Genomic DNA, 72089 nt, shown 5'->3' with positions numbered 1-72089 from the left:
CGACCTCGTCGGGGGTTATTGGCCCTTCCAGGGATTCAGCCGCGTGTTCCTCGAGGTGTGGTAAATCAATGATGTCCAATACATCCCCTATTTCAGTGTCTGTTGGCTGTGAGGGGTCGGTGTAGAGGGCCTGATAGTACTTCGTGAATATATGGTTTATGGTTGCTTGTGAGTACGTGTCTACGCCTTCATCATCGCGCATGTGGCAGATAGGTACTCTAGGGGTTTCCCGCTTGCAGAGCCACGCTAGTAGCTTGCCCGGTTTGTCACCGAGGGCGTGGTTTCTTTCGATGTATTTCGTGTAGCTGAGTTTCCCGAGGGCCTCCCAATGTTGTAGACAGGCCTTCTTTAGTTCGATTATGCTATGTACGTGGGCTGGGTCTGAGGAGGCCAAAGATTCTAGTTGCTGCAGCTCGTTTTCAGCAATAGCCAACTTAGCTGTGATAGACTTTTGGGCCCCCCCTATAGTGGCTATCGCCTCCCCCCTAATCACTACTTTGTAAGCTTCCCATGCCGTGCTGACATGTTGGACGCTGTCCTTATTTGTCAGCCAATAGTTCGCCGTGCATTGCCTAATCTGTTCTTGGAAAGCCTTGTCTAACAGTGCTTCGCCTCTGAGTCTCCATGTGGGTATGGGGGGTCGCGGTGCCGTTAATGTCCAGGAGGTTACTATGGGGGAGTGATCAGACAGCACTCTAGCGAGGTATTGCGTGTCTACAAATGTGTCTAAGTGTTCCTCGCTCACCAGTAGGCTGTCGATTCTAGTGTAGACCGCGTGAGGGGGTGAGTAAAAGGAGTAGCCTCTTTCTTCCGGGTGCTGAGTCCTCCAGAGGTCTAGCAGGGCGTATTGATGTAAGAGGGCTTTCAGTATTTTAGCGGGAGGGGAGGGGCGGGTATGTTTGTTATCCGATCTGTCCATACGCGGGTCAAGGGTGCAGTTATGATCGCCACCCCATATGAGCGTGCCGTCTCTGTCCGGGCTAAGCCGGGTGTATAAGGAGCGGAAGAAGACCGTCGCATCATGATTGGGGGCATAGGTGTTTACTAGGCAGAATTCTCTGCCGTCTATGGTGCCTCTGAGCAAGGCCATCCTACCTTCGTTATCGATGTGGGTGCATGTGAGGTTGACGGGAATGGTGGGGGCAATCCATATCAGGACTCCCCGTGCATAGTTAGAGTACGTGGTGCCTATCAGGGTTCCTCTCCATCTCTTAGCCAGTGCCGCAAGTTTCTGTGCATTCAGGTGGGTTTCCTGCAATAGGGCGATTCCTATCTTGTGGCGTTTGAGGAAGGTGTGGACCCTGTGTTGTTTGATGTAGCTGTTCAGGCCCCTAACGTTCCATGACATGACTTTAACAACGTTAGTCATGGGTGTAGCGTGAGTGTGAGGACGTGGGTGGGCTGCCCTGTGGTGTCGCCCCCCGGCCTATCAGTGTATGGTTCAGTGGCCTGCTCTGGCGGTGGCACTTAACAATACTAGTTTGAAGTGGTGATGTGTGGTGGTCAAGGTGGTTCCGGACTTTCCCATTAACTAACTGGGACGGGATGCTAACGGGCAATTTCCCGACCCTGCAAACAGTGAACTTGGCGTTAGCCAATAACAGAACTAGTCTAACGGGGTTCCCCCCATCCTGACATCCCCGTTTCTGCTCCATTAGACCTACGGTCCTCTGGTGCCCTACGGGCGGGTTAGATACCCAAAGAGATTCGGGGGTGCGGGCCAATCCCCTTGGTAGTGTCCGATACCAAGCGGTGCCATTCGGTCAGCTCCAAGGCACTCGATGGTGCCACAATCTGCAAGGTGAGATTACTTTGCATACGTCCCGATAAAGTGGTTTCATTAGGCTTCCTTGGGGGTGCCGTTTTCTCTTGTTTTCCGTTGCCTTCCTTCTATGTCAGGGATCTGCTCCCTGTCCATCCATTCATTTATATCTGTCGGTGATTCGAAGAGGTGCGTTCGATTGTTATGGATGATCTTAAGTCTGGCCGGGTATAGTAGCATGTATCGCAAGCCCGCATTTTTCAATCTGGCCTTGATGTGGGCGAATTGGGCTCTGCTCCTTTGGACTTGGAGGGTATAGTCCGGGTAGATTGCGATTTTGGCGGAGCCAGACTCAATGTGGCCCCCATTCCGTGAGTGAGCCAGGATAGTCTCTCTGTCTTTGTAATTGAGGACTTTAGCTATTATCGGCCTTGGCGGGTTCCCCGGTGGTGGGCGCTTAGTGAGGGATCTGTGCGCCCTCTCGATGGTGAACCCCTGAGACAATTTGCCGGCACCGACCTCTTGCAGCAGCAGATTTTCGACAAAGTTCGTGGGGTCGTTCCCTTCCATCCCTTCCGGCAATCCGATAATTCTTATGTTATTGCGGCGTGCCCGTCCTTCCGCCTCGTCCGCCCTGTCTTCGAGGTTCTTGACTTTCTGGGCTAGGGCATCTACCTCTCTTAAGAGGCGAGTTTTGGCGTCAGTATTTTCTTTAACCTGGGACTCCAATGCCTCCGTTCTGCCCGCAATGGAGCGCTCATCTTGTCTGAGTAGGTTTAAGTCGATGGCCATGGCATCTATCTTGCCCTCCATGGTTTTTTGGAGCGCCGTAATGGCTTCCAGTAGTTGCGAGTTCGTGGGTTCAGAGGGTCCTACCTCCGAGGTCGTCGAGGCGGCATCTGGTTTGAGGGCGCCAGTGGCTGCGAACGCCTCCATGGTTGTCTGCTTGTGCTTGTTCCTGGGGCCTTTTGCGGACATCTCTTGTGCGGGCGGGCTTGGAATGGGGGGCGCCGGCGGGTTGGGGTGCTGGGGGGGGAGGATTATGATCTCGGCAAACCCTTGTTTCCGGAGCGCCCCGGCCTCCAATAGGGCCGGTGGTAGAGTGCAACCTCTCTCAGGGATGATGCAGCAGGTTCGGTCGACGAGCCGAATGTCCCCCCAGCCCTGTTCCCACTCCGTACCTCGTAGCGCTGTTACCGGGTCTGAGCCCTTCGTTGTGCGCCTCTACCGCAGGGGAGGCGCACGGGGCAGATGCAGTCTCCGGCCGTCGGTCGACTGGGCCAATTCCCCCTGGTAGCCGGAGTCCGAGGCGAGCCTCCTTTTCCGCTCTGTGTTGGGCGCGATCCGGCGCTCGTCTCTTCCGCGGTCAGCAAGCGGTCGCCATTTTGAGTCGTGCGCTTTCCTCCTACACCACGGCGTTTCTCCTCGGTGAGGCCACGCACCGGCCCCAAAACACCGTCGGAAGGTCAGCCGACTGTACCGAAGCGATCTTCGGGTCGCAGGTGTAGTTTCATTTAAGGTGGATGCAGGTTGTGGGCAAAATGATGAGCGCATCAATGGAGCTGCTACGAAGCGCGGCTTTCTCACATGGCGGTCGGCCACGCCCCCTTGGCATTGCACACATATGTTAAGATGGGGCCTCCTTGCTCCAGAGAAGAGAATTGCCAGCCCTGCAAATCTTCACCTGCAGTAGTGCTCCTGAATGCCACCAACCGCACCAATGACAGAACACACAGTTTTACCATTATCGCCCTGGCCCCATGTATGTCACAGTCTACGCATGCATACTGCACATTCTGGGTCAGATATCGGAATTTAGGATTTTGCTAAGGTGTTTACTTTTTAACATCTAACCTTTGTGACAAGGTATACCATCTACGATGGGTGATCTATATAAAGGAGAACCACTTCTCATTTTTTCAGGTGAAGGGTGTGAAAGATTACTACCTGGCAGGGTGAAGAAGCCCTGACACTGAGTTTTATTAATAACATGAAGCTGGTAATCCATGTCAGAAAGGGTGGCCTGCTATCTAGACTCCCATTTCAAAAATCTTCATGCAAAAAGCATAGTGTATCTCTGTGCCCTACTGCATCTGTTTCATGACCCAACAGCCCCTGCTCTTCATTGGTACAGAGAAGGTTCAAAGGTTTCAGGCCACAGAAGTACATTTCTACATGCAGACTTGTTAAATGTTTCACTTTACACATGAAAATATGCAAGTGGAACAGGTGCATCGTATAAAAATATTGCATGAAAAGAAATCAACCTCCTTTTCATGGCTACAGCTCTCGTTATTAGGGGCAAAATGGAAACAAGGCAAGTCACTGCAGTCCATGTACCTCCAATTCCTTGGGTTAGAACAACATTAAAAGATGGCAAAATCACAAGTGACATTTTTTAACTCTGCCTTGGTATAAACACCTGAGTAGAGTAAAGGCAGTTGGGGAAGGTTCTTGGAACCGTTGGCTGTGCATTCTCACAGTAGAGTAATGGACAAGGCTGACCTTGAACATTCATAGGGATGGGGGTTGGAGAAGCAACAGCATTCCTCATAGCTGCGCAGTGCAGGTATCTGTTATAGCAAATTAAGTGGTACATACTGTTTACATAATTGATGTTTTTACCATTGTCCAAAATAACCGCTCCAAGAGTGAAATTGAGTAATGGGAACGACAGTCCAGCAAAACATTACCTTTGCGGGTGTGATTTGGGCTATGGGTCTTGGCAGCTTGTGTTTATGTTTATTTTAAAGGTTTGTTAACTCCAGGGAGTTGGTAGGACTGTACAATACATAGGCACATTTACATAGGCACATTTAGAGATGTATGGCCTATAGATATAGATTTCCTGCTGTCGTCTGAGATACAGTTTTACAGTAAAAGTCCAACCTTGCATTTAAAATCTAATTCATGTAAAGGTAACTTTAAATGTTTTGTTATTTTATAGCTTTCATTTATAAAAAATAGTTTTCAAGCAATTAGAAAATTTAGAGAGGAGAAAAGAGGTGAGCAAATTGCAAACGAAGAATCCCGCTTTCGTATGCTTTCGTATTTATAAGCCTTGGAGTCTCCCGGGACTGGGCCAAGCAAGAGGAGGAAAGAGAAGAGGAGAAGAAGAAAAAATGGAGAGTACATTTTACTTAGAAGGAGGAATACCATCCCCCTTTTTTCCCTAGTCTTGTTCCACCAAGATTTCCTCGATGAATGACACTGCAGACCTTTTCTCCTCTCACGACCAAAGCCCCCAATCCTCTGGGGTGAAGGACCTTAAATCAGTTATCAAATGTCCAAAATGCGTTGTCGTTGCTTTAATCAGCCCTTGACATGATGTGTAGAGGTGTTTTATATTTTCCACGGCTTACCCGTTTCCATAAAAACAGCATAAGTTATCTTTTGGTATTGTTGCTGCCATTCATGCCGCCACTATCTCTTTTGTCAAGAGGAAATTCAATCGTATTCTTAGGAATTTGTCCCGCTGATTTCTACTCTGGAATTTTGCCAAGTAACCTTGCAGTTCGCCCAGGGCCCTGAATTCAAGTTTAATTGATGGAACAGTTTATAGTTGTTTGCCTTGATGTCCGTGGTTATCCAGTCTAACTCCCTCCGTTTGGTTTCCATGCGACACGGATTACATTTTAGATCTTCCTCTGTACATTCTGTCTGCATCATTTTGTTTTGATTTCATATTATCCAAGCCTTCAGGGCTCCGGTTGACCCCTTGTGATTTCATTATATAAAACTTTGGTAGTTCTTACTCCCGAACCCAACAGGCATTTTGTGTCAAATGCTTCCAATCACCCATCGACCCTAGTGACAGAAGGCCCAGTTCTTCTCGTAATACCTGGATTGGGATGAAGACGGCACTTTCAAAACCGCCTTCCAGAAGATACCTTCTAGTAATGGCCACAATTTGTCAGATATCAAAAGTATAGCATCAGAGCCGTACGACAGGATTTGGACTACTTTCCTTTTGTAGAGGTTGACTACTGGCATCAATGAGAACGGGCAATTTGATGTTTAGTATAAATGCTTGGGATGCCAATGTACTAGCCTTTTGAAGTAGATATTCGACCTTTGGGGCTTCTGTTATTGCTATTTTTCCATATTCCAAAGTTCCGAAACAAATCAACTTGTTCAATTTGGGATGCCCCCAGCCTCCCATAGTGTTTTGATTTTTTCATGTTGGGTTTTTCTAGTACCAAGAGCTTCGTCTTTTCAGTTTTTCATTCCCTTCCACGTACTCCTTCAATTTGTTCAGCTGATTTTGAAGACCTACCAGCGTTTGGTCAATTAAGACCAAACTGTCAGCATAGAAGAGGCGGCTCAGTGGCACAACACCATGTGAAGGACCGGAGGACCGGAGGGGGGAGGGTCTGTACTTCCGCTCTCTATTTGGTAGAGGAGAGGCACAGAGGACCCGTGCCAAGATTCTCTATAAGGTAGCAATGGACAAGCAATCAAGGCCTAGCTTCTCAGGAGGTGATGCGGGCTGGTTCTTAAGTACAGTGTAGTCCCCAAGCACCCACAAAGGAATGTCCGCACACTGTATTAGTTAAAACACAGTCTTTATATAATTAATATTCAAGGTTATGTACAATATCACGATAACTCACTTTGTACTCGGTTATCTATAATGGCAAATATACAGTTCTACGTGGTACCACAATTACTATTGAATCTCTTTAAAGTGCATCAACTGTACGGTTAAATGGCACACAAATCAGTTTGTAAAGGAAACCAACAATAGATATAAGAGGAAAGCAGTTGGTTAGAACAACTGGCAGAATACTGGCCCCTACCGTTAGACACATTTCTGTGTGGAGAACTCCCACCTGGGTAACCTGTAGAATATAGATATCACCAGCCCAGTCCATATATTGTTCACAAGAGACTTTCCAATAGTTCTGCAACCCCAAAGTACCTGGCGTTGTAGCGTTCCTCGTCAGGGAATCGACAGCCCTTCTTGAGTGCCCTCCCTTTAAGGCAGGAGTCACGGGTCGTCGAACGTCCGACGGAGTACAGGGTGAGCTACGACAGTGAAGGGGCAGCTTCTTTCCTAGCGGTGCTCGCCGACTGGGAAGCGTAAACATCCTGCAAGGAACACACACACTGCATTCATACCAGTTCCGGGCAGGGCTGTCTCAGTCATTGTGTCAAACACCAGAAACTAGACATCCACAGCAAGAAGTGCATATTCGTCACACACTCTATTTACCCAGGTCCCACCCACAGGCGTACCCACAACATACAGTAGTCTGGAATGCTCCAGCCAGTCTGGTCGGCACTTCCCCACACTATCATATATGTAACTTCCACCCAACAGCCAGTCAGGGGGAAGGCAAGAGTCAGGGCTTCCCGGGACTTCGGGAAGATCAAGGTAACAGGCGATGGAAGGCAAGAGGCTACAGGGGCTTCTTGTCTCCATCAGTATTCTACTGATTCCAATGATAGGGCCTGGGCATCCCAAAATGGAGGACGCTCAGGGCACCAGTCACTTCAGCACAGAGCTGCCACCAGCCCGTACCCTGCTCTGTGGGCCACACACAGGTGCCCAAAAACATACACTAGGGGCACAGGTTTGTACCCCCACACATGGGTGCCATAAGGGTATCCCATGGGTCTGTTCACCAAAAAGAGAGCTGCACCGCCAGGAGTCCCACATGAACTCCTGCGTGAAAAAAAACACGACAGAACACGATAAAAAGCAGTAAAGGACAAGGATACAGAGGCCCTGTCCCTCCGATGCATTTCGAGCATTACACACCAATGCAGGGTGGGAAGCTTCTGCAGCGTTTAAAGTTTCATCCAAGTCAGATATGAAGAAATTGAGAAGAGATGGTGCCAGGGGACATCTTTGCTTAAGGCCTCTCGATGATTTTATCTCTTGAGACAGAAAACCACATTTGTTAAGTCGTACTCGCATACTGGTATTAGAGTGTAGCAAGACCTATGGTTGCATGATTTATCTCGGACAGTTGTTCTTCAGCAATTTATTCCACAGGAGACCATGTTCCACCTGACCGAACGCCAGAACAAAGTCTACCAAGGCCAGATATATCTTGGGTTTTTTGTCCCAAAACTTTCCCTTTTAGGATGTTTAGGAGCAAGAAATTCACACCAGTCCCGATCCCTCTTCCAAATCCAGTTTGGAACGGGTCGCTGAGGCCCTCACAATGTAGCCACTCATTCAGCTTAACAAGCAGTAGCGATCAGAAGACCATCCCAAAGATAGGAGTGCTATCGGTTTGATCCATTTTGGCCTCCTTCCTGTTGTCTTTCTTAAAAATAGAGACCACGATTGTCTTTCTCCATGATGCCGGGAAAGTATAAGTGCCAGCGATCCGGTCAAATAAGAGATGGAGAAAATATGCCTATTGCATCAGGTATTTTGTTAGCATGGCGTTGGTCAGGCCATACGGCCCCGGGGCTCGTGAGCCATTGTTTCAATTTCACCAAGATATCCTCAATCCCGTGGCAGGAAGTTCCACAGGACATATTTATCATACAAATCGATCGGGCGTAGTCCCTCTTTCCCTCATAGAGAGTCCAGAAGTGTTTCACCCAGGCTTTCCCAGGGACGCTGTTGATCTGCATTGTTGATGTATTTTCAAGATGGTTGTTTATTAGAGACCAGAATTTGCATAAATTCCACCCACAGATTATTTCCAGCATTGACTCTGAGTTCTACTGATAGAATTTTAATCGGTGTGCTCATAGCTAGTTCTTGTAATGGTTGTTTGCGATTTTGGCTTGCAGAAGCTCGTCCACTTTTTAGACTTGTTGGCTCGCCGAAGCACACCTCGAATCTCTTTTCCTGGCGACCAAAACCTCATCGTAAGTTTCATTTCGGGTCAACTCAGGGCCTTAACACTTTTGCTGAAGCATTTAAGTAGAAGGTTGTAATCTGCCGATGCTCCCTCAGCCCCAGAACTTAATTGGAGCCATTCTTAAATCAGTTGCTCAATGGCCTTCTTAGTCTTGATCCACCGTTGTGTACAGTCACAGGCCCAGGCATGCTCGGTTGATTATTTTTTTCCATTCGTAATCCATCTCATTTCTACGAGGTTGTGATTGCTTTATGTCGTCCCAATGATTTTAAGAGAGGAGACAAATTGAAGAAAATCCTGGGATACAAAGATGTAGTCTATTAGTGCTGGTTGGCTGGCCCTTGACCAGGTCATCCTAGATGGCATATCTCCTGGCCTGTGGCCATTCAACATGTGCATGTCTCTTAAGGCCATTGCAGATACCGACTGCTCTCCTCTCCTTCAAGAGTTATTTATTTTGAGTTTTTTTTTCTTTGCATTCTCCATCAGGCGTGTCGCATTCAAATCCCTGCAGATGATGAAATAAGCGCCTTGATTTGTGTAAGCGTCATCTATCAGGTTGGTCACCATGTTCAAAAATTGCTCGTCTGACGTGGCACTTGAATTCCAATAGAGGTTTATAATGGCCAATCGCGAAGCACCTCCTGTGCTCTTCCCCCATACTGGAGGAACGCAGCCTACAATGATCTATTGGGCATACAGATTGTTGCTTGCCGCTTTGATTAATCCGAGGCCATCCCGTGACCTGATTGCAGTTAACAGGCCTGACTTTGGGCGCCCTTTCAGGCCTTTTTCGGCAGTGGTTAAGGTCACTCACTACCCATCCAGGAGCAGTGTTTGATGCAGCCATGTCTCCTGTAAGCATATTAAATTAAAGCCTCCCAACTTCATTTCACTTTCATTCGTCAGGTGCCCGAATCCTCTGGTGTTCCAAGATGGCCATCTTTAGTTGGTCCGGGCAAGTGTGGTCAGAGAGCGAGGATTTTCTAATCGCAGCCATGGTTCCTGATAGCCTGGACCAGGAGTATTCCTCTTGGGTCCCATGTTTGGACTCTGGGCCCATTTGACCTCTCTGCTTGGGCCGTTCCCATGGTTTACTTTCACTGCAATGCTGTACGTTTTGATTTCCAGGGCTTATATGAAGTTGGTTCAGGCTCTTAGATTTGTAGGTGAAACGTTTGTGGACACTCTGCTCTGCGACTGCCGTTGGGGTCTTTTGCCTTTAGATCTTCAGCAGGCTCAATCTGACAGTACTTTTTGCTTCTTGATGCCTCAGTGCCTGCCCTTCTGGCTCCCAAGTGCGAATAGCTTCTGTACCTGTCACGGCTGTAAGGTCAAAACCAAGCATCAGTAGACTTTCGGCTGCCCCCAGCATCATCCCCTTCACGACCAAGTAGGTTGTGTGCAAATATACGCTATCGGTACGTGTCTCATCCACAAATTCTACATCTTTAAGTCGTTGATATGATCTGACGTAAATTCAGGATGCACTTTAAGAGATCCATTACCCTCTTCCTAGTCAGGATTAAGTCATCTTCTGTGTTCACCAACCTTTCCAGCTTCACTGAGTGGGTACACGTTATCTTGGGCACTACTTCTAACCGGGGAGGCAGATGGCCGGCATGATCTCCCCATTACGCGTCGCCCACTCCCCCCACCCCCAAACTGGCCCCGTAGGTATGGGGATCGAATTAGCTTTTTGTTGTAAATGGTTTTCCAGTTTTACCAACCCTGCTTTTGACTTGCTGGGGATTTTTATAGTTTTATAGGCTGGTCTAAGCACTAGGATTCTCCTGCGAGGGATAGTTCTGTAATCTCCCTGTCATGGCCACTGGTCAAGGGCCATTATGACCCACAGGGTCCTAATGGACCCAGTACTGGCGCCTTTTGCGCCAGGCTCATCTGAAAGTGTGCTCTGCACACAGTGTGCCTAAGGCACGTGCATTCAGGCCGGGCGCGGCCATCGCCAAATATTGGGAGCATGTGCAGAAGTCTGAGGGAGTGGTAAGGTGGGGCCAGAGGGCGGGGCTGAAAGGGAGTGGCTGGGGCCAGGCTATATAAACCAGTCCCACCCTCGTGCTGCCACTTCGGGTTAGTCTGCTGGTCCAGCCTAATGCTTACCGCAGTCTACAGATCCTTACCTGTTTCCAGTTCTGCATGCTTATCTTCAGTAACCGGAACTCCATCTTGTAGCCGCACGCATCTTACCTGAGACCAGCCATGCCATCGCTCGAAGCACTGCTTACCCGATTTGAACTCTACAGCTACCACGCTCATCTTACCTGTCTCTGTTGATCCAATTCTTGCAGCTCCTTGCATTCTTACCTGTTCCAGAAGCCCGACATCACTGGAGGTATTCTCCGGCACAGCATCCTCACAGATTCCGCCATCAAGCGCCGTCAAGCCGAACCTGCAAGGGAGATTGAAAAACACAAGGTTAGCAACTGCATAAACTTTTAACGCTTAGTCACGCAACTTACAAACCTTGCGCATCATTCAGAAACCCAACTCACCTTTCTAGTCGGTCTTCTAAATCCCTGTTGGCTCCGTTTTGAACTCTCTTCCATCACCGCGTCTCCAAGAGGGTCATCTTCATACCTAAAGGGAAGGACAATAATCATTGGGAAAAACCAACACAAAAGGATACGAACAATAATCATTGCTACAAAAACTTACCTCCAAGGCGGGATTGGTCGCAGCCGGTCTGAACTACCATGCACAAGGACCAGTGACGCAACTTGGACTACTTACGGCACCACTGCTGAGAGAAAGCAGGACGGAGAGCTCATCCTTACAAAATCACAGGTGAGGTAATATAGGAAAACGCATGCTCATCTCATTCTGGCACGAAAGGTTTGAGGCGGATCGCAGTTCCACCGCAGCATTCTCATTGCCTCTTACCTTTTCTCAAGGGTATACCCAGCAACCGAGCAGTCCACAGCACCGCAGTCGAGAGAGGAGCTCGAGCCAGGGGAGTCCAGTCCAGGGAGGGCTACAACCGCGCCCCAACGTCCCTGCAGAGACCAGGTGTGCGTAACACTCCCTCTGTTGAGGCCCTGCAAGGTGCGGGTGGATTTACGATGTCGGTTGGTGAGTCTTCCACCCCCTCAGTGTTTCCCGCAGGTTGGTCTCTATTTTTTATCCCACTTCTTCTTTCTTCTAGGGTGAGGAATTTCTTTGAGGGTTATTCCAGTTTCTGGCTAGGTTCTGTGACTTCTACAGTTATATTCAATCATTTAATGGTTTGTCCCGAGATGTTGGTGGGCAGGTGCACAGGGTCAGCGTTCTCCATTTCACCTTTCAGTCTGTTGGCAATTCTCAGTCTTTTTTCTTCTAGTTTGAGGAATTTTGGAAAATCTGCATCCAACGATTTGTTTCTTTTGATCATGCCTGGGACTGGGTACTGAATTTGAAATCCACTCAGTTGGAGAGGCGGTACTGGGGGGGGTCCAAATGGGAGTCCCACTCTTCTACTGAGTATACTGATAGATTCATCAGTTCCTAAGTGGTGTTTGTGTCTGACTCTCCTATGTCCTCTCCCACATCTCGATCTCGGCCATCCACGATCAACAATGGTCATGATCTGCCTCTTGCACCAGTGGGGATCTCTAAGTCGTCCTTTTTCTTTGAAACAGTTACACTAGTTGACACACTTTTTAGACATTTCTGGGAGACCCTGGGTTTATAGGTGCATCAGCGTTTTAGCTTTGGTTGAGTTGGCTTGCCAGATCCTCGCTTGTCTTCGGCTTCCGCTTGTTGCAGAAAATCAGATATTTGTTGTTTGCAGGGTCTTCTTTTTTTGTTGAGACTGGCTCCTCATGGAAGTCTATGTCGTCCACATTACACTCAACCGTAAGCGCTGTCGCAATCGCCTTAACCTCCTTCTCTACACTGACGTTTGTGTCCGATCTGATGGGGGCCGGACCCCCCTCATCTGGCGATTTAGTCGCACAAGGAAGGATCCTGTCCTCGGTTGTCTGCACTCGCTGGTCTCGAGTGGGCGCCTTAGTGTTCTTCTGTAGTCGAGTCTGTTCGTCCGCTGTAGTTTTGGTGGCTGTTGGTTATGCCCAAGTTAATTCTGTTGCTGTTATGAAGCCCTCTATGAATAGCAGTTTAGAGTGGACCATAGCCATCATTGTTGGGTCCTTTAGGGTATCGTTGAGCGCTTCGTATAGCTTGGTGAACGAAGTCATGGCTATTGTTATTGATGACATAATAGTTAGCAGATCAGGCTTTGATGATGGGACTGCCTGTCTCGAAAAAAGTGATGTGTCACAAGGACGTCCTTTATGGCAAATTGAAGGTTCGGTGGAGGATTCTGAGTTAGATGAGTAGTTAAAGGCCTCTTGAGAGAGTTGAAGCAAAGAGTTGTTCCCCTGGGAGGTGCTGGTCTGCCACAGGCAAATCAATGGTCACTGTGGGAGATCTTATTTGTTCTGCCTGAAAGTCTTCAGGCACTGACCCTTCAACATCTTTCCTCAGGTTCCTGCCCCTCCTTGTTCGTGAGTAGCAATCAGCAAGTATGGTGCCCTTGTTCTCAACCAACAAACCGAAAGCAAGGTTCTTGTGGATTGTAGATTTCTTAGTTTGTTCGCACAACCCCTTCTTCGCCTAGAGTCGAAGGAATGGATGATTGGACCCTTTGAAGTCATTTTATTTAGACAGTTATCCAAATGATCATCTTTCCTGTGTGGACCTCAAAGACTTGATGGGGCAGGTGCCTCACCCCTAGGAGCAGCCTACTTGAAGGACTTAAGAGGCTCACGCATTGTCCTCGGGCTGGGTAATTTCCCCCATCCCTTCCAAGATTTCTGCGTCAGACATTTCTCTGACGCCTTCTAGAGTCTGGTTCCTTTTACTTGTATTTGCAGAAAAATAGTGAACATTTATTGGTTACTTATAAACTTAACGGTTAGGGCAAATGTATGACATATTTTGCAGTTGGTTCTCCTAGTAGTGCTGAGTGTGCTGCTGAATGTCATCACTGGGCAGCTTCTGTAAAGAAGGCTGAACGGATATCTTGATGGGACACCACAGACCTTTCTTCTTTAGAGCTGTGGAACAGTGTGTACTTTTGGCACATCGTTTTTCTTCTCTCACACCATTGTATGGCTCTGGGTATACCGTTCATAGGTTTCTTGATGCACTTCTGCATTTAGATATACACTTTGCTATGTCACCTTCTGTACAATCTCTTATTGCTTGCACCTTCTGGGCAGCTACAGACCTCGAAATGTGGGGGCTGTGGAGTAAAAGTAGAGATTACTTCTGAACATCTTTTTAGTGCCAACCTGTGGGAACTCTGTGCTTGACTTGAGCATAAGCTTGCATTTAATATTGTTAATTGATGCATAATTTGTAACCCTTACTTTTCTGGAGGGAAAGCCTTTTGCAACGGTTTAGAAAATGCATGTTGTGTTTATTTTAACATAAAAGTGATTGCTTAACACAGTGTGGCCCTCATTACGACCCTGGCGGAATTCGCAAAACGATGGCGGAAATGCAATACCGCCATCGAATAGCGCTCGGTGCGACTATGACCCGTCACCGCAAAGTACGATGCCATTAGCGACACCGTAGTGAACGCCAACGCTAACTGCACCAAGCACGCGCGCGCGCGCCATGCCAAACCGTAAACACCACCATGGCGCAAGGGTACGCCAATTCCGACCCTAGCGGACATGTACCTAACGCCATCAAGCATGGCGGAATGCACCATTCCGCCATGGTGAGAAGTACGGCATCGCGAATCAACCGTAAACGGCCCCACTGAGTGCCCGTACACCGCTCCCTGCCCACAAAGTACAACTCCCCGTAGGTGCAATGAAGTCACAATGCAACCATTGAAATGTACAAGTCACCCATGCATGCCAACGAACAAAAGAAACACAACAGGGGCCAATGGGAGCTGCAGGGCACAGATGGCACGAATACAGAAGCCATCCCAATGGACATGACCACAGTCCCCCACCAAGAAACGCACGCAAACACAGGCACCTGTGACCAGCAATATTCCGAAAATCACATCATTCCACCAGTCCACCTGGCTGACCGGCATCTGTTACACAAAACCCAATCCCCCGCCCCTGAGCATGACAACATTCAAACAGTCATATTGGCAGCCCCCATCCCTGACCTCACGGGCTTCGTAGGCAAACGCGCCCAGTACAGTACCACGCAACTAAACTCCGAAGCTGGAACCCAGTGCAGATCTCCTCACAATACATCGCCCCCCAAATAGGCATATGCCACATCACTTGCAAAGAATAACGCTACACGGGCCAAATCAGAATAGAAATTTAATGCACATCAAAATCACCAAGCCCATACAGCCATCAGGCCATGAACTCCAAAACACATTTCACCATTGTGGGCTGCATCCGCAAGAAATGACCAGCCACTACTTGTGTGACGCCCTGTTCCCTCATGGTACACAGAGCCACATTCACGTACGAAAAGGCAACATGGAAGCGCACAGAACCGCAGGGCCGTCCCAATGGGGAGGCACTAGTCCAGCTGAAAGGCCGAAATGTTGCTCCGAGCCACCAGTACTGCGTAAGGGCATGTGGCCCATTGGCGATCGTCCCATAAGATCGTAATGCTGCTCCACTGATTAACACGAAGCAGCAGGTGTCGGGAGTAAAACCCATCTGCAGGAGTGGCATACAGATGGCAGTGGCAAAAGGGGAGGAGATACCTGTCAACCAAAACAAAAGAAAAAGAACAGAATGGCCATCAGTACTACATTCCAACAACTCACTGCAATGATCACACTAAATCCACAGCCACATGCATGCTAGGCCACTCCAAAGGTCCATCACCACCCAAAAACCACTTGCGACTCATAACTATCCATATCGAGGTGTAAACACCATCACAAACGAGTGTACCTGTGCATGCGCCTGTGAAAACAGAATCCATCTGATGGGATTGGTAACGTGCATGGACACAAGTGTCTGAGGGCGCGTCGAGACAGGGAGGGCTCAACAAGGCCAGATAGACGATGGTCCCACTATGGCAGCCCTGCATCACATAGCGTAGGGGAGGCGGATAGATCCCAAGAAGCCCTGTACATGGCAAACTCTGTATCAAATCACCTGCCCATGCATCCATTCATCATTCCCTCATCCCGGGATTAAAACGCCTGAATATTTACTCACATAACATTAGAAATATCCATTGAGTCTGTGCTTTATGCAGCCTGCAAAATCCACAGTGCCCCAGCCCGTAATTCCAGTGTAGTGAAGTAACATGTATTTGGGAACGTCCGGCCTCATCGCCCACGTCGCTATTGCGCATCCCAAACCATTCATATCAATCATTGCATTCTCGCCATGGCCCCTGTCCCAAGGACATTGAACAATAGAACGTTATATTTGCAGTCAGACCTGTGGGCATCTCCTCGCCGCTAGCTGAAAACCGAAAGCGCCGCCCTTCGAATTCCTCATTTGCAACATCACGTCGAAGAGGCAACTGTGGCCGTTTGAATACACTAATTAATCCATCGAGTGCGGCTGTGTGTGAAAATGGCAACTGCCTTCACCCACGAATGGGACGCCCCGCCCGTCGTTGCAACTCGGTACAGTGATGAATGAGGGCCCACCGTTACTCGAGTACTACGTTCCACTGACCCTTCACAACTCTGTTAGCGACTGCACAGATAGTATGTGAACCAATGGGACCACAGCAGAATGAACATATCAACCAATGTTACACGGCCATCGGGTACAAATACATGATTGCAATAGCAAGATGCCATTCCACGAATTGCAGCGTTGTGCGCGGGACGTGCTCGGCCAAAGGGGAGAGCAGTTTGCACAGGTGGAATGAATCACCACAGGTGGAGGCCATTCAGCCTGAAAACACATAAATTGCACAGCCAGTCTCCACCCACAACCACACCGAAATGCTACCGGCAGGACTCGCGATGTTGGCCCTGGGGGACCTGATAGCACTGCAAGTACTCCAACTCCAAGAAGAAGACGAACACCAACTACAACCGGCCGCACGGAGGAGACGCAGGAGGAGGAGGAGGCCAAGGCAGGGCCAGCAAGGGCCGCCAGCACAGCCACTACCACCACGCAGGCAGCCCGCAATCCCACGCCTCCGAGCACATCCGTTCAACCTCACTGATGAGCAGATCCACACCCTCTACCGTCTGGACCGGGACACCATAGCCGCCATTGTGGACATGACACAGGCTGACCTTGTCAGCATGATAGATAGCCCAACCGCCATCCCACCCCTACTGAAGGTGGTGTCTGTACTCCACTTCCTGGCCACAGGCACCTACCAGCACACAGTCGGACAGTTGCATGGCATTTCTCAGCCACTGTTCTCACGGACACTATTGCAAGTGCTCGATGCCCTCCTGCAGCACGCAGACGACTACATCTCCCTACCACGCTCGGAGCAGGAAATTACCAACACAAAAGTGGGATTCCATGCACTTGCCGGCATACCGGGTTGCATTGGTGCCATCGACTGCACCCATGTGGAATTGGTCGTCCCACATGCCATGGTGCCCAGTACCGCAACCGAAAACAATTTCATTCTCTGAATGTACAAATGGTGTGTGACTCCAACAGGATCATTACACATTGTTGTGCCCGATTCCCTGGATCAACCCATGATTCTATGGTCTTGAGGAACTCTACAATACCACGCTACATGGTGCGACACGCAGGGAACAGATCCTGGCTACTCGGTGAGTCTCATTTCATGCATGATAATGTGGGGTATGTGATTCGGCAATGACCTGGCAGGAAGGGCGGGGGGTGTGCGTACGTAGCAATGGCATTCCACATCATACGTTTCTCGTCCACATACAGGTGATGCTGGATATCCACTGAAGAGATGGCTCCTCACACCAGTCCGGAACCCACGGGACCAGCATGAGGAGGACTACAACCATGCCCACTCACGTACCCGTGTAGTCATTGAACAGGCATTCGGCCTACTGAAGGGTCGTTTCCGCTGCCTCAGCAGGTCTGGCGGGGCACTCCTGTACCGCCATGAGAAGGTTGCAAAGATGGTGATGGCATGTGTCATGCTCCACAACATGTGCGTACGTAGAAATGTGCCCATGCCCCCTGACGCAGAACTGCAAGCACCTGATGATGGTCATGATGAGGGTGGGGATGTGGCAGCACCTCAAGGAGTCTGCGAGGCACCGGAGGGCCGTGACATTCGTCAGCATCTCATTGATGTATGCTTCTAGCACTCACGCCTGGTGGCTGATACATGGACACGGGACTCGTGGCACTGTGTGTGTCTGGGACATGCACAATATGGACTGTACGCCTATGATGGCCTAGTACACAAAGATCAATGTCCACACATCTCATTGGTTGATCGTGCACATTTTATGGCATATGTGATATCATGTTGTACACCCTATCGACCCGCCACCCAAGTGAGCCCAACACACCCCCTCCACCCTCCTACCTCCCCCCCGAACACCAGTGTCCAAAGATGCTCATTGTCAGTGGGCAGTCGCTATTGCAAGCCCCCTCTGCGAGTATCAGGGGCACCCCTGCCTGTGGAGCGCAGGTTCCTCCCAGATCTACGTTGGGGGCTGCCCTGGACGGAACTTGCAACGGATGATGTCTCTGCCTGCTCACGTCCATGCATGTCCCTAAGGGTTTGCGAGAGCTCAGTGAGCACACGGCGCACTGCGGCAAGTTCGGCACATACGTCCTTGGACGTCGCATGCAGTGCCCCCCTCAGGCTCTCGGTGCTTCTCTCCATTTGTGCCCTTAGTGTCTCTGTACCTCTCTCCATTTCTGCCCTAAGTGTCTCAGTTGATGTTTCTATGTCTGCCTTGGTGCCCCCACATTCATCGGCATGGTCCTTGAGGAGCGTGGCCAGTTGCTGCTGTTGCACGATTAACTGGTCGAGGGACTGTTGCCTCTGCTGGGCCATGGCCATTTGCGGGGGTGTCACAGAGGGGCTGTTGTCCTCATGTTGCCTTGCCACAGGGCTTGTGGGGGATGGCCAGTCGTCGTCTTGTGGGTGCCCCTGCGTGGTATCCTCATGTTGTACGGGATGGGACAGACAGGGGGATTGGGACAGGTCATGGATGGATCTGACTTCGACATCCCCGTCTTCTGTGTCGGAGCATGCTGCCATCAATGGGGTGTCACCTATGGTGCTGCTGCCACCGGAGGCAGTGCCTTCTGTGGCATCCGTTGGGGGGACCTGTGGTGGTGGTGTTGTGGGCATGCTGGCTGCTGGGGTGCCTGTTGATGTTCCCTCCTCTGTGCTGCCACCTGATTTGTGCTGCTGCCGTGTCTTGATGCGTGCAGCTGAGGTGGAGGGTCTTTGGCCGTTGGTCTTGGCCCTCTTTGCAGGTGTGCTGGTAGGGGTGTCCTGAAGCTCGTCGTTTGGATCGGACCCTGTGGTGGAGTAAAGGAGGGCGAGGGTTATTGATGTGTCTGTGGGAATTGGAATAGCATTGTATCACATGCATTGGGGTGGTACCTGAGGGTGATTTGGGTCGGGGCCTTGGAGGTGCTTTCATTTGTGTGTGGAGTGAGGGTGCAGTTGTTTGGCAGCCTGCAGTTAGGGTGTGCCTGCTGCACGTGTAGTGCGTGTTTTAGGGGTTTTTAATTATTTATGTATTTATTGTGGGTTTTAACGTGCGCTATCAGGCCGATGTGTGTGGACGTTCTCCTGGACATGTGTTTCTGTTGCACTATGTGGACGCATGGTACTTCACATGGATGGACTTTGTGGATTTGGCATTGTTTTATTTGGGCCACCTACCTGAATCTTCGGATGTCTGCATTCCTTTCTCCATCCCTCCGACTCCCTCTATGCTCTCCATTCCGATGGTGGAGGCACAGATTTCTTCCCAGGGGGTCAACTTGATGGGTGATTCAGGACCTCCCCCGGTGGCTGTGGCAATGTTGCGGTTGGCAGAGAGTATGCTGCGGACGCGTATCCGCAGGTCGTCCCATCGCTTACGGCATTGCTGTGGGGTGCGGGGTGCGGTCCCCACCGCACTTACCCGCTGTGCCACCAGAGCCCATATGGCCTTCTTGTTTGCAAGTGCCGTCCTGGTCATTTGCGTGCAGAAGACGACGGCAGCATTCTCCTGGAGGGTCTCTGTTAGCACGGTGAGTTCCTCACGGGAGAAGTGGACCTGTCGCTTGCGGTCGCACGCTTTCTTCGCTACTTTTCCCATTTTTCTTGGTTTCGCTAGGGTGGATGACGGGTTGGGGTGTGTCTCAGGGTATTGATTTTAGTGGTTGTGTGGTTTTAGTGGTTTTATAGGTGTACGGCGGGATGTTTCCCGTTCCGGGCCCATGTTTTAACTTCCGTTTCCGTATATTTCCGGTCACCGTACTTTCCGGTAGGCGCACACTGCGGTGTCCGCTGTGATGGGTGGCGGTATTGCACCTAGGGCGCCGTACGGCGGCGGTGTGGGCCGTTTTGGGGTCATTTCCGCCATCGCGGACTTTGCACTTCCGCCATGCCGTGGTGCTCGTGCCCGATGGGTCGGAATGGGCCGCACTTTGCTCCTTCGTGCAATGGCGGAAACGCTATTTACGCTGTGGCGGTCCGGTCAGTCACTTTCCGCCAGGGTCGTAATGAGGGCCTGTGTGTGTTGATTAAAAAGACCTCCAATGATAAATCCAATGAAGGTCTGGCTGTTTATCATATTAAAGAGAATTTTGGGAACATAGAAATGACAAAAGAGCTTTATATCTATCATATTAACCAGGTTACTCACCGTAATGACCACCTTACTCCTAGTCCATAGTCCCCTTTTCCGCCATACTTGTGGGACAGGACCGGAGCACTTTGTAAAAAGCATCCACATTTTTCCAAAAATGTGTCCTTCCTCTCTTTCTTGTGCGGGGCCCGGCACACGGGCCTAAACCCGCCCACCTTGTCTCCGCCCGCGCATCGCCCATCAGTCCTTTTCTATCGCCAGGTCAGAGACCTATTAGCAATAACAGAGGAACCTTATTAGAGGGGACGGCGGGCGGGCGTATGGAGGAAAGGGGACTATGGACTAGGAGTAAGGTGGTCACTACGGTGAATAACCTGGTTATACTCCTATGTCCCGTCCCCTTTCCTCCATACTTATGGGAGATTCCCAAGCACTCCTTATAGGAACTATGGGTGGATGGAAATACCCCTTACTGAAACAGGCTCTTCAGCACAGCCTGACCAAACTGAGCATCAGCTCTTGACCTCATGTCGAGATAATAATGCTTACAAAAAGCAGATAGGGAGGCCCAAGTAGCTGCCCTAGCCAGGTAGAACTTAAGAGCTCTTCTGACATCAAGACAGTGCTGAACCCTTTCAGCCTCCGAGGCAGGGTTCGGAAAAAAGACTGGTAGGGAGATCGCCTGATTCAGATGGAATTCAGTTACCACCTTTGGTAGAAAGGCCGGGTTTGTCCTCAGGACTACCTTGTCCTTGTGAAAGACCAAGAAAGGATGCTCCACTGACAAGGCCTGGAGCTCACTCACTCTCCTCGCTGACGTAACGGCGAACAGGAAGGACACTTTCCAGGATAAGTACTTGAGGTCCACCGTGGCCATTGGTTCAAAAGGTTTATGGCACAGCGCCGTCAGGACTACAAAATGCCTCTTCACCACTGGGTTACTCAGAGAATAAGAACATTGGTCTGTAGACAGATAAGCGGAAACCGCTGAAAGGTAAGTTCTGCATGACATAACATGAACACCTGACTCTGCTAGGGAGGACACGAAGGACATTACCGTGTCAATCGTAGCCATCCTTGGATCCAATTGCTTCTCCAAACACCAATGACAGAACCTGAGCCATTTAGTCCTGTATTGGGATCTGGTCGAGGGTTTCCTGGCTGCCTGGATAATACGCATGTTATCCGTAGACAAGTTAAGATGCTCTAAAGACTTGAACTCAGGCACCATGCCGCCAAGCTGAGCGATTGTGGGGAGGGGTGCCACATCTGCTGTTCCCCCTGATGAAGAAGATCGGGAGTTACTGGTAACCTGATCGGCGGATACACCGACAGGTGTTGAAGTTCTGAGAACCAAAACCTGGCCGGCCACCATGGGGCTATGAGTGAAGCGAACAGTTCACAGAGTTCTTGAGCTTCTAAATTGCCCGATGGACTAGAGGCAGAGACGGGAAGGCGTAAGCTCTCATGTTGTGCCATGGAACCTCGAGAGCATCCCCCAGAGAGGAGGCTCCCAGCCCCCCTCTGGAGGCATACTGAGGAAGCTTCTTGTTTGCCGCTGTAGCGAAGAGGTCCACCTCCGGTGTGCCCCAACGTGAGAAAATCCATGAGATGGCCTTCAACTCCCACTCGTAACTGACCACTGTCCACAGGCTGAGGGCATCCGCTGTGACATTCAGCTGGCCCGGGATGTGTACTGCTATCAGCCAGACACCATGAAGCACGGTCCACTCCCATATCTGGATAGACAGGTCCACGAGGGGGGGAAACTTCGTTCCCCCTTGCTTGTTGATGTAATACATTGACACCACATTCTCCGTGCGTATGCGGCCCACCTTCTTGGCAATGAGCGGTCTGAACGCCTTGAGCGTCAGAAAAATCGCCATAAACTCCAAATGATTTATGTGCAGGAGCTTGTCCTGAGGCAACCAGAGGTCCGAGACCTGAAAAAGATCTAACGTCGCACCCCACCCCAGAAGGGAGGAGTCCGTCGTGATCGTCACTGTGGGGGCTGGGTCCTGAAACCCCGCACCCACCGACAGGTTGCTGAGAGATGATCACCAATCCAGGTCCACTCTCATGGAATCCGGAATCATTATCCGCTTGGAATCCGGGTCCACAGCCTGACGCCAGGAACTCCGAAGAGCCATCTGGGTCCGCCTCATCTTGAGGCGAGGAACAGGAAGAGCCAGCACACACGAGGCCATGAGGCCCAGAAGCCTCTGGAACCACCAGGCCGACATGCTCTCCGACTGCGCAAACATCTGACACGTGGCTAACAGATCCGCCATTCTGTCCCCGGTCAGGTATACTCTGCAGTCGATCGTGTTCCAGCGAAAACCCAGGAAAATCAGGTCCTGCGAGACCGTCATGGAATATTTCCGCCAGTTCACCGACAGCCCAAGATGGAACAGGAGCTGAAGGAGAGACTGGAGATGATTGCCCGCTGCTGCCAGCGGACAAGGGCTGCGTAAGAGCCAGTCGTCCAAATATGGATACACATGGATAACCTCGAGACGAAGATAGGCCGCAATCACCAACATCATCTTCGTGAAGACACGTGGTGCCGAGCTGAGGCCAAAAGGAAGCACTCGAAACTGGAAATGCTCCTCTCCCAAAGAGAAGCAGAGATATCTCCTGTGTGGGTTCCAAATCAGGATATGCATGTACGCGTCCTGAAGATCCACAATGCTGAGCCAATTGCCCATCTGCAAGGAGGAGCGTATCTGGCTGGGTGTGATCATCTTGAATTTCTCTTTGGGTAGTAAAAGATTGAACTGGGAAAGGTCTAGGATGATGCGCAGGCCAGCCTGGATGGGTTTGGGCACTGTAAACAGCCGGGAGTAGAAGCCCTCCCCTCGCTCCCCAAGGGGAACAGGTTCCACAGCTCTGAGGTCCAGAAGTTTCTGAACTTCGGCTTTGAGGGAGGGTGAGCCCGACAGCTAAAAAGGAGGGTTGAGGGGTGGGGTAGGGTGTAGAGGTAAGGGGAAGCCCGCCCGAGCAACTGACAAGACCCATCTGTCTTCTGTGATGGTCTGCCACGCCTCCCAATGAGACGCAATGCGTCCTCCCACCGGGGTCTCGTGCGAGTGCGGAAAACCCTCCTTTAGTAGGTTTATCGGTGGCGTTGCCACCTGAACCTGAGGAGGAGGCTGAAGAGCGGGAGAAAAACCACGTCCGTTGTTGCCTACGGCGGTTATTCCCCCCAGGGGTATCCCCTCTGCGAGATTTGCGGTCGAGGAAGCCCCTAAAGCCAGAGGAAGGTCAACTTTGTGACAACGGTCTCTGGGTTTTGAAAGAGGCCTTAACCAGGACAGACAACGACTTAGCTGTCTGAGTGCTATCCTTCGTCTTGGTGAGCTCTACATCTGTTATAGAATGAAAGAGCTCCTTACCATCGAATGGAAGGTCCAACACCTTGTCCTGCACTTCTTTTGAAAATTTAGTGGCATGCAGCCACGCCTGCCGTGAGGTATCAACCCCCAGCATAAGGCCCCGAGCCGAGGTGTCTACGTGATGAGCCGCAGCCTCCAGGAGATCCTTGGCCAAGACCCTGGCATCAGATACGCCACCTTTGAAGTCTTCCAGCTTCTCGACCGGGATAAACTCCTCAAACTCCGACAAACCTTTCCACATCCGCATGTTAGCTCCCGCTAGAATCAATTCAGCGTTGGCCTGCCTGAGCTGCAAGGCCAAGTTGGTGAAGATTTTCCTCCTGAGGGAGTTTAGGAGCTTGTCCTCCTTTCCCAGAACCTGAGTAGCCGTCGTGGAAGCGGATGCTGCAGGCCTGGACTGCAAAGTGGCCGCAGCCACCACTGTGGAGGAGGGAGGCGGACAAGACAGGGCCCCCTCTTCTGAAGAATGCAGCCTGTATCGCGCGTCAATTTTCTTATTGACAAAAAGTCCAGAGTGTGGCTTTTCCCAGACTCTGCGGACCTCGGCCAGAACGTCCTTCTGCAAGAACAGGCAGGTACGCTCCAAGAGAGACAGGGTGAACGCCCCAGAGAGCACGCCCTCCTGCGGAGCGGGTGCCTCGGGCACCGGGACATCCAAGAAACCCATCATGTCCAGAACCCGTTCATGAAAAGCTCTAACAGAGCGGGGAAGGTCCTCGTTGTCCTGATCGCCTTGGCCATCATCTGACAGGTCAGGATCCTGCTGAGCCGTGTCAGGCGCTGCCTTGTCCACTGGGGACAATGGAGGCAAAAGCGGAAGAGTCGGGGAAGGCACCGTAGGCAAGGGAGGTGCCGGCGGAGCCACCGGAGGAACGGGTGGAGCGGAGGTGCAGGTGGACATATCTCCCTGAAAAGCCCTTTGAAATATTCCCTCATGGGGTCGGTACGCATAAGCGTTTGGAATTTACCGAAAAAAGGTGTCCTCCGGGGACTGTTTGGGAACCTGAGGAGGCCTTTCATGAGGTGGACAAATCCAGGGACGTGACGGGGAAGGGTGCCACATAGGCCCCTCCACCGACATATCCACATAAATCAAAGGTGCCGGACCCGCAGGCAACTAAACATTGCGCGGAAGAGGCATCCGGGCGTTCCAATCGTAAACTGGCCGATAAGGATGCGCACAAGGGACTCTATGTTCACCAAAGGGACCAAACCATACACCGGAGACAGATGGCGTAGTTGTAGGAGTAGCACCTAAAATGGCCGCCACGGTCGTGGCGGGAACGGGTGCCATTTTGTCCTCATCTGAGGGGAACTGTGGCACGTGAGGAAGTGAGGCAGGGATCCCCGTCGATAGATCTGGGGTCTTAACTTTAGCCTTAACATAAGGAACCTCTGCAGAGCCGGTACTGTGAGGCCTGGAATGTTTTTGTGACATACCAACCGTCAAATTAGCCTTTGAAGAAAGGACCTTGGCACTGCCGGTAAAAGAAGAACTTTGCTTCTTTGCCCCCTCAACAGGTCTGGTATCACCGCAGGAGCGGGAACGGTGAGAAGCAGCTTTCACCGGCAAGGCCTTGTCAGACCTCTCAGAACTGTTGGTAGCTTTAGCCTCTGGACGAGGGACCTCGGACCCAGGTCCAGTAACAGCCATATCTGTGCGGGCCTCGAACATCCGTTCGGTAACAGCAAGCCCCAAGGCCTCGGGGCGCACTCCGGTCTTACTTTTGAGGGAAGCCGACAGAGAGGCCTCAGAGCGAACTCTGATACCCCACGACTCAGTAGAACTGGGTCTACAAACAGCCCCCACAGGAGAGGCCTCGGAGCGTACTCCGGTATTCAAAGGCCCCTTACGGAGACCCTCGGAGAAAACTCTGGTAGAATTATTAGGCCCAACGGGCACCTCAGGGCGAACCCCGGTGACAGAGCGATCAACGCCCCTCCTGGCTCGAGAGGAACCCGGAAAGGTATCCCCCGGCCGGGGTGCTCTGAAAAGTAAAGAACTTACCGGGCGTTTTTTCTTCTCGTCGATGAACGCCTGAAAATGTAAAGGAGGAGTTCGTCGGAATACCTCCTCCCACCGCTCCAACGACGTTGAAGGGAGTCGCAGTAAAAACAGGAGTCCCAACGGTGATCCGGACCCAACACTCTAAGCAAAGAGGATGGGGATCCGCCCTCGCGAAACGATGGTGACACGATGAACAATCTGGAAAGTCTAGTTTGAACGACATAGACAGACTAGTAAACGACCGCTAGCGAGAGCCAGAGAGGAAAAAAGGAAGAAAATCTTCCGAGGATGCAAGTGCGTCCAGTCCCGAACGAGCAGAGAAAAGGGCTGATGGGCGATGCGCTGGGCGGAGCCAAGGTGGGCGGGGTTACTGCCGCGTGCCGGGCCCCACGCAAGAAAGAGAGGAAGGACACATTTTGGGAAAAATTGGGATGCTTTTTACAAAGTGCTCCGGTCCCGTCCCACAGGACGGAGAGATGTCCCATAAGTATGGAGGAAAGGGGACGGGACGTAGGAGTAATGTCTGATACGGGTAATACATGCTTGGTTTGGAAATCATTTCCTTTTTTTATTTTTTAAACAAAAGTACCCTATACACCCTAACAACAAAGCTTTGTAAATATCAATCATATATACAAGTTTGGCCAGAAAAGACTTTAGCTGCCAGAGTGGAATGGCTGCTAACAGCTCGAAATCACTCACGCATGGTTGTGACTCAGCCAGACTACATGAAACAAAACGTACTTTATAGTTAAAAAATATAAATGAAAATAAACTGCGATCCAATGTTGCTCCTGTGGCAATCTGCTGACCTAGGCCCTGGCACTGGCGTAATGGGGGCTCCTAAAGCCCCTGCGGAGTGGGGGGATGCCCAGCACATGTCCTGGGAGTAGGCCACACTTGGAGAAAAAAAAATGCACATTTTTGTTTTCTTCAAAAAGAAATAGGTTTCTTTTTGAATTTACTCTACATTCATAAAGAAATTATTTCTGTAACAAAAATTATGTATTTATGCAGGCAGAGTGACTGCAAAAAGAAACTTTCTTTTTGAAGTCCCAGTGCTCCCCCCACCCCATGACATGGAAGACCCTAGGCTGGAGGCCTCCATGTCATGTTGTGGGGGAGCCCTATGACTTCAAAAAGAAATAGGTTTCTTTTTGAATTTACTCTACATTCATAAAGAAATTATTTCTGTAACAAAAATTATGTTTTTATGCAGGCAGAGTGACTGCAAAAAGAAACTTTCTTTTTGAAGTCCCAGTGCTCCCCCCACCCCATGACATGGAAGACCCTAGGCTGGAGGCCTCCATGTCATGTTGTGGGGGAGCCCTATGACTTCAAAAAGAAATATTTCATTTTTGAATTCACTCTGCCTACATAAAGAAATGATTTCCGTTATGGTTCAGTCCTTAACGGAAATAATTTTTTTATGAAGTCAGAGTGACTTCAAAAAGAATTTCTTTTTGAAGTAATAGGGCTCCCCTCAACCCTGTGATGTGTGCGTGTGTGAGTGTATGGTGAAAGGGTGCACACTTAAATATATAGGTGGCTGCCTGTGTGAGTGTATGGTGAAAGGGTGCACACAAATGAATGGGTGGCTGGGTGTGCGTGTACAGTGTAAGGGTGCACACTTATTTGTATGGGTGGCTGCCTGGGTGTGGCTAGCTGGTGAAAGGTTTCACACTTAAATGTATGGGTGGGTGCCTGGGTGTGTGTGCCTGTATGTTGAAAGGTGGCACACTTAAATGTATGGATGGCTGGGTATGTGTGTGTGCATATGGTGAATGGTGTGTGTGCATGTGGTCAGGGGTGCAACAAAACCTACATTTCGGTGGGGGGCTAAACCTTCAAATGTTGGGAGAGGCGCTAACTTCACAGGCGGTGGGGGGGGGTCGGGCAAACTTATTTGCGTGGGGGCATCTTACTTTTTACGCATTTAAATGGGACTATTCTAGTGCAGCTTTAATGTTACACATAGTTAACTCTCTAATATAAATCTGAAAGCACCAATTTATGGACTGCTGTGAGAATGAGTGGTCTCCTGTTGCCTCTCTAACCTTCCAATTACTCCCCTGGCATGCAAGTACTAAACCCACATCACGATTTCAATTGCCTACATAATTTGGCATTTGAATGCAGGTACAAACAGTGAAATGCTTTACAATAGTAATTGCTGGGCTGTTGTTAACAGCAAAACCTAGGTGCCGTTTAACATCTGTATCCTGTTCTGGGAGTGCTGAAGCCCAGTCAGCTCAATGGTGTTGTGGCACTACTTGTGTTTAATGCCTTGATTACTTATTGGTAATCTTCATTACGTCTAGCCATATTCTTCTTCGTTCCAGTACTTGTGTATGAGGTACTCTGCCTCATACACAAGAACTGGGATGAGGTAGAGGTACATGGATGTAATATGCCTGACTTAGCTATCTGTAATCTTCAGAACTCCTAGTCCCACTCTTCCTCCTCCCAGTGCTTACCTATGAGACAAGGAGCCTCATGGGTAAGTACTGGGACAAGGAAGAGGGATGAGGAGGTAATCCTGGGCCAATTAGCTGATTTTGGAGGTTGGGGTGGAAGGGAGAGGGGATGTGTTAGAGGTGGTATTGTGCGATAAATTATAATGGTTGTCCGTGTCCAGGCTAAGCAGGCATGATATGTGGTATCAGTGGCTAGAGAGGCATTTTGGCGCATCCAGTCTAGTCATTCCTCAGTTTGGTATGACTATTTTTAACTGGGCATTTCTGATAAAGCAGGCTAATGTAATGACCGGGCTAGACTGGCATTTGGGTGCTGCCAGTCCAGCCATTTCTTACTGCGGCATTGTATACTTTTCAGGGCATCTGTGATAAAATTATATGATATAATAAAGTCATTTATAACACACCTGTACACAAGTGTTTCTAGGCACACCAAGACAAGGGAGGACAGAGAGAGGACAAGACAAACAATCTTACTAGGCCTTGTGTCATTCAGATTGTGCAAGTGCGAGAACGAGATGTGCAAGGGGAAAGTGAGGGGGCAAGTGCAAGGGAGAGGGGAAAAAGGGCAGCAATGCTCCGAGTAGATGCAGCCAGGGTAGCACGGCTCTGGCTAGTGCAAGGAGAACAATGGACTGTAGGGTTACAATTACAGCCCCTAAGTGCGTGGTAGGCCCAGAGGCAGAGTAAGGGTAACTGATCAAGAAAGAGCCTGGACTTTGTGAGATTCTGAGGGTAGCCAAGCAACCAGTCGGTACAGCAGACAGGTAGGTCAGCAAGGGAGGGAGAGAGAAAGCAAAGGAAAAGTGGAAGGTTTTGAGCTGCTTCCGGAATGTCAGGTGGTCCCGCTCAGGATTGAGAGGGGCAGAGAGGCCATTCCAGAGGGAGGCACCTGCAGAGGAGAGGGATCTACCCCCCCACTCTCTGCCTGGAGAAGCGTCTAACCCTTAGATAGTTATATCAAGCCGCAAGGAGAAGGCCAGAGGACAAGGCCTGCACTCCTCTTTGCAGCTCCGCTGCGAGTGCCTCCATCAGCTGTGCTCGATCAGCTGTCTGCTGACTTTCATCTTCTTTTCGGAGCCCCAGCTGATCCAGTGCGTCTCGCGCACATTGCAAAGGCCTCCACCATGGAAGGCACGATCACCGCCGACAATGCTTTTGAAAAAGCATCTTTCAAATCTCCCGCCGAATCGACGCCGCTTCCCGCCCGCAGCCCGCAGCCTGATACGGCTTCCCGCCCTGCCGGCTCCACCCCCCCACCATAAAGAGAGACGGGGCCCACCGCCAGGCGAAGCCGCAAGGAGAAGGCCAGAGGACAAGGCCTGCACTCCTCTTTGCAGCTCCGCTGCGAGTGCCTCCATCAGCTGTGCTCGATCAGCTGTCTGCTGACTTTCATCTTCTTTTCGGAGCCCCAGCTGATCCAGTGCGTCTCGCGCACATTGCAAAGGCCTCCACCATGGAAGGCACGATCACCGCCGACAATGCTTTTGAAAAAGCATCTTTCAAATCTCCCGCCGAATCGACGCCGCTTCCCGCCCGCAGCCCGCAGCCTGATACGGCTTCCCGCCCTGCCGGCTCCACCCCCCCCACCATAAAGAGAGACGGGGCCCACCGCCAGGCGAAGCCGCAAGGAGAAGGCCAGAGGACAAGGCCTGCACTCCTCTTTGCAGCTCCGCTGCGAGTGCCTCCATCAGCTGTGCTCGATCAGCTGTCTGCTGACTTTCATCTTCTTTTCGGAGCCCCAGCTGATCCAGTGCGTCTCGCGCACATTGCAAAGGCCTCCACCATGGAAGGCACGATCACCGCCGACAATGCTTTTGAAAAAGCATCTTTCAAATCTCCCGCCGAATCGATGCCGCTTCCCGCCCGCAGCCCGCAGCCTGATACGGCTTCCCGCCCTGCCGGCTCCACCCCCCCCACCATAAAGAGAGACGGGGCCCACCGCCAGGCGAAGCCGCAAGGAGAAGGCCAGAGGACAAGGCCTGCACTCCTCTTTGCAGCTCCGCTGCGAGTGCCTCCATCAGCTGTGCTCGATCAGCTGTCTGCTGACTTTCATCTTCTTTTCGGAGCCCCAGCTGATCCAGTGCGTCTCGCGCACATTGCAAAGGCCTCCACCATGGAAGGCACGATCACCGCCGACAATGCTTTTGAAAAAGCATCTTTCAAATCTCCCGCCGAATCGACGCCGCTTCCCGCCCGCAGCCCGCAGCCTGATACGGCTTCCCGCCCTGCCGGCTCCATCCCCCCCACCATAAAGAGAGACGGGGCCCACCGCCAGGCGAAGCCGCAAGGAGAAGGCCAGAGGACAAGGCCTGCACTCCTCTTTGCAGCTCCGCTGCGAGTGCCTCCATCAGCTGTGCTCGATCAGCTGTCTGCTGACTTTCATCTTCTTTTGTGAGCCCCAGCTGATCCAGTGCGTCTCGCGCACATTGCAAAGGCCTCCACCATGGAAGGCACGATCACCGCCGACAATGCTTTTGAAAAAGCATCTTTCAAATCTCCCGCCGAATCGACGCCGCTTCCCGCCCGCAGCCCGCAGCCTGATACGGCTTCCCGCCCTGCCGGCTCCACCCCCCCCACCATAAAGAGAGACGGGGCCCACCGCCAGGCGAAGCCGCAAGGAGAAGGCCAGAGGACAAGGCCTGCACTCCTCTTTGCAGCTCCGCTGCAAGTGCCTCCATCAGCTGTGCTCGATCAGCTGTCTGCTGACTTTCATCTTCTTTTCGGAGCCCCAGCTGATCCAGTGTGTCTCGCGCACATTGCAAAGGCCTCCACCATGGAAGGCACGATCACCGCCGACAATGCTTTTGAAAAAGCATCTTTCAAATCTCCCGCCGAATCGACGCCGCTTCCCGCCCGCAGCCCGCAGCCTGATACGGCTTCCCGCCCTGCCGGCTCCACCCCCCCCACCATAAAGAGAGACGGGGCCCACCGCCAGGCGAAGCCGCAAGGAGAAGGCCAGAGGACAAGGCCTGCACTCCTCTTTGCAGCTCCGCTGCGAGTGCCTCCATCAGCTGTGCTCGATCAGCTGTCTGCTGACTTTCATCTTCTTTTCGGAGCCCCAGCTGATCCAGTGCGTCTCGCGCACATTGCAAAGGCCTCCACCATGGAAGGCACGATCACCGCCGACAATGCTTTTGAAAAAGCATCTTTCAAATCTCCCGCCGAATCGACGCCGCTTCCCGCCCGCAGCCCGCAGCCTGATACGGCTTCCCGCCCTGCCGGCTCCACCCCCCCCCACCATAAAGAGAGACGGGGCCCACCGCCAGGCGAAGCCGCAAGGAGAAGGCCAGAGGACAAGGCCTGCACTCCTCTTTGCAGCTCCGCTGCGAGTGCCTCCATCAGCTGTGCTCGATCAGCTGTCTGCTGACTTTCATCTTCTTTTCGGAGCCCCAGCTGATCCAGTGCGTCTCGCGCACATTGCAAAGGCCTCCACCATGGAAGGCACGATCACCGCCGACAATGCTTTTGAAAAAGCATCTTTCAAATCTCCCGCCGAATCGACGCCGCTTCCCGCCCGCAGCCCGCAGCCTGATACGGCTTCCCGCCCTGCCGGCTCCACCCCCCCCACCATAAAGAGAGACGGGGCCCACCGCCAGGCGAAGCCGCAAGGAGAAGGCCAGAGGACAAGGCCTGCACTCCTCTTTGCAGCTCCGCTGCGAGTGCCTCTATCAGCTGTGCTCGATCAGCTGTCTGCTGACTTTCATCTTCTTTTCGGAGCCCCAGCTGATCCAGTGCGTCTCGCGCACATTGCAAAGGCCTCCACCATGGAAGGCACGATCACCGCCGACAATGCTTTTGAAAAAGCATCTTTCAAATCTCCCGCCGAATCGACGCCGCTTCCCGCCCGCAGCCCGCAGCCTGATACGGCTTCCCGCCCTGCCGGCTCCACCCCCCCACCATAAAGAGAGACGGGGCCCACCGCCAGGCGAAGCCGCAAGGAGAAGGCCAGAGGACAAGGCCTGCACTCCTCTTTGCAGCTCCGCTGCGAGTGCCTCCATCAGCTGTGCTCGATCAGCTGTCTGCTGACTTTCATCTTCTTTTCGGAGCCCCAGCTGATCCAGTGCGTCTCGCGCACATTGCAAAGGCCTCCACCATGGAAGGCACGATCACCGCCGACAATGCTTTTGAAAAAGCATCTTTCAAATCTCCCGCCGAATCGACGCCGCTTCCCGCCCGCAGCCCGCAGCCTGATACGGCTTCCCGCCCTGCCGGCTCCACCCCCCCCACCATAAAGAGAGACGGGGCCCACCGCCAGGCGAAGCCGCAAGGAGAAGGCCAGAGGACAAGGCCTGCACTCCTCTTTGCAGCTCCGCTGCGAGTGCCTCCATCAGCTGTGCTCGATCAGCTGTCTGCTGACTTTCATCTTCTTTTCGGAGCCCCAGCTGATCCAGTGCGTCTCGCACACATTGCAAAGGCCTCCACCATGGAAGGCACGATCACCGCCGACAATGCTTTTGAAAAAGCATCTTTCAAATCTCCCGCCGAATCGACGCTGCTTCCCGCCCGCAGCCCGCAGCCTGATACGGCTTCCCGCCCTGCCGGCTCCACCCCCCCCACCATAAAGAGAGACGGGGCCCACCGCCAGGCGAAGCCGCAAGGAGAAGGCCAGAGGACAAGGCCTGCACTCCTCTTTGCAGCTCTGCTGCGAGTGCCTCCATCAGCTGTGCTCGATCAGCTGTCTGCTGACTTTCATCTTCTTTTCGGAGCCCCAGCTGATCCAGTGCGTCTCGCGCACATTGCAAAGGCCTCCACCATGGAAGGCACGATCACCGCCGACAATGCTTTTGAAAAAGCATCTTTCAAATCTCCTGCCGAATCGACGCCGCTTCCCGCCCGCAGCCCGCAGCCTGATACGGCTTCCCGCCCTGCCGGCTCCACCCCCCCCACCATAAAGAGAGACGGGGCCCACCGCCAGGCGAAGCCGCAAGGAGAAGGCCAGAGGACAAGGCCTGCACTCCTCTTTGCAGCTCCGCTGCGAGTGCCTCCATCAGCTGTGCTCGATCAGCTGTCTGCTGACTTTCATCTTCTTTTCGGAGCCCCAGCTGATCCAGTGCGTCTCGCGCACATTGCAAAGGCCTCCACCATGGAAGGCACGATCACCGCCGACAATGCTTTTGAAAAAGCATCTTTCAAATCTCCCGCCGAATCGACGCCGCTTCCCGCCCGCAGCCCGCAGCCTGATACGGCTTCCCGCCCTGCCGGCTCCACCCCCCCCACCATAAAGAGAGACGGGGCCCACCGCCAGGCGAAGCCGCAAGGAGAAGGCCAGAGGACAAGGCCTGCACTCCTCTTTGCAGCTCTGCTGCGAGTGCCTCCATCAGCTGTGCTCGATCAGCTGTCTGCTGACTTTCATCTTCTTTTCGGAGCCCCAGCTGATCCAGTGCGTCTCGCGCACATTGCAAAGGCCTCCACCATGGAAGGCACGATCACCACCGACAATGCTTTTGAAAAAGCATCTTTCAAATCTCCCGCCGAATCGACGCCGCTTCCCGCCCGCAGCCCGCAGCCTGATACGGCTTCCCGCCCTGCCGGCTCCACCCCCCCCACCATAAAGAGAGACGGGCCCACCGCCAGGCGAAGCCGCAAGGAGAAGGCCAGAGGACAAGGCCTGCACTCATCTTTGCAGCTCCGTTGCGAGTGCCTCCATCAGCTGTGCTCGATCAGCTGTCTGCTGACTTTCATCTTCTTTTCGGAGCCCCAGCTGATCCAGTGCGTCTCCCGCACATTGCAAAGGCCTCCACCATGGAAGGCACGATCACCGCCGACAATGCTTTTGAAAAAGCATCTTTCAAATCTCCCGCCGAATCGACGCCGCTTCCCGCCCGCAGCCCGCAGCCCGATACGGCTTCCCGCCCTGCCGGCTCCACCCCCCCACCATAAAGAGAGACGGGGCCCACCGCCAGGCGAAGCCGCAAGGAGAAGGCCAGAGGACAAGGCCTGCACTCCTGCTGCGAGTGCCTCCATCAGCTGTGCTCGATCAGCTGTCTGCTGATTTTCATCTTCTTTTCGGAGCCCCAGCTGATCCAGTGCGTCTCCCGCACATTGCAAAGGCCTCCACCATGGAAGGCACGATCACCGCCGACAATGCTTTTGAAAAAGCATCTTTCAAATCTCCCGCCGAATCGACGCCGCTTCCCGCCCGCAGCCCGCAGCCTGATACGGCTTCCCGCCCTGCCGGCTCCACCCCCCCCACCATAAAGAGAGACGGGGCCCACCGCCAGGCGAAGCCGCAAGGAGAAGGCCAGAGGACAAGGCCTGCACTCCTCTTTGCAGCTCTTCGCTGCTCGAAGTCTGCCGTTTACCGCGGACACCTGCTGGAATCACAAGGTAAGGAGTCCCGCACTCCGGAATTACCGCACACACTCGCAAAAAGGCGAGACCGTCTACGCACACGTACTCTACCTAGCGTATTGGTCACTCTGCCCATCCCCACAAGTGCACGCAATGCACGACTACAGTCGAGAACCTTAGCTACAACCAACCGAAAGACCACCTCCCCAGTACTGCATCTATACCACAAACTAAGCCACACAACGAAGCTGACCCCACTTATCAAGCACCACCGTGAGCCATTTGCATTGGATACAATGTCTAAGACTCTTGTTAATGTGTCACTCACACGTATGAATGAAATTACCGCTATCTGCAATTCTTCTACCACTGCCTTGCTACCTAATGATGCAAATGCCACTTTATCTGTGTCTATGACCCCAGAAAACATGCCCCCCACTGGTTTGAATGAAATTACCGCTATTTGCAATTCTTCTACCACTGCCTTGCTACCTAATGATGCAAATGCCACTTTATCTGTGTCTATGACCCCAGAAAACATGCCCCCCACTGGTTTGAATGAAATTACCGCTATTTGCAATTCTTCTACCACTGCCTTGCTACCTAATGATGCAAATGCCACTTTATCTGTGTCTATGACCCCAGAAAACATGCCCCCCACTGGTTTGAATGAAATTACCGCTATTTGCAATTCGTCTACCACTGCCTTGCTACCTAATGATGTAAATGCCACTTTATCTGTGTCTATGACCCCAGAAAACATGCCCCCCACTGGTTTGAATGAAATTACCGCTATTTGCAATTCTTCTACCACTGCCTTGCTACCTAATGATGCAAATGCCACTTTATCTGTGTCTATGACCCCAGAAAACATGCCTCCCACCGGTTCGGATATGCCACCCTCGACCATCAATGTCACCCCTGAACCGCACCTCAAATGTGCCCTCATCAACGCCCGCTCCATCAATGCGCATGCACTAGACATCCACGACCTTATTACCACCCTAGATCTAGATCTTCTAATGGTCACCGAAACTTGGCTACATGAAGCACCATCACCCTACACCTCATCTATCGACCACCAGGCCCCCTAGGAGACTTCCAGGCCTCCATCACCAACCTCCTGGCGGACAACCTCAAAAAGTCATCCAAAGCCATTCTCCTTGGAGACATCAACCTTGGCCTGAATGACGCCAAAGACCCTACAGCCAAAGCACTTGACACAGCTCTAGCCACCCTAGGATTCGTCAACACCATCAATAACCCTACACACGCCCTAGGCAGATCACTAGACTGGATCGCCCACCACAATTGCCCCATCACAGTCACGGGCAACACCCCCACCCCATGGTCCGACCACCACACCATCACCTTTAACATCCCCACCACTACAACCACATCCCACCCCCCTCCTCCCTTGCCTCCTGCCCTTACAAGGAGTGCCCGTCAACTGACCAAAGAAAGACTCCTACCCTTCTTACAGGGACCTGCCTTCACAGCCCCATTCTCCAACGACCCAGAAACTCTGGCAAAAAATTATGATACGGCCATCACAGCAGCAATCAATACCATCGCCCCACTTAAACCTCGGAAATCCAAACCCACTAGACACGCTAATGCGTGGTTCACCCAAGACCTTCTAAAACTACGCTCCGACAAACGGGCAGCATTAGCTCTTTGGCAAACATCACGGGATGAGAAAGACAAACTCAACTTCAAATCCCTTGCAATTAATTACAAGAAAGCCATCATTAAAGCCAAAGCCAAATCCTTCGAAGAGAGAATTACTGAGGCCAAGTCGAACACCAAGGAAATGTTCGCCATTTTCAGGGAACTTGAGAACCCCACACCCACCCCCCAAAACTTCACTAAGGACAAAGAATGGTGTGACAACATCCAAACAGCCATGCGCAATAAGATCAGCTCTCTCCAAGCCAAAATCTTGAACACCAAACTAACCCTCTCCACCCACACTACACCCTCCCAACCACCACTGCCCCCATCACCCACTGAGGCCCCACCCACCTTCTCGTTTAAAACCATCCAAGAAAACGACATGATCAACATTATGAAAAACATAAAACCCTCCAATTGCAAAGGCGACCCCTGTCCTGCCTCCATCATCAAAGACTGCGCAGACACCTTGGCCCCTTTTCTAACAGCCTTCGTCAACGCATCTCTCACCACAGGGAGAGTCCCCGCCTGCCTAAAGGAAGCATGGGTCCGACCCCTCATAAAGAAACCCCCACTTGACCCCACCTCCCCTAATAACTACCGCCCCATTCACCACTGTCCCTTTCCTCCTCAAGATTCTAGACAAAGCAGCCTACCTGCAAGTCCAGCACTTCCTCGAAGAACAGAACCTCCTTGGACTGAGACAATCCGGCTTTCGCCCTAGGCATGGGACAGAGACCGCCCTACTCGACCTAAAAAACCAAATGGACGACGCAAGGGACCAAGGCAAACCTGTCTTGCTCCTACTCCTGGATCTGTCGGCAGCTTTTGATCTTGTAGACCACGACATCCTCTGCCACCACCTCTCCTCCACAGCCAACTTCTCTCAAGAAGCCATTACATGGATCACCTCCTTCCTCCAAGGCAGGACCATGCAGGTCTTCTCTGACCTAGCCACTGCATCACCCTCTATCATGCTATGTGGGGTGCCCCAAGGCTCCTGCCTCTCCCCCACCCTCTACAACATCTTCACCCGCCCCCTCTTCCTCATCCTTGACGCCATGGGCATCTCTTACACCAACTACGCCGACGACACACAGATCCTTCTCACTCTGACAGGCGACTATGACACGGACTCTGCTACCCTCAACAACATCTACAACACAATTCAAATGTGGATGGCTATCAACGGCCTCTGCCTGAACTCCGACAAAACTGAGCTCCTACTCGTAGGCTCCCCTGACACCATCAAGAAACTTGATGCTCAGTTCAGCCATTTCACCATTGACTCAATCACGATCCCAGTACTTGACACGGTAAAAACACTAGGCGTCTACCTAGACTCCAATCTATCCATGACCAGACAAGTAAACGCCATTGCCTCCTCGGCCGCTTACCATGCAAAACTCCTTAACGCAATCAGACCTTATCTGTCAAAAGACACTTGCACTAACATAGCCAGGGCCATAACCGGCTCGCGACTTGATTACTGCAATATTCTTTTCCTTGGGACCTCCAACAAAAATCTTGAGAAGCTCCAAGTAATACAGAACAGTGCCCTACGCGCTGCACAAGGCATCGCCAAGAGAGAGCACATCACCGCTGCCAGAAAAGCTTCCCACTGGCTCCCCATAAAGGAGAGGATCTTATTCAAGGCTCTAAGCATCACCCACAAATGTGTCCATCTTGCCGCCCCAATGTACCTTTCCCAGAGGATCCACCTGGTCTCCTCCACAAGACCCACAAGATCACCCTATGCCAGCATGCTCTCAGTACCCAGGGTAAAAAGGACCAGAGCAGGGGGCTCCAGTTTCCCGTACCTCGCTGCCGTACACTGGAACACCCTCCCTAGCTCCCTGCGCTCTGAACCCTCACTGACCGCCTTTCGGAAAACCCTGAAAACGACCCTGTTCATCTAACAATTACATGGCCTAGCCCTCATAATTGTATTGTATGATGTATTATGTGGTATATCTGATCACAGGTCATTGCCTCACTGTAACCCAAGGCACAACCTGCACACATTGTAACTAAGTCTTCCTTGCAAGTAACAGTGCCACAATGCCCCTGGGCTGCCTGCGCGCTATATACATTTAATAAATAAATAAATAATATGTAGCTGAGCGAAGAGCTTGAGAGGGAAGGTATTTTGGAAGAGAGTGTTGGATGTAGTGAGGGCCTCGACCCCAGAAAGCCTTGTGGACAATGCAAAGGGTCTTCAACTTGTTCATTGCAGAAACCGGGAGCCAGTGGAGAGATTTCAGGGCTGGAGAGATACAGTCCCTGGGCTTGAGGCCAAGTATAAGTCTCACAGTTCTGTTCTGGATTAGTTGCATAGGGTGGAGAGTAGAGGAAGGCAGATTGAGAAAGAGGCTGTCGCAGTAGGCCAGCCTAGAGAGAACCAGGGCTCTGGAGATAGTGAGCTTCTGGGGGAAGTGAGAAAGCAAAGAGTCCCTTTGAGAAGGTGCAGCTGGTAGTGGGACCTCTTGGTATCGTCTGAGATGTGAGGAGAGAAAGAGAAAGTAGAGTCGAAGATTACACCAATGTTTTTTGCCTCGCAGGAAGGCGAAGGAAGAGGGCCCAAGGCCGGCGGCCAGAGTGAGAGAGGGAAAGCAGGGGCAGGTGTCCCAATGAGAAGGATCTATGTCTTATTGGCATTAAGGCAGAGATCGTTGGAGGCGCACCAATACTGAATCGCGGATAGGCAGTTAGGAATGAGCCACAGAGGAGAGAAGGCTGAGGGGAGCCGGAAGGAAAGCTGAGTGTCATCCGCATAACACTGAAAGTTAGAGGAGAAGGTAGAGATCAGGTGGGCCAAAGGGGCCAAGTAGAGGTTGAAAAACCAGGGTGAGAGGAGAGATTCCTGGGGAACGCCACAGGTAGAGAGAGAGGTGGTGGAGAGAAAGGGACAACGTTGGACTGGGGGGGTGGGAAGGCTTTCCAAGAGAAAGGCGGTCAGCCACTCCAGGGCCTGATACTGGATGCCAAGGTTCTCACAGAGTCGATTAATCAGGATGTCATAGTTGCCCATGTTGAAAGCAGGAAAGATCAAGGAGGATGAGGACGGAAGGAATGCTGGAATTAATGTTAGAGAGCATATCTTCACGGGAGTTCTGGAGAGCAGTTTTCATGCCTCCGGCAGCTCTGAAGCCAGACTGATGATCATGGAAACAACCAACAGATTTAGTGTGGAGAAAAAGCTGGGAGATGGCCATCTTTTCCATGTTTGCCCCGGAAGGGGGTGATGGAGATTGGGCGATAGTTTGCCAAACAGATAGGATCGGCAGACGGCTTCTTGAGGAGTGGGTGCACAATGGAGTGCTTAAGGGGTGAGGGGAAATTTGCACTGGCGAAAAAGTGATTACAGAAATTGGCCATGGCTGGAGCGAGGGTGTCAATATGGTCCTTGATGGTTCGGGAGGAGCAGGGGAGAACCTATTTGGATGACACTTTCATAGATCGGACTTGTCTAGAAACCTTGTGAGGTGTTGTCAGAGACAAAGAGGAGAAAGGAGGAGGAAAGGGAGAGATGGCCAAAGGGGTGCCGAGAGAGGAAAAGGGAAAGGAAAAGGAGCTAGAGGACTGATGTCACGAGTTTTAGCAGCGAAGTGAGAGGACAGATCCATACCAGGCCTGGGAGGTAACAGGAGAGATAGACACTGCAACAGGATTGGCCAGTTGGAAATGTTTTCATTGTGTCATGGCATTTTTAATAGCAAAGCGTTAATGTTGCTGTGCACTGTTGGTGACTTGCATGTATTGGATTTGTGTTAACCTACACAACAACTGCAAACACTCTGGCTTTTTAGAGAATTATTCTCAGAAAGTGTGCTGTATATTGCATTAAAACACATTTATATCTTTCTCCTAGTGCAGTGTGAGGCATACCCCTTCAGCAGCACGTTTGTGGGAGACCAGGGTGTGGCGCAACTCGTGATTTGTTGCCGAGTTGGGGGGCCACCTCATCATGGCTGGCAGGCCTCCAAATTGTGTGTTATGCCACTGTGCCCGGGCCTAGTCAGCTTTATTGTAAATACATCTCTATATGGAAAGGTAATGTTGATTCTGCTCAGCCGGCAGAAGACTGTGTTCCCTTGAGAGGATTAGTGACATCTCTCCAGTCCCAGAAACTCCCAGCCATAAGGACCTACGGATTTGCCGTTCACACGCTATTTGACCCGCTGTTGTAATATTCATCAAACCGGCCCAAAGCCACATCGTACCAGCAGAGGATGCCATCTATTCCACTTGAACACCAGCTTGCCACTGAGGACAACTTCGAACTTCTGCCTGTATGAAAAACATATTGAACCACAAAGGACACAGATCGAATGGCCCTGGACATCGACCTGAACCGCTAGAAGCATCGTGTCATTCATCAATTCGACCAAGCAGTAACCATTGTATTGAACCTGCTCAACCTTTGGACCTACCTTGATAACGTCACTGAACTGCACCAGTCAAATGCTGCCTTCGAACAGCATGGAACTCAGTTTCAAATTGACTTCCAAACAAGACTTGCTTCATCCAACCTGGTTTGACCTGCATCGGTAGCATCCTCAAGCCTAGTTGGACACTACCAAACCACCTAGGAAGAGTTTAAGGTACTTTTGTGAGGCCACTTTTGGGACACCAAAGACTGATAAGCCACCCATCTGCACCTTTTTCTACAAAGACATATCCTTTTAAGTTACTATGTTGCAACTTCTTGCCTTTCACCCCTGCAACATTATCCAGAGTGCTTGCTACATCTACATTCTGCATATTCTGTGTTCTTTCTCGCAGAGGTGGGTTTTGTTAGTGTTTTTTAGAACGTTATATTGCATATTGGTGAGCTCAATCAAAGAACATATATGTTTTATAGAACCTAGATTGGACATTCCTTTATGTAGGACTATTGTACTATTGCTGTTTTGGTTACTACTGTTATCATATTTACACCCCTCTTATCTTTTATGTTACCACAAAAAACAAAAGAGGTATATCTCTTTACTGTTCCATTCTCACTTTTATGATTGGGATCACTGTTGATTTGTAGTAAGGTGAGCAAACATCCAATCAAAGGCTGGGATGGTGTGATGTGCGGAGGTGGTTGGAACTATTTGCAAGTCGGAGTATCTTGAATATTCGTCCACAGCTACCAGTATGTATTCACCCCCTTCCATGGGCCCAAAATGGTCGATGGCTATTTCCTCACACGTACCTTCGGGCAGCGCTGTCATGCTTAGGGGTTCAGGTGATGAATGCGGCTTCACAAGTGCACACGCTGGGCAGTTCTGCAGTAGTTCTTCTACTGAGGTGTCTAGATGGGGGATCCATAGTCGCTGTTTTAGCATCCTTTTTGTGGATACAATGCCCCTGTGTCCTTCGTGTGCTAGTTCTAGCACTTTCTTTCGCAAGCTTCGCGGGATTACGAGCTTGGTTCCTTTTAACAGTAGTCATTCCTCCGACTTCGCAAGTTCTTCTTTTACGGCTAAGAGGCACGCGACGTCTTGTCTCGTGTCACCATTCATTGTTTCACGGATCTGCTTTGCATGCTTCCACCGCCCTGTTTCTAGGCATCTTAGTATTACTTGAATATGCAGTTTAGCTGTATTCTACCATTACATCGCAGAATATTTCGTCAAAGCCCATTACGATTTTTTAACACATTTTCGCCACAATATAGTTGGATATTAATTAAGATGGAGGGATCTGAGAGGTGGTTGCAAGGGTTCTCCACTGCACCTATTTGCAGTGAAATGTGTTTTACCCACTACTTATCCTTGTATTCCTGCCAAGCAGTAGTCATTTCATCACAGAGGGGAAGTAGACTAAGGGTGGCATCTCTTTAGAGGCATGCACAAATGTACTAAATGACTCCCAAACACTGTAAGCGTCTGATGGTACACCCTTGCATGGATAGTGCAACCAGTTTATGGTTTGGTGTGGGTGTTAGGACTTGGTACTGGTCGCTTTGCACACCGGGGGTGGAATGGGTTGTGGAAGAAATACCAATGCAGGCTAAGATATGACTTATTCCAAGACAGCCCAGACTAGCCTTAAATAGTTCAATGTTGTTTCTTTGTCAATCGAGGCTCGTTCACCTGACAACATGTTCAAAAAAAGTAAATCTGAAAACTCAAACTTGTTGGGACTCCATGCACGCCAAGGGAACATTTGATATATATGCTATGTGGGTGGGGGGGTGGAAAACTTAGCTCCTTCTGTGAAAACAAATGAACTCTTTGAACTACACGTTTCCAATAAATGCATGTTATAACATTTTATATATAGAGAGGGCTGCGATACCATGTAATCTGAACACATGGCAAGCACACCTAGTATTACTTTTTTTTATTTGGAACAAGGTCGTACCTTAAGCAAAAACGCAGCTGTGATGGCCGAGTGGTTAAGGCGTTGGACTCGAAATCCAATGGGGTTTCCCCTCGCAGGTTCGAATCCTGCTCACAGCGTGTACTTTTATGTACTCAGAGATGTTTTCAAATGTCCAATATGTCAACTAAAACAGGATCGGAATTGTTAAAAACTGATTGCAATTTAAAGAGGCAAGCCAAGTACAAAAAAAAAAAAAAAACACGGCATCTGGAATACGACTGTTTTCCTACCCAGGGGCATGTGACGGCACCAGCTTGACTCAGCCATAAAATGAGTGTCATTCAGTCCCTGCTACCTCGACGAGAGAATTTAGGAATATGAAGTCTTATTTAAAAAATAAAATCAATGGTGTGAGTTTGTTAATACACGAAGCTCTGTAAACTAATCCTGCGTCTCTACGAAGTATATCGTATCAAACATCTTTCACTTCCTTACTATTAAAGGAGCGATTTTCTAAACAGCAAACATCGCATAGTGATTGGAGTATAAATATAGCGCTTTTCAAGGCTCGACCCTATAACTGGCAAAGTAAAACTTATCGTTAAAGCACTACATTGGATTTGAAGAGGAAAACAAGCCCATTAGAGCCATATGATGAGGTAGCGAAAAGACGGGGCAGGAGGCGAGCGTTAGATTGGAACAGAAAGATAGGGAGGAAGGTTATTAGCGGAATTAAAGTGTAAAATGACAAACTAGGACACGAGAGGCTGGGAGACGCATAAAATGCGAGGAGAGCTGATAAACAGTGGGAGAGAAAGATAAAATAGGGGAGGTGGTACCAAGGTAGATGAATCGTCTCGCCACGGTCTATTCATTCTCCCCCACCTACTTGCAATTATATTACAAAATGCTGAGAAAAAAATGGAGTCCTTACTGTCACAGAAACAGCAGAAAAATGCAGCCGGAAGAGAGTGTCTGGGATCGGGTTTTAGGAAGAAGCTAGGGATAGGGGGAGAAGAATTTGAAAACCTAAAAGTTTGGTATTGCACGTGTTGTGCATGTAAAGTTTAAAGTATCAGCATTCATTGTGCAACACAATGTCTAACAATCAACGCTTTAAGTGGTCGCCGACTTCCTGTCTCCAGAAAGGGCTCCCTAGCCATGGCCTTGATGGGGCCCACCCTCCGACTAGCACCAGCCACACTGATACCTCAGGCAGCCTGTGCAGCCGAATCGCTGCACGGTTACAGGGGCTGCCTGCAGTTGCCAGCACTTTGGTTTAGAAGCATCGCCTTTTCTTTTTTTCTAAACTGAAGTAGTGACACCTAAAGACAACCTGTGTACTCAGAAACAGGAGGAGGGCTGGATGACCTGGCTCTCCTATTGTTTCTGAGTTAAGACATCACGCAGCCTGAAAGCCCTTATGCTGCGTGATGAATCTTTACTCAGAAACAGTAGGAGAACCGGGCCCTCCAGCACTCCTCCTGTTTCTGAGTACAGTCATCGCGTAGAAGACAGACCTTTCCCTCAAGGAGCCCGTGGTTTTGAATGAAAGGACATTCTGCTGCATCAGCGAGCTGAACTTCATTGGTGTCACACATTTCCTTTTCTTTATAACGAGGTATTGGGTGCACCAAAGGTAATAATGACAGTGTGCCCCAGCTCCCCTGCTTTCACTAGGCCCTCCTTAGGCGAGGGGGATCTTATTAGGGGAGTGGCCCAAGTACACACACACTTAGGCCATGCCCCTAATATAACAATATATTTAGATACTACCCATAACATGGGAAGTTCATCCCCCCATTAAAACGCCACACAATATATCATTTGTCTGATTCAGTCTAGCCCTGTCTATGGCTCATATAAAGTCACGTAGATCCCTATCCCTGTACCACAGATAAGCCAAGAACCAAGCCAGAGTACAGAGAGAATATGTATTTATTAAATAATAGTGTAGTATCTCGCAAGTGGACCTCCTCGCGCTGCTAGTCAGCTACCCTCATTCATGCAAGGATACACCGACACAGGAGCTGGGGTGCAACACTTCTTTACTTCATAACCGTAAGCCTCGAACTAACTTTCTGGCGGTAGCTCCGCCCCTTCCTACACGTGGGTCGCAGCCCACTGACTAATGGTAATAAACAGAGGACTCGTCGTCGGAACACAAACACTGGCGACACCACACCCTCCCCTTACTAAACATTTAGTTGTGCATTGAATTCATTTCTTCCATGAGGCGATGTGGTTTCTTTCTTGTTCTCTGTGGTCGACAATCCACTTTTGCCGATAGGTCTGTTCGTGCTTCTGGCGCTGTTTCGCCCGCAGAGGCTTCGCTGTCAACTTCATAGGGAGCGTCCCATTGCGATGACGTGTCACTCATGTTTGTGTTGCCTGAACCTGTGGTATCAGGCATCCTTCTGAAGTGAGATGAGTTTCTTGTTATGACCCTGCGGTCTCCTTCTGCGGTGATGAGTGATCCCTTTTTCTTGATGATGACGAGTGGTTCTTCATTAAATGGAGCTACATTTTTGCGCTGTTGAGGTTGTCGGACCACTACCAGGTCTCCTGGTGCCAGGTCACTTCTCTTGGCTCTGCGAGTTGCATCGGCAGCTCTCTTCATGTTCTCTTTCGTGAGCGTGTCTTTCTCTCTCATTTCAGTGTCGTTCTCGTACTGATCTTCCTCAGCGGCCACATGTGGCAGCCGCGTTCTGATGGTTCGCCCAAACATTACCTCGGATGGTGACTTCCCAGTGGTGCTGTGTGGGGTGTTTCTGTAGTCCCGCATGAGCTGGTATAGTAGCTTCTCGACAGGTTCTCCGATGAGGAGCGCGATTTGTGTCGTGCGTTTGATGTTACTCATGAAGCATTCTACTGTTTTGTTGGCCTGTGGCCATAAGGGTTTCACCTTTCTGTGGCGAAAACCCATATATTCGGCGAATCTTTGGAAATCTTGTCCAGTGAATGGAGGTCCGTTGTCAGACTTGACTATCTTGGGTATTCCGTAGGTTGCAAACATCCGATCAAAGGCTGGGATTGTGTGATGTGCGGAGGTGGATGGAACTATTTGCAAGTCGGCGTATCTTGAATATTCGTCCACAGCTACCAGTATGTATTCACCCCCTTCCATGGGCCCAAAATGGTCGATGGCTATTTCCTCCCACGTACCTTCAGGCAGCGCTGTCATGCTTAGGGGTTCAGGTGATGAATGCGGCTTCACAAGTGCACACGCTGTGCAGTTCTGCAGTAGTTCTTCTACTGAGGTGTCTAGATGGGGGATCCATAGTCTCTGTTTTAGCATCCTTTTAGTGGATACAATGCCCCTGTGTCCTTCGTGTGCTAGTTCTAGCACTTTCTGTCGCAAGCTTCGCAGGATTACGAGCTTGGTTCCTTTTAACAGTAGTCATTCCTCCGACTTCGCAAGTTCTTCTTTTACGGCTAAGAGGCACGCGACGTCTTGTCTCGTGTCACCATTCATTGTTTCACGGATCTGCTTTGCATGCTTCCACCGCCCTGTTTCTAGGCATCTTAGTATTACTTGAATAGGCAGTTTAGCTGTATTCTACCATTACATCGCAGAATATTTCGTCAAAGCCCATTAAGATTTTTTTAACACATTTTCGCCACAATATAGTTGGATATTAATTAAGGTGGAGGGATCTGAGAGGGGGTTGCAAGGGTTCTCCCCTGCACCTATTTGCAGTGAAATGTGTTTTGCCCACTACTTATCCTTGTATTCCTGCCAAGCAGTAGTCATTTCATCACAGAGGGGAAGTAGACTAAGGGTGGCATCTCTTTAGAGGCATGCACAAATGTACTAAATGACTCCCAAACACTGTAAGCGTCTGATGGTACACCCTTGCATGGATAGTGCAACCAGTTTATGGTTTGGCGTGGGTGTTAGGACTTGGTACTGGTCGCTTTGCACACCGGGGGTGGAATAGGTTGTGGAAGAAATACCAATGCAAGCTAAGATATGACTTATTCCAAGACAGCCCAGACTAGCCTTAAATAGTTCAATGTTGTTTCTTTGTCAATCGAGGCTCGTTCACCTGACATGTTCAAAAAAAGTAAATCTGAAAACTCAAACTTGTTGGGACTCCATGCACGCCAAGGGAACATTTGATATATATGCTATGTGGGTGGGGGGGTGGAAAAATTAGCTCCTTCTGTGAAAACAAATGAACTCTTTGAACTACACGTTTCCAATAAATGCATGTTATAACATTTTATATATAGAGAGGGCTGCGATACCATGTAATCTGAACACATGGCAAGCAAACCTGGTATTATTTTTTTATTTGGAACAAGGTCGTACCTTAGGCAAAAACGCAGCTGTGATGGCCGAGTGGTTAAGGCGTTGGACTCGAAATCCAATGGGGTTTCCCCTCGCAGGTTCGAATCCTGCTCACAGCGTGTACTTTTATGTACTCAGAGATGTTTTCAAATGTCCAATATGTCAACTAAAACAGGATCGGAATTGTTAAAAACTGATTGCAATTTAAAGAGGCAAGCCAAGTACAAAAAAAAAAAAAAAAACACGGCATCTGGAATACGACTGTTTTCCTACCCAGGGGCATGTGACGGCACCAGCTTGACTCAGCCATAAAATGAGTGTCATTCAGTCCCTGCTAGCTCGACGAGAGAATTTAGGAATATGAAGTCTTATTTAAAAAATAAAATCAATGGTGTGAGTTTGTTAATACACGAAGCTCTGTAAACTAATCCTGCGTCTCTACGAAGTATATCGTATCAAACATCTTTCACTTCCTTACTATTAAAGGAGCGATTTTCTAAACAGCAAACATCGCATAGTGATTGGAGTATAAATATAGCGCTTTTCATGGCTCGACCCTATAACTGGCAAAGTAAAACTTATCGTTAAAGCACTACATTGGATTTGAAGAGGAAAACAAGCCCATTAGAGCCATATGATGAGGTAGCGAAAAGACGGGGCAGGAGGGGAGCTTTAGATTGGAACAGAAAGATAGGGAGGAAGGTTATTAGCGGAATTAAAGTGTAAAATGACAAACTAGGACACGAGATGCTGGGAGACGCATAAAATGTGAGGAGAGCTGATAAACAGTGGGAGAGAAAGATAAAATAGGGGAGGTGGTACCAAGGTAGATGAATCGTCTCGCCACGGTCTATTCATTCTCCCCCACCTACTTGCAATTATATTACAAAATGCAGAGAAAAAAATGGAGTCCTTACTGTCACTGAAACAGCAGAAAAATGCAGCCGGAAGAGAGTGTCTGGGATCGGGTTTTAGGAAGAAGCTAGGGATAGGGGGAGAAGAATTTGAAAACCTAAAAGTTTGGTATTGCACGTGTTGTGCATGTAAAGTTTAAAGTATCAGCATTCATTGTGCAACACAATGTCTAACAATCAACGCTTTAAGTGGTCGCCGACTTCCTGTCTCCAGAAAGGGCTCCCTAGCCATGGCCTTGATGGGGCCCACCCTCCGACTAGCACCAGCCACACTGATACCTCAGGCAGCCTGTGCAGCCGAATCGCTGCACGGTTACAGGGGCTGCCTGCAGTTGCCAGCACTTTGGTTTAGAAGCATCGCCTTTTCTTTTTTTCTAAACTGAAGTAGTGACACCTAAAGACAACCTGTGTACTCAGAAACAGGAGGAGGGCTGGAAGACCTGGCTCTCCTATTGTTTCTGAGTTAAGACATCACGCAGCCTGAAAGCCCTTTTGCTGCGTGATGACTCTTTACTCAGAAACAGTAGGAGAGCCGGGCCCTCCAGCACTCCTCCTGTTTCTGAATACAGTCATCACGTAGAAGACAGACCTTTCCCTCAAGGAGCCCGTGGTTTTGAATGAAAGGACATTCTGCTGCATCGGCGAGCTGAACTTCATTGGTGTCACACATTTCCTTTTCTTTATAACGAGGTATTGGGTGCACCAAAGGTAATAATGACAGTGTGCCCCAGCTCCCCTGCTTTCACTAGCCCCTCCTTACGCGAGGGGGATCTTATTAGGGGAGTGGCCCAAGAACACACACACTTAGGCCATGCCCCTAATATAACAATATATTTAGATACTACCCATAACATGGGAAGTTCATCCCCCCATTAAAACGCCACACAATATATCATTTGTCTGATTCAGTCTAGCCCTGTCTATGGCTCATATAAAGTCACGTAGATCCCTATCCCTGTACCACAGATAAGCCAAGAACCAAGCCAGAGTACAGAGAGAATATGTATTTATTAAATAATAGTGTAGTATCTCGCAAGTGGACCTCCTCGCGCTGCTAGTCAGCTACCCTCATTCATGCAATGATACACCGACACAGGAGCTGGGGTGCAACACTTCTTTACTTCATAACCGTCAGCCTCGAACTAACTTTCTGGCGGTACCTCCGCCCCTTCCTACACGTGGGTCGCAGCCCACTGACTAATGGTAATAAACAGAGGACTCGTCGTCGGAACACAAACACTGGCGACACCACACCCTCCCCTTACTAAACATTTAGTTGTGCATTGAATTCATTTCTTCCATGAGGCGATGTGGTTTCTTTCTTGTTCTCTGTGGTCGACAATCCACTTTCGCCGATAGGTCTGTTCGTGCTTCTGGCGCTGTGTCGCCCTCAGAGGCTTCGCTGTCTCCTTCATAGGGAGCGTCCCATTGCGATGACGTGTCACTCATGTTTGTGTTGCCTGAACCTGTGGTATCAGGCATCCTTCTGAAGTGAGATGAGTTTCTTGTTATGACCCTGCGGTCTCCTTCTGCGGTGATGAGTGATCCCTTTTTCTTGATGATGACGAGTGGTTCTTCATAAAATGGAGCTACATTTTTGCGCTGTTGAGGTTGTCGGACCACTACCAGGTCCCCTGGTGCCAGGTCACTTCTCTTGGCTCTGCGAGTTGCATCGGCAGCTCTCTTCATGTTCTCTTTCGTGAGCGTGTCTTTCTCTCTCATTTCAGTGTCGTTCTCGTACTGATCTTCCTCAGCGGCCACATGTGGCAGCCGCGTTCTGATGGTTCGCCCAAACATTACCTCGGATGGTGACTTCCCAGTGGTGCTGTGTGGGGTGTTTCTGTAGTCCCGCATGAGTTGGTATAGTAGCTTCTCGACAGGTTCTCCGATGAGGAGCGCGATTTGTGTCGTGCGTTTGATGTTACTCATGAAGCATTCTACTGTTTTGTTGGCCTGTGGACATAAGGGTGTCACCTTTCTGTGGCGAAAACCCATATATTCGGCGAATCTTTGGAAATCTTGTCCAGTGAATGGAGGTCCGTTGTCAGACTTGACTATCTTGGGTATTCCGTAGTTTGCAAACATCCGATCAAAGGCTGGATGGTGTGATATGCGGAGGTGGATGGAACTATTTGCAAGTCGGGGTATCTTGAATATTCGTCCACAGCTACCAGTATGTATTCACCCCCTTCCATGGGCCCAAAATGGTCGATGGCTATTTCCTCCCACGTACCTTTGGGCAGCGCTGTCATGCTTAGGGGTTCAGGTAATGAATGCGGCTTCACAAGTGCACACGCTGGGCAGTTCTGCAGTAGTTCTTCTACTGAAGTGTCTAGATGGGGGATCCATAGTCTCTGTTTTAGCATCCTTTTTGTGGATACAGTGCCCCTGTGTCCTTCGTGTGCTAGTTCTAGCACTTTCTGTTGCAAGCTTCGCGGGATTACGAGCTTGGTTCCTTTTAACAGTAGTCATTCCTCCGACTTTGCAAATTCTTCTTTTACGGCTAAGAGGCACGCGACGTCTTGTCTCGTGTCACCATTCATTGTTTCACGGATCTGCTTTGCATGCTTCCACCGCCCTGTTTCTAGGCATCTTAGTATAACTTGAATTCCTTGGTCAGTATTCGATTCACGTGCTATCTGCTCCATGTCAAGCCCTTGTGGTGTGCTGCTGTGGATGACGTACCTTATGTATTGATCAGCTATGGACGGTTCTGGACCGCACTTTTCTATTGGATGACGGGAGAGAAAATCTGCAGGGTTCTGTTCTTTCCCTGGCCTGTGTGTGATGGTAAACTGATAGCCCTGCAACTGCAGTCTTGGTGGCATCTTCGCCTGGGGGTTGCCATAGATGAATATGAGTGCCTGGTGGTCTGTTACTACTACAAAAGGCTTTCCATAGAGGAAGAGGTGAAAGTGCTCGCAGGCCCAGACGACCGCTAGTCCTTCCTTCTCTGCCTGAGAGTAGGCTTGCTCAGTTTTGGAGAGGCTTCGACTGGCGTAGGATACTATGTGCTTCCCACTTCCTTCTCTGTCGTCCAGTTGCGTGAGAATGGCACCTAGGCCGACGGGACTGGCATCAACGATGAGTTCCGTGGTTTTCTTTGGGTCAAAGTATGCCATGTTTCGGGCGTCGGAGATGCAGTCCTTGATTCTTTGGAAGGCCTCTTGGCATTTAGGTGACCAGACAAACTCTGTGTTTAGCTTGGTGAGGGCTCTGAGCGGTTTGCTGATGGACGCAAAGTCTCGTATGTACCTCGTGCAATAGCTTGTAAGTCCTAGGAAGGATCTGAGGTCTGAGGTGGTGGTGGGTGGCTCAGCTTCTCGGAGAGCGCTCACTTTCTCCGGATCTGGCGTCATGCCCTTCTCTGAGAATATGTGCCCAAAGAATCGGAGTGTCCTTTTGCGAAACTCGCACTTCTCCTTGTTTAAAGTGAGCCGGGCTTCTTCTAGGGCCATGCAGACTCCCATTAGTGTGTCATCGTGTTGCTCCTGAGTCTGGCCGAAGACCAAGATGTTGTCGCTATAGTTCAAGCAGTTGGGTACGTGTTTGATGACATTGTGTATTTCTGCTTGGAATATTTCCGCCGCGGAGGATACCCCAAAACTGAGCCGTTTGTAACGGAATAAACCTAGGTGGGTGGCAAAAGTCGTTATGTAGCGGGAGCTCTTGCAGAGTTCCAGCTGGTGATAACCTTTGTTTAGGTCCAATTTGGAGAATACTGTCGCTCCATTTAATAGATGCACCATGTCCGTTATTCGTGGGGCTTGATGTCGTTCTCTCAGGATGGCTTCGTTTGGTCTTGTCATGTCTACACATATCCGGATGTCGGGGGAGTCTCTTTTGGGCACTGGTACTATAGGTGAGACCCATGGTGTGGGGCCTTCTGCTGGCTCAATGATATCTGCCTCAAGCAATTGGGTCAGTTCATTCTCGACTTGCTTTTGAATGTTCATGGGGATGCCCCTGTAGTGTTGTGCCACTGGTGGGACACTGGCGTTGATGTGGAGTTCGATCTGTCTGTTTTTCAGTTTTCCAAGGCCTTTGAATAATGATGGGAAAACTTGGTCAATGCTTGCTGTCGGGTATAAGTATTTATGCACCATGAGGCGGTATAGTATGTGAATGAGTCCCATCTCTATGGCTGCTTGATAGCTTAGTATGCACCCGCTCTCGGTGGCAGCCTCTAGTACATGCATGGGGATGCTTTTCTCGTGTTCCTTGTATCGGCATGATGCCATGAAGAATCCCTTGCATGCCAGGGGTGTTTTTGAGCCGTATGGATAGATGAGAGCTCTTGCTGGCTGTAGGCGAGGGGCGTTTGGTATGCTTTCGTAAACTTCCTCACTGATTACGTTCACGGTTGCCCCCGTATCGATCAAAAATTCAGCAGCAGTTTGATCGATTTGTATTCGTAGTATTGGGCTGTGTTCCTTTGCCGTGTTGTTTCCAAGGGTGTATAAATACCCCTTTTTCCGTGGTGCTTCCTGGTGTTTCTCCGGTTGGCGGGCTCTCTCTTCCGATGACGCACTTGACACGCTGTCCGATTGTGACTGTTCTATGAGGCACCGTATATATCTCCTGGGTCTTCTTCTTGTCCTGGATGGGGTGGTTTTGTTCTCCTTCCAGTTTTTTCTTTCTTGTTTTCTTTCTGGTTGTTCGTCGTAGTGTCTGTGACGTCCTTGTTCGTGGGGTTGGTGTGCTGTCCGGTGGTGCTTCGTGGGCGGGTTTTGCTCCAGTTCTGTTGTGGGTTTCCCGCTTTTTCCTGCCCCGATCATCTTGCTGCGGTATATCAAAAACACGGCCTTGTAGTGGTTGTCACCACCGCATGCGGAACATGTTTGGCCCATGGCGGGGCACGTTCCTTCATGGAGGTACTCGTGTCCACACCGGTAGCAGAACGGATCACTGTTGGCTCTCGCTGTTCCTTCTAACTTGTTGAGGCTTTCATGCTTACCGTGCATGATTTTTATTTCCTCCAGGCCCTCTACTTGCGCTGCGAGGGCAGCATCTGATCATGCCAGCTGTAGGATTTCTTCTAGGTTTCTCGGCTGTTGAAGTAGTAGTTTCAGAAAATCGGCGATTTCGCGCCCCACTATGATCTGCGACCTGAGGGCCTCTTCTTTTGAGTAGTTGTTGAAATCACAGTGCTTCATTTTTGCTCTTAACCTCATGACGAATGCATCTATGGTTTCTCCTCTGTTTTGCTTGGTGGTGTGGAATACATGCCGTTCATAGTCCACATTTGTGTGGGGCGTGAAGTATTCCGTGAGCGTTGTCTTTAGTTTGGCGTAGGAGTCTGTGGTGTTTTCAGGTATTTCGTCAAGGATGTCTCGCACGTTAGATCCTACGGCATGGATTAAGAGGTTCAGTTTTTGTTCATCCTCTAGTGGTCCGGCCGCTTTTAGGCATACTTCGAAGTCTCTCAACCACCTTTTCCATCTTGATCCGAGGGTGCCGGTATCAGTGAGGTCAAAATTTGCTGGCAGTTGGACTAAAAGGCTGTCTGTCATCTTTCTGGGTTCTGGTCTGGCTGGAGTCACTGGGATTGTCAGTGACTCCCCTTCCGATCCACTCATGGGCTGATCTTCCGACGCTGTACTAGCTGTGCGGCTCGCGAGGCCTGCTTTCCTGTGTGGTCCAGCCATTCTGGGGATGCCAGGGGGGGAGGGGCTCTGTGCCACGTGTTGATGGGCCTGTGGGGCCTAGTTTTATGGCGCGCCCTGGAGCCTTGTGCGCGTTGTTTTTTTTGTTGATCTTACCCTTCTTATCCTTGTGGAGCCAACTCGGGAGGCCGTGTCCCTGCCGCTCTTCTCGGTATTGTTTTCGCCGTAGCCGTTGGCGGGAGGGTCTGTACTCCTTAGCCGCCCGGAGATGTGAACAGGGAGCCGCTGCTCCACCTGCAGGTGATTGCATGCGCCTACCGGGGTCCTTGTCGTTAGCGGGAAGGTTTTCCCTTCCTCCCCCGCCCAGACGGATGATGCGCAGGGAGCCGCTATAGCTGCTCCACCCGCGTGGGATGTGCGCGTTGGAGCCTTGGTTGAGGTTGCGCTGGGGCTCGTTTCGACGGCAGGTAGCCTTCTCGCTTCAACCCGCTGCCTCCGGGAACCCTCGACCGGATGATGTCCTGCAGCTCCAGTGGTGCCTCACTGCTCACCACGAGCGCATTGGACCCGAGGTGGCGGGCACGGTGGAGGATACGTGTCCGCTTCGTCGCCTTTGCACCAAATGAATACACACCTTCTCTGTGGCACAAAACAGTTTCAAAACAAAATTTTTTGGGACTTCACTTCTGGGTTTCATGTACATGAAACATGGGCCAAGTAAACAGTTCAACAGTCCTATCCCACAAAAAACCCTGAATGTCAAAAGTAAATACTGTGGAACATTACAAGATCATGAGCATTAGTATTCCTTGAAAAGGTTAAGATTTAAACCAACTGCAACCTTTTTCAATTTTCCAAAGTAATTTCACACATGCATTGCTTTGTATATTTCATTTCCCTGCAGACTTTAACATGCTAGCAGTTTTGAAAGCACAACAGACATTTGATAATACATTGGATTGATAAAACCCTTCTTCCTTCTTCACCCTGAAGTAATACAAAAGCTCTCTTCTATCAGGGTCACTTTCTCACTCTCAAGACAGAGTGCATTTTTCACTCTCAGGACAGAGTGCATTTTTTACTTAGGAACTACACTTTGTTACATTTAGCTTTTCACTTCTCTACCCAGCACAAAAACCCAAGATATTCAGTTACATTCAGCGCTCCTCTGCCTAAAGGCCAGGTCAGAAATGGTGACAGGAATTTCGTTTTTTCGTCAAGGACACCCCTTCTCTTTAAGGAGTTCTGGGAATCACAAGGAAAATAGGTGTACCCGATTACATTAACAGACCATAGTTTTTGTTCACACTGGGAGTGTGTTTTGTTAAGTACGAATGCTAACAAAATCACACCGAGTTATTTAGCTATAGGGGAATGTATTGAATAATTATTTCTATAAATATACTACGGGTCTAATTCCATACTCCCCACCCATTACCTAAGGGGAAGGTATTAAATCAAACAAATTCCCACACTTGATTCTGTTGGACAAATTACTTATATTGAACATCTGGGTTCCGGTGCATTTCAGGACCCTCTCTTGGGGAAGTACAGGGATCTGGTCAGGCATTTCAATCATGGATAGCCACCAACATCCATCCCTCTGTGCTGTCTCCCAAGCAATGTTATGTCTGCGTGATGAAGTTAGGGTGGTTGCCGAGATTGATTGGCTTCTGCCTCGAGAGCTGGACGAGGTCTGAGTACTATGTTGTGGCCAGTTCGGGTGATGAGGACGACTTTGCATGTATGCTTCCTGACCATGTGTACCACTCTGTTCAGGGCTGGGAATGGTGAAAAAGCATTCGCGAATAGGGCGTCCCATGGGAAGGTGAGCACGTCCCCCATCGACCCCTGTTGGGGCATCCTGCTGGCGTATTTTGCAAATTTCTTGTTGTGGATTGTGGTGAACAAGTGCACTGATGGGCGGACCCTCAGCCGGAACAGTGTTTGGACCATGTTGCAGGGAACTGCTGCAGTGGCCTCCTGTGAAGCTTGCAGCACGGGATGAGGGGTATGCACAATTCCATTGTTCCGAGCAGCCGCATGCAGTGTTGCACTGTTCCTGTTTGGTGTGAATGTCGGGAGCAGCATCCTGAGGTTGTCTAACGGTTCCCGCGATGGCGCACCTTGGGCTCCTGTGTTGAGAACTCTGCTCTAAGAAACACTAGCTTCCTTGATAGCTGTAGCGAGGGTTTGCTATAGTTGATGGCAAAACCTAGGGTTTGGAGGAGATGCACCAGCGCTGCCATGGACTGCTTTGGTAATGGATGGTGCACGCACCAACAAATCGTCCAAATAAGGGTAGACGTGGTGGTCTTCCCTGCGGAGACTGGCTGCTACTGGTGCAAGGCCAAACGGGAGCACCCAGAACTGATAGTGTGATTCGTTGAACACGAACTGTAGGTATTTCCTGTTCTCCGTGTGGACAGGGATGTGAAAGTATGCATCCTGGAGATCCAGGGACACTAGGTAGTCGTGGTGCTGAACTGCTTCTATTACCTGCTGTAAGGTAACCATGGTGAACCTTTGGCGTTTTATGGATTTGTTTAGCTTTCGGATTTCCAGGATGGGTCTCCATATTTCGTCTGGTTTGCGGATGACAAAGTACCGGGAGTACATGTCCCTCCCCTGAGTTTTCCTTGGTACTTTTCCTATGCCCCTTTTTGCAGCATGAGCTACCTCCATGAGTAGCAGACTTCTGTGTGCTTGAGGACAGTGGTTAGGCGGTATGGAAGAAAGCCTTTTTGTAAACTCCAATAGATATCCGTAAGATATTGCATCCAGCACCCACTTGTCCATTGTTACTTGTCTCCAGTTGTGGGCAAACCTGGAGACTCGCCCCCGTATGGTGCTGGGTTGAGGTACGTAGTCATTGCTGAGTTTTCCCCTGACAGCCCCTCTGGGCGCTCGAGAATTGTTTTCTCCACTGCATCTACCTGTAATCCATGGACTTCTGGTATCCTTATTATGATCTTTTGTAGCCCTGGGATTAGTAGGAGGATCCTCTAGAGTATTGCCCCCCCTCTATTGGAGGAGGATGTGGATGCTCTTCCTGTGGATCCCCTGAAGGGATGAAAGGACCAGTGATTCTGCAGGGATGTAAGGGTCTGGACCGTGTACATGTCTGCCTTGATGGTTTTAAGGGCTTCATCAATTTTTGGGCCAAAGAGCTCCTCACCCTTGAAAGGCATGTCCACCACCTGTCACGGATTTAAAGATACGGCACACTCCAGACCAGGACTCTTTCCAATGGCCAGGGAGGTGGCGCACAATAAAAACTCTTTCAAGTTTATTTATTTCAGGTTCAGCTTTGAGAAGGCAGCCAACCCGTCTCACACCCCCCTTGACGTACACCCCGTGTCGCAATGGACCATGAACTTTATTTCAGGCACAGGCCCATAAGAATGCAGTTCAGAAAGAAAAATAAATTGGGAGACAATAAATAACATATCAATACATCCAGTGCTCCAGATAAGATTTTCAAGGGGGCGTATTTTACTCCAAATCTTTGAAAGTTGGGAGTAAAAATGTAACCCCATTCCCAATGGGGGTATTTTATAAGCGAGTAAAATATGTTTTAACTGGGAAAGGGAAATATTTTTGTAATATTTATTTCTTTGCAACTAGTTATAGATGCACATTAAAAGACACGTTTACTTTTTCTGATCAGGCAGTTATAATAGCAGTTTCTTCCTGTCGTACTACGTTCACTACTGGTCCAAACATATCCATGGAGCTGTGTGAGTGACAGCAGGAGCAGATGGTCTAATGGGTCTGTCTCTTGTGGGGAGTATTTTGTATCCCTATTATTTGTTGGGTGTATTTGCCTATTTTTAGGGAGTAAAAGTGGGCGATACACCCCTTATTTGGTCACTGGGATCAGCATACCCTGTATATTCAAAATCCCCTTGCTTTGCAAGATCATTTATTGTTATATCACTATTTTCATCATCAGGTGCCCTTGTTTTAGACTCTAACAAGCGTCTCCTCCTACGGGCACTAATGGCAGCCACTTCCAGAAGTCGATTCTTATGGGAAGTAAGAGTGTCATTTTTATAGCCTTGTCTTGCTCTGACATCTTGGTAATAATATAACGTCAAGAAGCGCTGAAACCTACTATGGAGCTCTCGGAAACCCGACCCTGGTCAAGACGAGGGAAAGGACAATGAAGGAAGATAGAAGGACAATGAAGGAAGATAGAAATCCAAGTGCTATAGTAAGTTTCTATTACATTTCATTTCATTTATTTTATTTATAAAGCGCAGCCAGGCCCAGAGGCATACGGGCGCGTAGGTTAGATCTGGTTACAGTTACATTTGAGTGCAATAAAAGGGTTACGTTACAGTTACAGATAAGTACATACTTAGTATTACAGATACATACAATCATAGTCTAAGATCAATACATTAATTACAGAATGTGCCGTCAACCGTCAGTCGTTCTGGGATCTGGAAGGTTAGGCTGTCATAGAGTCCATGTTGTGAAGCCAACGCGAGTTATGGAGTTTGAATCTTGGTATGGACATCGTGTTAGCTTGTGCTGCTCTAAGTGGTCTGGATGATGTGTGGGGTGTAAGTTGGTTGGTGAGGTAGGCTGGTGCAAGGTTGGCCCTAGCTTTGTGTGTGAGGGCCAGAGTTTTGAGGGATATTCTGTGCTCTACTGGGAGCCAGTGTAGTTTGCGTCTACTCTCCGAGATATGGGCATTTTTAGGGATGTTGAGGGCAGCCCTGATGGCATTATTTTGAATTACTTGCAGTTTGTTGATATTTTTGTGGCTAGTGCCTAGGTAAAGTGCATCACAATAGTCTATTTTGGAAAGGACTAATGCTCTAGCAAGAGTAATGCAATTAGGTCAAGAGATAAACGGCCTACATGCAGTAATTAATTTGCAAGTGTAAGCGGCTGATGATGCTACTGCATTAGTTTGTTTCGTGAAGGAAAAGGTGGCATCAATGTAGATACCAAGGGTTTTAGTGTTGTTTGAAACGGAGATGAGATTACCATCTATAGTAAAGGATTTGAAGGCAGAGTTAGGTTTTTAAGTTTGGCCTGAGTGCCAAGGATGATCAACTCAGTTTTTTCGTCATTGAGACAAAGCCCATGATGTGCCATCCATGCTTGTATTACAGAGTATATTTCATTAAGGGTTTTGCTGTCTGTTTCATAGTTACCAGAGATAGGAATGAGTATCTGGGTGTCGTCCGCGTAATTAGTGTATGTGACACCCAGATACTCAAGGATATCAAAGAGGGGCTTTGTGAATACATTATACAGCGTCGGGGACAGACAAGAGCCTTGCGGGACTCCACAGGGTACTGGTGATGGTTCAGCAGAGTCAGTGGGAGAGAAGACCCTCATGGTTCTGTTTGCCAGGAAGGAACTGATCCAGGCAGTGGCTGCGTCTGAGAAGTGTGCTGCAGTTTTCAAGTGGTGACAAAGTGTTTGGTGGTTAACCAAATCAAAAGCTGCTGACAGGTCGAGCAGTAAGAGGAGTGCCAGTTTGCCATTGTCTTTCAGGATTTGGATCTGGGTAGTGAGGTCAATTAATGCAGTTTCCGTACCGTGTCTAGGTCGGAAGCCGGATTGCCTTAGTCCCAGGAGATTGTTTGATTCTAGGTAGGCCTGTATTTGTAGATAGGCTGCTCTGTCCAGTATCTTTAGTAAAAAAGGTACGGTAGTTATCGGCCTATAGTTAGACGGGTTGGCTGGGTCAAGAGTAGGTTTTTTGAGAAGTGGAATGACCCACGCGTCTTTTAGGTTGTCAGGTACTACTCCAGATTTGAAGGAGGCATTGATGAGGTTGGTAATAAATGGTGCCAAATCATGTGCGGATGATCGGGGCAGGGCAGGCATCACCTTGGCAATTTGATGGTTCAAGTTTCCTAATGATGTTTTCTACTTCCCAAGTTGATAGGGGTGAGAAGTTGAAAGGTTTACAAGTTGACTTAAAGGTGGGTGATTTGTTAGGTAATTGTTTGTAGTCAGGGTCAGCTAGTAACAGGGATTTATTTGCATTGATTTTAGATTGTAGGCGACCTATTTTATCTAATAAGGCCTTCTGAATATTATTATACCATAGTGCGTCAGTAATGCATTTGTCAATAGGGGCAATAGGGGATTCTAATTCTTTTAGAATCTTGAAAAGTTCTTTTGTGTTGGATTCCGCTTGCGTAATCCTTTTATTATAGGTGTCTTTTTTCGCAAGAAGGATGGCTTCTTTGTAACTAGTGGAAGCTAAGGTTAACTCAGTCTTATTGGTTGCTGTGGGGCACTTTTTCCAGTGTGCCTCTGCAGTTCTCTTAGTTTTGCGTAGTTCTCTAAGATGCAGCGTGAACCATGTATTAAGATGACGCTGTGGTTTAGGTTTCCGCAATTTTAAGGGGGCGATGGTGTTCAATGCTTTAAGAATAGCCTGGTTATAGATATCCACTAGAACAGTGGGGTCAGCGTCTGAGTCAACATTGTTCAGGATAGGGAGTAAAATAGGTAGGAGTTTGTCAGGTGTAATGTCTTTCTTATTTCTCGTACTGGTGGCTGGGGCGATGATGGGAGCCAGGTGGTGTGTGTTGGCTTTGATGGAAAAGGTTATTTTATGATGATCCGACCAAAAGCATGGGTCATTGGATAGGAGATCAATAGGGCAATTGAGGTGAGTGAGCCAGTCCAGTGTTCTACCTTTGATATGTGTCGGCTCATGAATAATGTGGGTGTGACCCAGGTCAGATAATGTGTTGGCTAGATCATGGGCGTTAGTGTTCTTGGGGTCTTTAAAACCAAGATTAAAATCCCCAAGTAGGATGGTTTGTGAATTCGGTTTAGTGTCTGTGGTTATGAGTGATTCAATGTCCTCAATAAAAGACGAGATGGGACATGGTGGTCGATAAATAAGGTGCATTGTTGCTGTGTGGTTATGTGATAAAGGTAGTTTGATGGACAGGGATTCAGCAGAAGGGATTTGAGCATCTTGGATGACTTTAATGTCAAAGGTATTTCTGAATATAAGGGCGAGCCCACCTCCTTTCGTCTGAGTGGTGTTTCTGTCGCATCTAATAATGGCATAATCATTAGGTATGGCAAGGGCCAAGGAAGGACCGGAGGCAGCATTAAGCCAGGTTTCCGTGACTGCAAGGAGATTGAGCTTTTCATGAGTTATAAAGTCAGCGATGTCCAGAGCATGGGCAGGGAGAGACCTAGCATTTACCAAGGCTGCTTTAATGCATTTGTCTTTTGCAGGGTTTTTTTCTGGTGGAATGAGTTGGTCATGCAAAAGGATGTGGGCTGACTTGTCTACGTCAATGGCCGAGTTGGTAAGGTTGTGGTTCATATGCATAAGGTGTTTGCTACTACTGTAAGTGTGCAGTTGGTTTTTTTTAGCCCACAGACGGGCTCTTAATCTAGAGTTTCTGGTTAAAATGCTAGGGTGGTGAGAGAATGGAAAGGTGGGCGAAATGGTTCTAGAATTCAATCTAAGGTTTCTAGCAGTAGTACAAGGTTGTTTTGGAGTAGGTCTGGTGGCGAAGTGGCATATCCAAAGTGCTGGATCATCCAAGTACGGGTTTGCAGGTGTCATGGTGCTAGGCCACGAAGTGAGGGTAATAGTTACCATGCGAGTGTTGGTGTATGTGTCTTGGTTGGAGTGTGGGTCAGGTTGACTGGTCCAGCGTCTGGTGTAAATGTACAGTAGGTGGAGGAGAGTAGTTAGGCACCAATACATGTTGTGGGTAGCGTTGCTAGTAGGCAGGAGTTGCAGGTGTGGTCAATTAGCGACCATAAGGCACAGCACAATCAAGTGTGGTCTGTAGGCAACCAAAAGGCACAGCGCAGGTCATCAAGTGAGGACTATTGGTGACCAAAATGCACAACACAAGTCATCAAAAGTGGTCTGTTAGCGACCAAAATGCACAACACAAGTCATCAAAAGTGGTCTATTAGCGACCAAAATGCACAACACAAGTCATCAAGAGTGGTCTATTAGCGACCAAAAAGTATAACACAATCAAGTGTGGTTGGTTGTGGTCTAGGTTGAGGCAAGTAGACACCATAAGCCTCATATGTGGAAGCAAGTGGCTTACGCAAAGTGAGAGTGGGTTAGTTTTACAGATTATCACAATGCAAGAATAGGCTGTTTCAGCATTGGAGTACTATTTGACTAGCTCAAAAACGGCTGTGGGCAAACGAGGAGGGCACTCATAACTTACACGTTATAGGCTAGAGTGATATTACTAAACCTAAAAGGTTCGAGCAAAAAGGTTATAATGATCGTATAGTGCAGGTATACGATTTACAATGGCTGGAGCGGAGCATTGAAACTGTTGACGGATGATGCATAGGACGTTGTGAGTCATTGCCAGAGACTTATGCAAATCTAGTTCGAGGGCGAATGGCCGGTGTTAGGAAAGATTTCGTAATTGTAAGTAATTTTCCTTCCATGTGGCAACCCCTAAACTTTTTGCTGTTGTTTTTCACCTTGTTCTTGACTTTGCCAGAGAAGTGCAGCCTTCTGCCGCACTCCTCTGGGCTTTCGCTCCTTTTCTTATGGGGAAACTGACATGCCCTTAAGACAGTCAGTACCGGGGAACGCTGTTTCCCGTAGTTTCTTTTATCGTGTTGCGGCTTTCGCGCAACATGACACAAGAGGGCACTGTAAGCTAAGTTACAGCTCTCTTGGGTCTCTAGCCTTCTACAGGCCCTAGATACTCTTTTAGGATGGTATTTGATCGGTGCAAGTCATTCAGGGACTGGAATGGTGGCAGCGATCGTTTTGTTTATTTTGAGCTCCTTTTGGCGTTCTGAGCACGTTTTTCGCACTGAACCCAAAATGGTGGCCTGGCTCCCAAAATGGCCAGACCATGATGTCCTTTGTCCTGTCCACTGACCGTCTTGCTCCCTTCACCTTCCCCAGGTCGAGCGACCCGGGGCCTTCCTTATTTGGGCATGTACTTTCCCACGAAACGTGGTTGCTTTCGCGGGCTTCTACATGTCATTTGTGTGCCTCCAGGGTGTGGGCTGGGATGTCTGGTCCCAATACACATCCTGGGTGCCAGAGAGTCTAGGGTGGTGTGAATGCCTGGGACCACCGTGGTCCGTGATTGGTCCACGTATGGTATGTGTGTTGATGAGCGGATCTCCCATTGGCTCCCCGCCGTTTTGGCGCGAAGGGAACCGTGGATAAGAGGGGGCTGGAAACACCACTACCATGTCGATCTCCTGAGTTCTCACGAACGAAGGAATACAGGAGCCAAGTATCCTGCAACCAAGAGGCTGGACCGAGGAATCGCTGGTGACCCGCTGAAGGACTCCTCCTTTGCACTGCTGTCGTCCTGTGAAACCCTTTCCTCCTTTGATCGAACCAGAAGGCCTGTACTGGTGCTTCGACCTTTGGAATAGCAGGAACAGCTATTCCCGGCGACTTCATTAACTCCTGCCAAGTAAGCCTTCGGAAGTGTCTCTGGGCCATCCAGTTGACTGACCAGCTTACAAGGGAGTCCTGCTCTGTAACCGCCGCCAGGTTGTGTTGTATTTCGAGTCCTTGTCACTCTCCCACGCTTCGTACACTTGGCGTTCCAAAGTCTGAAGGGAGGAGTGTACATTTGGCTCGAATACACACGGCCGCTCCGTTGTCCTGCTGCGGCAACAAACTGTGCTGGTTTCGTCGATTGGGACGTCTTTTTGCTCTACACGACTACGAGGCGTTCCCTGCTCTTCTGAACCTGCCAGCTGCTGAAACTAACGTGGAGAAGCCTGGGTCTGCTTGCTTCGGGGACCGGTGAGTAGTTTAGCTAGGATCTGGTCGCCCTCCTGCAGTAGCCCATTGCTTTTCCCCGCTGTGTAAAAACAGCACCCTTTTGTCCGTACTCGCGCTCTGCTTCTGCTCGCTGTGGAGGCTGCGCTTGAGTCGCGGAACCTGTTCTCCTTCTGTTGTGCACTAACCCGAACTGCCTGACTTCCTCCGAAGAGCTTCTCCTTTTGCCCGTTGGCACCGGCGTGGCAGGTACTTTGAGCACAAGGCTCCACTCTTCGCAGGGCTCGGACTTCCATCTAGTTAGGTGCCTCTGAAGGCGAACTGAGTCTAAAGCGTTATCGCACTGCCTGTTTTCCTTCCCTTTCAGGTGGACTACACATTTCGTGCTTATAACGCTAGCGACTGTTGTATTTGTATATATATTGTGTTGATATGGTATGTGTTGGTTTAGTATTGTGATATTGTGATTTTCTCGCTACGGTCATTGTTTTAAAGGCCTTAAAATAAATGTGTATCTATTTTTGATATAACAACTGTTTGGAGTAGTTTGTAAGCGCTCTTGCTTTGTGTGCTCATTGCGGGCTTTCAGTCACCCTCACCCCTCTTGAGACCTAGTCTTGACCGCCGCGATCGCTACCTTGATTGGTCTGGCTCGTCCAGAGGTTACCCTGTTCCAAGTAATTAGGTTGGCCTTCTGAACTTCTGCGCCACCAGGACAGAGTTCAGAAATCCGTCTTAACAGCCGGATGGGCAATAGGCTGCGCGCGTTGATTGTGAGCGGATTGGCGAGCCAGATCAAACATGCAAGTAACAGATTGAACATATGTATGCAAGCGCGGGTGAGGGGTGCGCGAGATGTCCCTGCTCACGGTAATACTCACGGCGCAAAATAGCTATCATCAGTTCAAAAGCCCCAAATAGGAAATCTGAGGCTCTTAGAGCTGAGCCGCAAGTCGAATGGGCAAAAAGCCACGTTGCAACAAGATGAGGGAAAAAGAAGTGAATTGGCGCTAACAAAGTGCTCACTCTGTACTCACAAAGAGACTCCTCCCAGGCGAATACACGGTTAAGTGGTTAGTCAGTGCTACCGCTCCCTCTGTAGCACCTCCGTCTGCTAATGAGCTCAGACGACCGCGAGGCCTAGGACAACGTGGCAATGCAGAAGGTTGAAGAGTGGAGTAGAAAGTGGAAGGACACCGCCTAAGCAAGCAGGTGAGCAGCGATCACAAAGGTGATTGAAGGAAAGGACCTATGGACGTTAAAGGACGTTCAGACCATCACAGCATCAAGCCATCAAGTTGCACCCAGAGAGCCGCTTCCGACAGCATTACAATTCAAACGTCTTGTTCCTCAGTTCCTCTCTGATTGGATCTCATTCTACTCACCATGTTGTTTCCTCTGATCCTCTCTGCACTCTAAATTACTGTACCATACTCTCCTACTGCCTCCTCTCTCCTTATTCAGCGTACTTCACTGGAACTAACAGCCCATAAAAATCAATGCAAGCCCAACTGTGAAACTCTGCCAAGCTCGGCTTAAACATTACTTATTATAATTGTTTTTTTATAACGTGCTTGTTACCGAAGATGCTTCTAAGCGTGGACCTGGGATTTGAAACTGTGTTGCTCTGTGTCATCTTGCTTCCAAGATTAACGCATTGCCAATGCGGTATGCTACCTGTGCTTACTAACATGGGAGCACCCCCTGCTCTTTGCCTCATCCTTCCAACCTGATGCCACCACTGCCTCCAGTGACGCTTAATAATGTGTAGAGAAATTAAATACGCAGGATAAGACTTTAACTAGGATAGTTCCTGTTCCCGCTACTGATATTCTCCAATATCTGGATTACACTGCTTTATCTGAAACCATCTTAGAAGAATTTATCATAAATCTTGTAAAATTAGGAATGGCCCGAAAAGAAATTATATACGCACCATTAAAATCCCTTTGACAGCACCTACTAGTGGTAGGGGCAATGTTATGAGTGGGTCTGTAAACATCTAAGAATAATACTATTGGGATTCAGACAGACATAAAGCCCCCTCTGTCCAAGTGGGAACCGACTTTCTATCGGACAAAGAAGTATCAATCTACTATCACACCTTCTGGTGAGGTACCAGAAATTCTGCCGATAGAGAACAAACGAAGTGTTTCTAACAACAGGAGGAGTGGGTGCTCATGTAATATTGCAACAATTGCCCCAGCAAAAAATATCACCTGTATCGGTAGCTACCGGATCACTGGACTCCTTCATGTATATAGAAGAACCTAAGGCAGGTCCAGTTCAAGATACGCAATCGAATCACTCCTTTTCAATTCCTCGAGTTTGGATGAGTAGTATTGGAAAATATTGTAAAGCCTTAAATCAGAGCTCAAACTTTAAGAGCGCCAGTGATTTACATTTCTTTTCCTCTAATGACTGAATATATTCGCTTTTCTCATCTTAAATTTACAAATATAGTTGAAATGGGATTTAAGTCCTAATTAGGAGCTAATGCTATTCTGGCTGGGATTTAAGTCCTAATTAGGAGCTAATGCTATTCTGGCTGCCAACCAGGAACTAAAAGAGCGAGGTTATGAGTTGTCTAGCAAATGTATTATTCTTATTATGGGGAATAATGAAACACAGGATTTTGACAAAGGCCAGAAACTGTGGGATCAAAAAAACATGAATGTAAATAGGTCTGCGTCAAAAGGGGATGCCCGATTAGTGAATAACGGTTCAAGCAAAATAGAAGACCAAAGTGTGGTTGTTGTTACAAATAATTGTTTGTAAGTTACAAACAATTCTTTAGCACATTTTTGGGAAACTAGGGGTCACTGAGTATTGTCTCTAAAGTATTCAGAAATCAAATGGATGGGATGGAATATGAGGGGTTCCAATTCTTTTAAGAATCAATCAATGAGGGAGGACATTTTTGGTACATTTGACATAATAATCCTACAGGAAACATGGTTGACTACTAGTTTTAGAGTGGACGGCTTTCTGATTTTGGAGCAACTAGCTGCATATCATGGTAGTGGTCGTCCAGTGGTGGGACTATTGATTGCGGTAACATGATCTTGCTAAGTGGGGTTACTCAAGGCAATTTGGCCAGAAAAACAGAACGTAGGGGGAAAAAAGCCTCTCATCCTGTGATAATAGTCACCCTTTATTAGAACCCCTCAAATTCTAAACTGTCCGATTTTTTTACATCATTGTCTGCAGTATTGGTGAAAGAAAATATACTAATTAGGAAGGCTGCGATAATTTTGACAGGTGATCTGAATTCTCAATGTGCCTCATCCAGTATTTTGGGAGAAAAGAGAAGTAGAGAGCTCAGTAGGGATGGTAGTAACCAGAATGCATTTTTTAAAGGGTGGTATCTTACGATAGCTAATGGGAATATAGAGGGGGATATTCCACCGGGATGCACATGGAAGAATGGATCATCTTGGTCAACTATTGACTACCTTGTACTATCTGTGGACTGGTTTGAGACATTTAAGGGCTTTTCCAGTAGTAATCACAATGTATTGACAGGGTTGTTTGTTCTCCCAGGCATACATTTAGATACTTTGTGTGTTAATGATGGGGGAATAGAGCAACAAGTTTCAAGAGGGGTCGTGCTGTCTTAAATCACAATTTACAGGATAAGGTTGATAATCTCTCGGACATTGACCTGGATGATCTATGCAATCCCTCTAATTTTATGGATTTTCTTTGGAACTACGCTTCTTCAAAAACCTATAATAAGAAGTCAATGGCACCCAATGCTCACTCCTTTGAGGAAGCAACACGGCTACGTAAAAGAGAGCTGAGGAGGTCCATTAGGGCCTTAAAGGCAAAATCTTTGAGTAAAGCAGATTATCTATTCGAGGAGAGGTGTTTGCATAAAAAATATAAAAACTGGTCTAAATCACATACATTTCTGCACTATCAGAAAGATGAGAAAGTTATGTTAAAGGCCTTGGGGAATGCTAATTCTCGTAACTTCTTGTTCCTGATCAATAAAACCCAATCCATGCAAAGTAGTATGCAATCTACTGCAGTCTCTGAACACTCATGGTATGGATACTTGGAAAGTATTTATAGGAAGCCAGAAGACTCGAAATGTACTCAAATAAGTAATTTTCCCTGGATCTTTAGTATAACTAAAGATTTTATAGCGGACAGAGTTATAAGATCATCGTCTTCCTGAGCAGCAGGACACAATGGCCTTTCAAATCAGATTCTAAAGTCAGAAGTGAAATTATGGTCACAGATCCTGCTTGCATTATTCAGTCATGTGCTGAAGATGAGATATCTGCCAGATTAGTGGCGCTCGGCTATAATTTATAAGAAGGGCGATCAAGCGGATCCTTCGAAATACCGGCAGATCGTCCTTCTGGATGCGTATATCGAGATTTTCACTGGTGTCATCTTAAATGAATTAGAAAGTTGGGCGGAAAGTAAGAAGATTCTATCAAAACACCACATAGGTTTTCTTAAGGGTCTGTACACCTATTTAAACAGGCTATTGTTGAGTATGATGAGTAGTTAATCTCTTTCAAACTGTTGTCCTATACTCTATGGTGCATGGATAGACCTCACAAAAACCTTTGACACTGTAAACAGGGCACGACTTTGGTTGAAGTTGAAAGAATGGGGGTTTCCCCAAGCTCTATTGGCTATGAAAAGTCCAGGCTACAGGTTAAATAACTCGCAGGGAAATTTTGCAGATTTTATTCTGACATAAAGCGGTGTGAGGCAGGGGTGCATCTTAGCTCCCTGCCTCTTTATTGTATATCTTTCTGATATAGCCTCTGTTTTGAAGCTGGTAGCTTTTACAAGCCCAAAGATTGGCACTGTAAGACTGAATTGTGTTGCATATACAGACGATAATTGTCTTGCTAGATTATACACTAATTGGATTACAACGTTTATTGCCAGCACTAGGGAAGTATGCAATTGTGAATAATCTAGAAATACACCCCACCAAATCAAAGATCGTAAAATGTAAAGATGCCTTTTAATAAATCACCACATTTTAAATGGGAAATGAATGATCAGGAGATACCAGTAGTAAAAGAAGTTATTTACTTAGTGTCACAGTTTACTGTTTCGAGGAATAATGATAACTCTCCATAATTTGGTTATCACACGAGAACCTTTATTCTTTTAATCTGTTCAGCAGTTTATGGGCTGTTGTAGGAGTTTGGATCTACCCAGGTAAACTATATAGTTCTTACTTTCATCTTCTTAGAAAGGCTGAAGGTTCATCTCTCCCCCTTCCTGATTGTGGAAAGTCTGAATCAAAACTGTCTTTATCTTGAACCCTGGAGAGAGTATTGGTTCTCCTTCAGGCTCTCTGTGGTTTCAACATTTAACATGGAAAGAAAAAGAAACTGATAACGTTTAATGGGGATCCAGTTCAGATTTTGTGTCCCACTGTATGCAGGACAAAGAATTTCCCTGTCGGTGTAATTTCTTCTCTCTTTATTCAGCTTCTGTTAGTATTCATGCATGTGAAAAGTCAATAATAATAATCTTTCCCCTTTTGCAACACTCACATATGTTAATATTCTCACGGCCACTTATCTCCAGCTGTGTGCGTTTACTTTAAACTTTTACTTCAGTCCTTATGGCACGGCTCCATGAGCGAGCGTGTCAGTTTAATTTCACTTCTCTCCGGGTGATATTTCAATGACAGCTCACTTTGTATCTGCAGAATTTTTATTAAGTGTAACCCGATTGTGTCCGTTTTATCTCACTTCACCTCAGAGCAACTTCATAGGTAGAACGCTTGGGGGTTCGCTTCCCTTCGGCAGCTGCAGCGTGTTACTCAGAGCTGATTTCCTCCGTGTCAGTTTCATTCGCTTCAGCTCTCAGGCAGAACGCTGAGTGTTTGCTTCTTTCCGCAGCCGCAGAGTTTAACAAATCTGTTATTTCTTTTCCTTCTCAGTCACTCGACTCTGACCGCAAGTCTTGTCAGTTGTGACCCTGGTCACTCGTGACAACCTTTCAACAAAAACAAAACTCTCAACTGCCTCGCTGTCGCTTCTCCTCATTTAGCCTAACGTGACTGAATGAAATATGCAGTTTATCTCTCAGGAATAAATTCGCTTGTTGTGGGCGTCAATATGCCCATTCAAAAGTTCCTTCCTCCTCCACACGCGCAGTCTGCAATGAACACCACACATTAGAGGAAAGCCCCCACACCTCTTGCAGATCACTTCTCATTCCTCCTTTCACCTGTCAATCAATTCACCAGGGACCCTCCTCCTGCATCTATCCACGCACCCTTTCATTGCCATGATGTCCCGTGATGCTGCATTTATCGTCGTGGCTCACCTTCTCTGGATTAACCCTTTCACATACCCCCCTCTCTAGGCCCTTACGTTTGGGAAGGGTGTGGGTGCATGACAATAGTCTGCTTGTGCCATCAATCGACCAGGGTGGTAAATGGTTTGGAAGGAGAAAGGTTGGAGAGAAAGAAACCATCTCAGTATTCTGGGGTTGGTATCCTTGTTCCTGGCTAGCCCGACTAATTGGGCGTGGTCCGTCACCAATGTGAAATGACGTCCCATGAGGTAGTACCAGAGGGCCTCCACTGCCCATTTGACCGCTAGACACTCCTTCTCTATGGTTGCATATCCCATTTCGTGGGAAAGTAGTTTTCGGCTGATGAAGAGAATGGGTCTCTCTGTCTCCCCTTTTTGGAATAAGATGGCCCCCAGTCCGGGTCCAGAGGCGTCGGTAAGCAGAAAGAAGGGCACATCATAATCGGGACATTGGAGAACTGCTTGATCTGTAAGAGCGTTATTTAATGCATTAAAGGCGGCCGTTGTAACCTCGTTTCGCCATTCCCGTTTGGTGGGAGCGGAGGATATTAGTAAGTCAGTCAGTCAGTGGGGCTGCTATAGTTGAGAAGTGCAGGATGAATCGTCAATAATATCCGATAAATCCTAGAAAGGCCCGGAATTGTCGGGTGTTGGCCGGAAACTGTAATCTTTGTATCGCCTCCATCTTCTCCTTCTGTGGTCTGATGGTCCCCTAACCGATGAAGTATCCCGGATATTTCGTGTGGAAGTTGGCCATATGAGTTTTCTTTGGGTTGATATGTAGGCCTGCTTGAACCAATTTAAGTTTTTAACATTTTAGTGTACGCCCATCCCCTTGCAACACCGTCTTTACCACTACCTATGTCCTGAAGACAGTTCGGTGTCCACAGCAGCGCTGTTCCATCCACACAGCCACTGCTATTCAACCACTCACCGAACCAGAAACACCAACAACTCTGAGTGTGTCGACAATGTTAGCATATTGCTACTTGATTTAGCAATACATGAAGTAACAGTCTCTCCTTATTTGTACCTACTAACCCACATAAAATGCATAGTACAATGTTTTCTATTATGCATAACCTATGTGCCACCCAAGGCACATGTTCATTCATGTAAATATGTGTCTTTTGTTCTTGTTTTTGTTATGTTAAATGAAACTTAATTTTTTCTATGACAAAAAACATTTTTAGTAACATTGTTTGTTCTTGGTGATCTCCAATAGCTAGTATCAGATCCTTGACCTAGCCTCACTGCTACCACATAGGTGACCTCCCCTGGTGCTAATGACAAGGGTAGCCTTTGACTCTAATCCCCTTTTTGCTATTCCTCTTTAGCAAGGAGTTCATAAGTCTCTGGAAGGTGGCTGGTGCCCCGTGAAGACCGAAAGGAAGTACTGTGAATTGGTAAAGACCAGTAGGGGTCGCAAAGGCAGTTTTTTCCTTGTTGGCTAGGTGTGGTGGAATTTGCCAGTAACCTTTGGATAGGTCAATGGTGGTCAAATATCTGGCTTTTCACAGTTTGTCGAGGAGATCTTCAATTCTGGGCATGGGGTGTGCGTCGAACTTTGATATCTCGTTCAATTTATGAAAGTCCATGCAGAACCTTGAACTGCTGTCGGGTTTAGACACCATTGACTGTGAGAAGGCTCTATCACTCCCATTTGTAGCATGGCCTGTACTTCTTGGTTGATGGTATGGATTCGGGCTTCTGGGATTCGGTAGGGGTGTAGTCTGATGGTGATACCTTGGGTAGTCTCTATGAGTGGTTCGACCAGGTGAAGATGAAACCATTTTTGAGTACTGGTCCACTAAATGCATCGGTTCTGTTCTCCGTGTGGAACTTAAATCGGAATTTATGTTCAGGGCTTCTTTTCCAACGTTTTCCAAACTCTGACAAAGGTATTCAGTTGGTACTTCTTCTGTGTTGATCATTGCGACCGTGGATGCAGGCTGTACATATTTTTTTAACAGGTTGATGTGGTAGGTTTGAAGGGTAGCCTTCCTGTCCGTATGGCGTACTTTGTAGGTGACTGGACCCAGAACTTGCTCTATGGTGTAAGATCCTCTCCATGCTGCCAACATCTTGTTCTCCGTGGTCGGAGTAGAACCAGCATCAGGTCCCCAACCTGAAAGTTTTCCATCCGGGTGCTTTGATTGTAGTACTGTTCCTGTCTCCTTTGGGCTTGTTGAAGGTTTGCTTGCACAGCGGCTTGTAGCTCCTCTATTATTTCTTTCAATTATGAAGCATATTCGTTAAGGGTAATCTCTTGTGTGAGTTGTTCTTCCCACCCTTCCTTTAATATGTCAAGCAGAGATCGTACTGGCCTTCCAAATAAAAGTTTGAAGGGTGTTACGTAGGGTCATCAGTATCCACGGTATCAGTCTGTCCAAATTTCTTTCTTCAGGGTTTGTCGTTTTCCTCAACATTAGCTTAATGGTTTGATTGTATCCCTCCACCAATCCATCCGTTTGTGGATGATAGACGGCTGTTCTCAATGTGGAGGGTCTCACACACTTGTTACTGAAGACATGAAATTGGTACCGCGGTCAGTCACAATTACTCAGGGAATGCCCACGTGGGCAATAAAAGGTACCAGTGAGTCAGAGATTTTTTGGGCATTGACGGTTCTCAAAGGGAAGGCTTCTGGGTAACGGGTGGCATAATCCACTATCACCAGCAAGTACTTATGACCCTGGCTAGTGGGGTCGAGGGGTCCTACGATATCCATTCCTATCTGGTGGAAGGGTTCGAGAATCAGGGGCAAGGGTTGTAAGGGAATCTTTATAATGT

The 72089-nt window shown here is 48.9% G+C and overlaps 2 non-coding genes across 2 annotated transcripts; both read left to right on the top strand.

Annotated features, from left to right (window-relative positions):
* The first annotated feature begins 42490 nt into the window (after positions 1–42490).
* Positions 42491–42572, top strand: TRNAS-CGA (transfer RNA serine (anticodon CGA)). Its single transcript has one exon. It is a non-coding gene; the product is annotated as a tRNA-Ser (tRNA).
* Positions 42573–46766: 4194 nt separating this feature from the next.
* On the top strand, positions 46767–46848 carry TRNAS-CGA (transfer RNA serine (anticodon CGA)). The gene has a single exon. It is a non-coding gene; the product is annotated as a tRNA-Ser (tRNA).
* Positions 46849–72089: the final 25241 nt, after the last annotated feature.

This window comes from Ambystoma mexicanum, chromosome 1p, assembly GCF_040938575.1.
Source record: "Ambystoma mexicanum isolate Mex_15411 chromosome 1p, UKY_AmexF1_1, whole genome shotgun sequence".
NCBI classification, from domain to species: Eukaryota; Metazoa; Chordata; class Amphibia; order Caudata; family Ambystomatidae; genus Ambystoma; species Ambystoma mexicanum.
This window is presented reverse-complemented; position numbering and strand designations above follow the sequence as displayed.